Source organism: Carex rostrata, chromosome 27 (genome assembly GCF_964058835.1).
Source record: "Carex rostrata chromosome 27, lpCarRost1.2, whole genome shotgun sequence".
Taxonomy (NCBI): Eukaryota; Viridiplantae; Streptophyta; class Magnoliopsida; order Poales; family Cyperaceae; genus Carex; species Carex rostrata.
In genome coordinates, this window is record NC_135944.1 from 3,873,040 (window position 1) to 3,945,128 (window position 72,089).

A 72,089-nucleotide genomic window follows, 5' to 3' on the forward strand; every position below is an offset into this window, starting at 1 on the left:
TACCAGCTCCATCTGCGTGATTTCAATATTTATAAACTAAGAAAAAGATTACTTACAGGCTTTCCACCCGTCATAAGGAGTATGCTATATTTGGCAGTAAGAATTAAAAGGAATGCCTGAATAAGTCCCAGAACTGCTCCAACAATCAGAGCTGAAGTGACTGAGGGGATGTACTTCCTCTTTCTTGCACATTTTGGCAAACTTTCATAGTTAGTTCCAAACGCATTGCCGCAATTTGAATTTTTAGAATCTGTAAAGATTGAGGTATAAGCTAAAAAGAATAAAATAAAAATGATTTTGCAGCATAACTCATTGAGGCAATCTTTTCTTATTCAATATTATTTTCTCTGCTGTGTCTTGTTTAATGAAGACTTAAATTCTTTCGTACTTTGTATTGGATATATGTGTGTGTGTGTGTGTGTGTGTGTACACATATATGGATTTACAATCAAAATTGCAATTCCTTGAGGTGGAAGACAAATGTACCCATTAAAGGAGGCATCTGTGTTGGTTCAACGTGAATACTTGATTTGGAAATTTCCAAATCTCCAACTTTTTGTTCTTCAGTATCACAGTTAATGAGTGCTTCTTCCTCAGCTACAAATGAGGTAGTAACACTGACAAGAGGATAGATGAAAACTTTTGAAATTTGGTTGAATATTGCAACTGACACCCCTACTGCTGCCACCTCAGACTTTCCTGCAATTAATGCAATTTGTAAATATGTAAATATACATCCATGAGTGTACTAACTATACAAATATTTATAAAGATTGAAGTCGTGTATCAGCAGCCAGGAGGCTCTATTGTTTATGAACTGATTGGTGTTTTCTTCCCAAGTATATTAATATTAAGGATTGCATGCTGCTTATGTTGTTAATTATATAGATAAGTTGTTCATGTGCTGTTGATGGAGGGGTCATTTGTCAAACCAATAAATACATTGAATTAATTACAAGACCTATATAGTTGATTAAATATTTGGCCTGAAAAGGAAAAATAGGAAACCTATTTGGCCCATGAATGCGGTGTCAACTAGTGAAGCAATTGGATCAGCTGCCAGTGACAGTGAGGCAGGAATAGCAATGCGCAGTATTTCTGAACCTATATCGTCAAGCATGAACACACGGCTGCAAGAAAAGCACACAATCAGATTATATTTCTGTTTTGCCTTGTGAACACACGGCTGCAAGCAATGCGCAGTAATCTTACCATTAAAGAAGAAAAAAAATTATCTGATAAGAAATTAGGAAAATTTACGCAAGAGCAAAGCTACTGTATGAGCATGAAAGTGACGTGAGTTGGAAAAGTTCTAGAAGATGCATGGTAGTCAGGTTGTTCTGTTGTACACTTGAATTATATATTTCCTTATCTTTTGGCACAATGGTTAATATTCATTCATGCCAAAAATGTTCATCAACTATTTTCTTAAATAAAATGAAGGGAAACAAATAAATTAAATTAAAATACCTCAAGTTCAAGACAAAAAGGTGAAGGCCTGTTTTCCGAGGCAGACCTAAGGAATGCGTGGAAGAATTTCCTGGACTTGAGTCATTGTCACCTTTTGTTGCATCAACCATTGCCATCTCCATGACAACCATCTCATGTTTTGATGCTTCTATTGTAACTCCTATTGCATCTGGTGCCACCTTCTCATGCATTGTCGCCTCTGTTGCCACCACCTTTACGGCCGTGTCATTCTCGTATCCATTAATGGTCACCATTGGTATTCTTTGGCAAACACTGATGTCGTCTGATCTTTTGGTTATTGAAGAGTGCACCAATGGATGATTCCAACAGCAGTGTGGTAAGGCTTTTTATGGGCATGCATACTGAAGTTTGTCAGTACAAGTTGCATAAAAAATAGAACTTCTAGAACAACACGTGTCAAAAAGGTTCTAGATTGGTGGAAGGAGAAGCAATTCAATTTCTTGAAGGAAATGAAAATGGCCGTCAGTGGCTCTTCCCATAGAGTAGACAAACATGAATTAAACAAATTAAAAAAAAATGTAACAGTGGTTTTGTTATCAACACTTTTTTTACCATCTCTGTCTTAAATGAACTGGACATATCTATCTTACTGTAATGTACCGTTTGATTTTGATGGAACGGTCTGGATCACAAGCAAGGTAACTTCAATTAAAAAAATTGTTCGAGGAATATAGGTTCTTCATTACTTTTTAATTTTTTATTCTCCTGGATTGGTGATGGAATATTATATAATGTAACAAAATTCTAAAGTTGTTTATTAAACATTTTAATATACATTTGTTCTTGTTTAAGACAAGTAAACAATTAATTGATAATTCAAAATTATATAGCCGCAATTTGAGTTGCATATCTTTCAATTACTTCTCATAACCAGATTAAAATGAATTTATGTAATCACCTTGATATAAAAGTTAAATGAACTTGCTCTCTTCCCATAAACTATATAATCTTGCATAGACATGATTTGCTATTAATAAGGATACAAAAAGTGCATGTGAATTGACAACTATGAACATACTACAGAAGTGTAAGGTGCATGTGAATTCTACCTTGGGATGGATTGGTCCGGATTCTGATCGGGTCCCAATCCAAACTAAAATTTGGAGTTACTTATCCTGATCTAAGGATGGATTCGTCCGGATTGTGATCGGGTCCCGATCCAAACTCAAATTTGGAGTTACTTATCCTAATCTCAATCTCACCCCCCCCAGATCACCACCACACACACAATCGAATTTTTTTTTCTTTTAGAGAACTAGTCTTTAATCTAGTGGCATGGATTCGAAACCTGGATGGGGAAAAATCCTTTATTATAATAATAAGGGTATTAAATAGTTGGGTGGCTTGATCTCCAACCTTTACTCAAAACAAAAAAAAAATGTTTCTTTTCATCACTATAGGAAAAAAACCAACATATCTTCTAATTTTTTTTTTTGCTATATTGCACTATCATCAACTACAAATGGTTAACAACACATTTTGAGATTGCAACTTTACACTGAACTGAGGTTGTTAGCATTATTAACCATGATCCTATGCATAGCTATTTGAGCACCAAAAGACAGCTAAATTTGAAAGTTCCACTACTAGACTTGTTTGTCATAGCATCAAAAATTCAAAAACCAAATTTAAGGAAACTGTAATTAATCCAAAATTATGATTTCTATGAAGGTTAGCTGAAACTGATCATGTAATCCAATTACGGCGTACTGCATGTACTGTATCAAATACATTAAGTGATACCCAGAGTTATCTTTTTTTTTTTCTAATTCTATTGTCATTTCTGGCAGCGTTTAAGACATGGTTCCGAAAATCGGCCGATTCCGAGTCCACTCGGAGTCAACTCGGAATCGGACGGGACCGGGCCGAGTTTTACCCGAGTCTCGCGCATATGCGAGTTTTTCAGTAAAACTCGGATGAACAGTGCTTGACTCGGCTGAGTTATCCGATTTTTGGTCCGAGTCAACCGAGTTTTAGTCCGAGTTGAGCCGATTCTCTTCTACCTGGACCGATTCTCACCTACTTGATTCTTGGTGAATTTGGTTCTAAATTTCTCCGATTTTCAAATGGTTTTCTGATGAAGAAGAAAGGGTCTTCAATCGCAAATGGGCATGGTGAATGTACACCGCTAGGATGAACCATGGGACCCCTTTAACAGATGTGAGAAGCTAAGAAGTACACAGGCGTTGATTGGCTTATTAGGGTGGGCTCCATTTGTCGGATTAAATGGGAGAGATGAAAACAGTGTTGTGCTTCACCTTGCATGGTCGCGGTTCGCAGAGAAACATGAGTCTGTTAGATGGGCCACAGCTGTTAAAAATGTGAACCGCTCTCAGCCCTCTCTTTTTCCTTTCCTTTTCTCTGCCAGCTGCTACGATCTAATTAAACTTTTTTCTCCTTTTGTCCTCTCCATTTCTTTGTTAATGGTTACGTCCATTTATTCATTGTTTTCTGATTTTTTTTTTAACTATTTCCTTTTTCTTTGTTGGTTTCTTTTATTTTCTATATACTCTCTATTTTCTTTTTTTTAGGGGTGAACAAATGACCTTAGCAATACTTTGTACAAATTATTTTTTTCACAATTTTTTTCCTATTTTTTAATACAATTTTTTTTTATTTTTAAGAAATTTCAATGTGGGTTAAACCTTTTGATAATGATGTCTATAATCTTTCTTCATTATTTCTTGTTTCACAAAAAATGAAATTTGATATATTTTGATCATCATTCCAAAAAATCATGTTAGATTAGTACGTATTGCTTCAAGATTCGTGCATATCAAGTTTGTGTGAATCTTAACAAGAATCTGACAGCTCTGACCCGTTGCCATTGTTCTTCACGGTGTTAAAAAGCATGCAAATTATTTTTATCAATTTTTTTCTACTTTTTGGCTACAAAACAAACTTCTGCCAAAAAAACCCGAGTTACCGATCCGATTCTTCCGATTCCGGCCGATTCATCCGATTCCAATTCCATGGTCAAAAATCTGATTCCGATTCCGAGTTTCGGAACCATGGTTTAAGACCCATTATTCCAGCATTTTAGACCCAGAAAAGTATCTGGTAAAACAACTTTTCTACTGTGTTCGTCACCTTAGTTTACCATTTTATTCCTTAATGAAATATAGTGAAATTTGTCAGTGGCATCATTTGTCGCGTATAGCTAGTGTATGTTGTGCTTCTCAAACTCGAATCTAAACTGCTGAAATTGGTCTAGTTTATGAGTGATGTGTTTATATGCAAAATTTTGAAAATTTTAAAATTAATTTTGAATAAAGTCAACCGGACAAAAAAATAAAATTTTATATGTTATTTTAATGCATACATTTTTCTACATTTGTTTACCTTTAATTTGTAATAAATGAATTCAAAATTTTCAAAAAATTTCAATATACATACATTACTTGTAAAGTACATCGGTTTGAACGATTTGAATTCATCATTTGAAGCCGATGTGATATATTTGAAAGTTATGCTATAACACAGGCTAGTTTTTCTCTCATTTATATGTGCGGTTCCCTTTCATCAAAAGATAAACTAGGGTATCCGCGAGTGATATCGCTGGTATACCTTTGAAGATACTACTGTTGCTAATAGAAAAAACACCTTTATGTTTACCCTCACGAATACCATCTCATTCTTGTATTAAATCAGTTGTAGTATTTTAGAATTTAGTAGACATAATCTACTACAACAAAAAGTTATGAAATTTTGAGGGAAGTATTTACTGACAGCATGACAGTGACTGGTGAGAAATTAAACAATGAAATTATAGAGTCCTGCGACATTAACATGGGGATGTAGAGCTTAACGTTTTTTTTCTTTTGTTAAGATTAATATATGGAGCACCACTATTGGACTAAGAAAAATAAAAAATATAATGCCTCCTTTTGTTAAGGTCGCATGAACAATGCCTCCTTTTGTTAAGGTCGCATGAACAATGCCTCCTCTATAATTAAATGACAAATCAATCCGCGTTTTGTTAGTGTTGCATGATGAATGCTTCCTATAAAATAGACAAATTTATTGGGACTAATAAAGCCGTTGGAACAATATACCTTCTTAATTGTTACAAATTTGCTTTGCTGTGGGGCCGCATATTCATATGTCTATGCAGTTGGCAGCCATACTTAGAATGGTCATGCAGTTCTTTCATGCGGTTTTAAGCATCCGGCTGCATATGCAGTTGGAATATGCGGCCATGCAGTCCTCTCATGCAGTTTTGTACTGTTGGCTTGCTTTGAGACTCGAATTCAATTTGGTTATGTCATTATGTGAAAACACTATTGTGAAAACCGCATGGGAGGACTATTGTGAAAGGACTGCATGGCCTTTTGAACTTAAATAATGCAGTCCTATCCTATTTGATTGTATTTTAATTATAATTTATGTGAAAAAACTATTGTTTGTTATGTCATTATGTGAAAATAAATTTAAATATATGATAAATATGAATATATATATACGTGAATTTTTATTTTAAAATCTGCATATATAAATCCGCATATGCAGTATACAGTGGCTTTCCGCATGCATGAACGAAACCGCATTTTAAAACACTGATTAAAACAAAAGTTCAAACCTACCAAGTTTTTGAAGGTGTATATAAAGTACAATTCGTAGCGTACTTGATTCAAAATAATAAGAAATGAGGACCAAAGTAGGACTTCGCAAGTCATGTGTCATGACACATTATTGAGAAAAGGAACTTAAAATGCCGCCTGCTTCCATTTGAAGTTGAAAAAAATCAAACCCCATGCATCAGGCCTACTTTTCAGTCCAATGAGCTCTAACACGTACCATCCAATCCGCATTAAGATCTGTATGCAATAAAATTAATTGAAGCATACATGTACAGATTTTAAAGCGGAGTGCACACCTTTTAATGCAAATCGGACGGTGATTGAGGCATGAGGTCCTCCGAAATCCTATCTAGTTCAGTTAGTGGAAAATTAAAAATAAATTTGAAAAATTGTATAAAAAAAAAATTGAGAAAAATATATTTTTAAATTAGATTTTTGTTTTGTTTTTGAAAATGAGAAGTAAAAATATATTCATCATTAATTTTTTTCACAATAGTCGTGTTCTATTTCGACATTTTTCAAAATAAATTTCAAAAATAAATTTTTTTAATTCTACAGAAAAGAGTTCGGCTATTTCGCTCATTGGGTGAAAACAAGGATTAGTCTAAGAGCGACAGAAATTAATTAATTAGACCTATTTTTCTTGGTTATTTTACTTAATTTCCAGTTCAAATAAGTAATTAAGAAGCACAGTTCTGGGGATTATTTGTTGACACATTGCAAGTGTGGTTTTGCTGATCACTTGCATGTGGGCCCAGAAGTAGGAGCATCACTGCATCACTGACTTGCTTGTTATTATATTCTGGCATTTAATTCTATAAAAGTTGAACTAAGAAAAGGAACAGAAAATATCTTGTATATGATATGCAAATAGTATAAATCTCATTATTAAACATGCCTCTTTATAAAATATATCTGAACGTATTCTACAATTAATATATTTTGACCCCCTCATTTCTCGTCCTATGAATGGTTTATTTCACTGGTTTGAGTTAAGGAGAGAGGATAACTTGCGAAAATGAAATTATTTGACTGTAAAAGCCCAACAAATCCATAATTAAATGAAGCCCAACTTCACAAATAATTAAATAAGTAAACACAAATGGACTCAATTTGTTGGTCTTTTCGGTTATCAAATCATGTATAATGCATTGTATAATTTAGTCTCTTCTTTTAGTTCCCTAAATTTCTTTGCAAATTCAGAAAAAGAGAAATTAAATATTTTATTTTTTCAAAGAAGAAAATATTGAATTTCTAAATCCTTTTTATTTTTATTATTTGTTGTATTTATATTTAAGTTTCATTTTCATTTCGTCTTATTTAATATCCTTAATTCTATATGTTGAAGTCATTTGTTGAGCTATCCGTACAGTGCCTATTTCAATCATATCACACATTTTAAATAATATTTTTTTATTTTGCATTTCAGAGCTAGTGCATTTGCAAATTTAATTATATCATATGAGAAGGGTTAAAATGCACTGGTTTTGTGCCTCAACCATACTCCACGTCTCTATCTCCGTTTACAAAGTTCAAACAATTGATCCAAACCATTAATCTTGTTCTACATATTAAAATGTGCTTAGAGACCAAATCTTATATTTTTTTGAAATTATTTTACTATTGTTTTTAGATAGGTACAAAATCACTGCATCTGGACCATCCAAAAATACTGATTTTGTACCTATCTAAAAAAATAGTAAAAAAAAATTCGAAAAAATATAAAATTTGGTCTCTAAGCACATTTTAATATGTATAACAAGATGAACGGTTTGGATCGACTGTTTGAACTTTGTAAACGGAGATAGAGACGTGGAGTATGATTGAGACACAAAACCAATATTGCATTTTAATTGTCAATTGCTTCTGAGCCATTTAAAGTGATATCAACTCGTTAGGTTGTATAGTGTCAGTGTACACACAATTTAGCATTAGACTAAAACCTAAAGTTGTCATCTGTAACAATTGACAATTAAAATTGAATTGTCATTGAATTCCCAGAAGCAACAAAATGCAGACATATCTCCTTGAGTCATAGAATTGATGTGGAAGATGCTACAGATATCTTGTTTTTTTCTAATAAAAATAATTATGATCAGCTCAACGAGATATGTCTGCATTTGGTTGCTTCTGGGAATTCAATGACAATTCAATTTTAATTGTCAATTGTTATTGTTTTTTAGTGTCTTTAATTATTTATAAGATTGCAGTTCGTGGACAATGCTAACTATTAATTTGATGTTGTGTACAAATTATAAATTTGTAATGTTGTCTGGAAGAGTTGAGTACTATTGTCCTAATCTTTTAGTTGAGGGGATGTAGATTTAAAGGTTGACTTCATTGATGACACCGCATTAATTCATCTATACAGTATATATTGGCGAGCTCTATGTATATTGTCAGCTAATTAGTTGTAAAAGTAATTATTTCATCAAAAATTGTACTTGCCAAATTAAAATATATATGCCATTTGAGTCTCAATTTCTTCCAGAATTGAGGACTCAATGTTATCCACTGCCCTTTGTTTTCTTTAACTTTGAATTACATGCACTGCTCGACTGCTTGGTCGATTCAAATTTTTCAAATCTACATCATTTCTACTATTTAAATATAAAAGGTAGATATGTTTCAAGTCTGGTTTGATCAGCACCAAAGGATTTGTAAAACTTTGTTAATATGGACAGAGAATATGCATGTCGATCGTTTCTTCACACTGTAGATATGTTTCAAGTCTCGGAATGAATTTGAAATGAACAGAGGTATATCAGTCAAGAACCTACCAAACTTATTCTATGTTAAATTTAGATTTGTTAAACATGTTTATAAGTTGGATGTATGTTTTCAGTGAAAATTAAAGGAGGTATCTGAACCTTTATTCTAATCATTAGTTCTCTCCTATAAAGGTTGGTGTCTTTCCTGCATGAGAATATAATTCATTAATCATTAGTTCTTTCCTAAAAGGTATATTGAAATTAATAACCTATTTTGGAATCTCATAGTTATATGTATTTAATCAATTTTCCTGACAACCCAAATTATTTATTTTTATATCTTTAACTATTTCTAGATAGAAAGAACCTTGTTATTTAATAAAGTCGTCAATATTGATTAGAGGTGCTTGATATAAACATGTCGTGTTTCAACCAGCAAAGCTAGGTCGGAAAATATCCAGCAAGCACCAAAGCTGCATTTTTTAGATAGCAGAAAGCATAAGTTAAAAATAGAATTTTTTAAAAACAACAAACACCAGTTGTTATCTAATGATAAGATGATTATTATTAGTGAATTAAATAGATTCTAAATAAGAAGGTTTCATTGTAGCATACTAATAGGCAATAGCAGGTCTATTTAAATTGATAACTTCTTGTTTTATTAAAATATATATATACAACAAAACATTACAACTGCACTGTCTTGATAATTTATTTAGCCTCAATACTACAGGATTCTTCTCATGAGCACTTCATCCTCGATGCCTCAGGTTTCAGTGTCCATCATGATGATATGTGATTATTATTTTATTTTTTTTTTAAAAAGAAAAAGAGTAAGAACAGTACCATGCGTGATTCTTAAGTGTGGGAAATAGATCATTTTTCCTACATTTTGTTTTTGCTTTTATGAAAATGGGTCAAATAGTAGAAAAAAAAATTGTGGCACTGGTAGTTTCTTCCATTGTCTTTCTTTTTTTCTTTTCTAAAGTAAAGAAACTGTTACAATTATCTTCTGCCCAATTACTTGTTATATTTAATTTTGAACCTTCTATTTCTTCCCTTTTGCTTGAAGGGACATGGTATTTCGAACCTCCAATTTTGTCTCTTTATTGTTGCAGAATTTGATGCACAAACAAGTATTAAGACCTGAAAATATGGAAGAACTACGAGCAAGAAAACTGAATTTTTACCTTTTATGCTTGAAGCAGGCTTCCCCCTTTTTGGTTTACCTCAACGAAGATCCTAATGTTTGTAATTTTGGTCTCTATACGACGAAGCTGAAACGAAACATGCAATGATATAAACTTATGAAATACGTAGTACAGCAACTGCAGTGCTGTTTCTTTATTTTCTTTTGTGCATTTTAATACAGAAATTATTTTTACACTAACAATAGCACATCAACAATCATGCCAGATGAAAAGCACGGCGTCAGCAAAAGATGCCTCAGTTAAGGATTCAATCGAAACAGAAAGGGAAGTGATATGTGATGTGGAGACTTTCAGCACAGTTTATCGTGCCAATATCAAGGGCTACTCACAATTTCAGTTCTGTCCTCGTGATTTCAACATCGACTGTGGCAAATTCAGTCTGGCTGGCCACCGCTGGTCTGTCAACTACTATCCAAATGTATTCGCTCTTCCTAGAATGGTAGAATTGCATATCAGGCTTCTAACTTATACAACCAACTCTTTGAAAGTAGATATTCAAATAAACCTAATTGCTCCAAATGGAAGACGTTTAGCGGTTGCTGAAAGAAAGCAGACATATTTCAGGCAAAATAATATGGTTGCAATTCGATTTATGTGGAAACCCAAATTATATTCCTCGGAGTATGTCAACGAGGATTGCCTCTCGTTTGAATGTATAATGAGTACTACAAAGTGGACCTCTCCCGAAGTCGTTAAAAAGAAACAGCAATCAGACATTCCATCCTCCAACTCCCAATAGAAGAGCGGTAAATTAAGGACCAGATATACATCACCTTTGAAGTTGGTAATGACACTTCCAACTACAAAATCATAGTCTAGTAATGTTTGATTTTGTTATGTTATTTATTTTATGAATAGTCAATGTGTTCATGTAATATGTGCACAATAAGTGCCATTTAATGAAATCCAATAAAGTTCTTCTAATTCTCGTCAGAAGAGCAAATCCTTTTCTATTAAATTATAGTAATTTAAGAAACAAAAACATAACCAAAACTAGTGTGGAAGCTCTATATGGTAATTACCAAGTAATTTCAAACATGTTCTCACCAGTGCATGCACCATTTGGTGCATTATTGATAAAAGGTAGATGATATGCAACAAAAATTAAGAAAGGGAAAGGAAGAAACTGGACTCAACTTCTCTTTAGAAGCATCAAAAGCTTCTCTCTTACAATCAGAGCTGGAATAAAATTAAAAAGTTTAAGAAAAAGAGGCAAAGAGAGAAACAGGAGCCGCTGAGATTTCAGAACAGATCATTAATTAAAACACCATCTCAGTTTTAAAAAATAAAAAATAAAGGTCCATGCGGTTTCTTTTAGTCATTGGTTTAAAAGGTTAAACAAAAAGAACAGTTATATACCGGTTAATTTTGCTTATATACCCAAAATTCAATGCTTTTTAATTATGATGTGTTCTATGTATTGCATTGAAGTACTTGAGAGATATATTACTAATAGCAAACTCCACCACATGAACTGGGCTCACACCGTCTTTGCCTACCACCTCTTCAAGAGCTCGAGTTCCTTTCTTTGTTGTTCTTCTCAGTTTCAATTGGGGATTTAATAATTAATAGAGGGTTCCATTCATCATTTATCCGGCAGAGAGGATAGCGGAAGGGTCTCCGACGATTTCAAGTAACAGATTGCATTGTGATCTACTAACTTCGTTCAATTTCAAGCTTCAAGCTCGGCTTAAAGCGAAGCGCGTGCTGGAGGAAGAAGAAGGGCAGGGGTGGGGTCCGCCTATCAGCCTCCCTCTGGGGGCAACGTAGCCCTTGAGTTTTTCATTTGTTTGGGATGTGCCTGGCATATGATAGACCGCATAAGGGCTTGGGGATGGTGCATGGAGAGTCTGGTGTACCCAAATTGAAGGGATCAAATACTCAATCTAAACTCACCGACATTCAGTCGCGTTTGATTGGTCTTGGCTCGTCGTGGGCGGAGACACGGACGTCACGGTTCACAAAGTTCAATATCCATGATCCAGGTTTATCCACTTTGGAGATTCGGCAAAAATAATATCGAGTCACTGACATGTAGGCCCCACTGTATTAATATTTGTTATGCTACTCCAGATTGCACCTAGACTTGCTTGAGGGGTAGTTTTGCTGAGTGTACCTCATTTTTTGTACCTAGAGATATATCCATACATTAATTTATTTGTGGGCAACTAATTCTTTTAAGATTTTGATCATATTTTATATCAAAATTCATAGTTTTGCATGTGGTATTGTACATTTGTTTTACCTTTTATCATAATAATGTTTCAGGCTTTCGATTTAAATTTAGGCCACCATAATAATAGAGAATATCATACCAAACTTTAAATTGAACACTACAACAATGTCATTTGTTTAGCTTTTCTTGTGTTTTTTTGCTTACATTTGTGAAATTATACTAATTTGATATGTTGCGAATAAAGCATCACATTGAGGGGAAAAACTTGGGTCCGATGGCCCTTGGAATAAAATTTAGGTCTGATGGGCTTATTCATATCCACAAATATCAAAGTGGAGAACACATGAATTTTAAAGTAGTATGCACGAATCTTAAAGTGCACGGAATGAATACTAAATTAATCGGACTCAAATTTGATTCCCAAAGCCATCAGACCCAAGCCATCCCATCATTGAGTGTGTTGGTGTTATAGTGTGGTTGGTGTCACATCATGTTTAACATGGAGCCAAGACTAATTATAAACATGATCTATTCAAATTACAGCAGCCACAAATATCAAAGTGTGGAACACATGAATTTTAAAGTAGTGTGCGCGCATGATGAATCTTGAAGTGCATTGAATGAATACCAAATTAATCGCACTCAAATTTGATTCCAAAAGCCATCAAATCCAAGCTGTACCCCTCATGATTGGTATTACATCCTGTTGAACGTCGACCCAAGACCAAACATGATGTTACAGCAGCCATAAGATAACACATGTATTCAAATTTAATTTCAAAATTAAGCCATCACACCCAAGCCGTTTATTCCCAAAAATTGTAGACAAAGTTGATTGATGCACACCTTTCATATTTTTTTTCTTTTAAGCATGATGTAGTTTTCTAAATCATTTGCTCAAGAATATACCAAATTTATTTGCTGTATTGAACAAGGTTACAAGACTGCTGTTATTGTTCGATTAATATATCATTTGCTCAAGCTAAAAAAATTTAAAAATTTCCTTCAAATGGACAAGTGTTTTACTACAAATATAATATTGCAAGTATAATTGCAACACTCAAATTAAGGCAAAAATAAAAATCGAACCAAGTAAACAGTTTTAGTTTCTACCATTTATTGAAAACGGAAACTTGAGTCCTTTTGTTGCAACAAAAATTAATTAAGAAAATAAAAACCCACTCTCTCAATTAAACCTTTCTCTATTAATCAAGAGAAAAAGAATTGGAGATCCAAAATCAATAAAAAAAGACTCTCAATTAAATCTTTCTCGATAAATAAATAAAAAATTGAAAAGCCAAAATTAACTAAAGAAAGTCAAAATCCTGTCTATCTATTGAACCTTACTGCACTAAACAAGCGAATGAAAAAGAGTTGAAAACGAAAGGTGAAAAAAAAGATAAGCATCTTCTATCCAATAGTACTGTGATCGATGTGCACATGACTAAACCTAACACCTCTGACGAATAGTTTTTAATATGAACAAAAAAAAAAGATATTTCAAAGTAAATAGTAGATTGTTGTTTATTGGCCAAAACCGAATCATATTAAATGTGGAGACTGTCTATAATGCACAGATGAGCAATATTTATTGAAAATGAGTTGCTTTGAGATTCATAAAAAAAGCAATATAATACATTTGTTTGTTAAAAGGCAGCCAAATTCCCTTCAAATAGACATAATTTTCACTAGAAATGCAATATTTCAAGTTCAATTACAACACTCAAAGTAAGTCAGAGAAAAAAATCATACCGAGTAGATTGTTTTTGTCTTGCATTGAAAAAGGAAACTTGGGCACCTTTATTAAAACCAAAATTAATTAAAAAATATATAAATCCTCTCTCTCAATTAAACCTTTCTCTAATAATATAAGAAGAAGAAATTGAATTGGAAAGTCAAAATTAAATAAAGAAAAAAAAATCCTCTCCATCTCAATTAAACCTCAATTAAACCTTAATCTACCAATAAAAATAAAAAAGATTTGGAATGGAAAAATTAAATAAAGAAAGAAAAATCCTCTCTATCTCAATTAAACCTTTAGATAAATGTTCTGGTATCCCGAGCCATCATATCCGAGTATGTCCCCCAAGTAGTTTAACAGAAAAAACCTTCCAATATTATATAACTTCCATTTAAAGTGTTAATATTTAAACATTTAAAATTATGTTTAAAATATTTTAAAATGTTACTTGCAAGTATATAAACCTCTATCTAAAAGCTTTTTTAAATAGTTTTAACTCTCAACTACTTTTGTCTTCAAGCTAAAAAGGAAATATTCTTTTCACCCACTTTTTTTTTCTCTGATTATTATAATTTATTTTTCCGACGATCCGTGATAAATTTTACGAATCTAAAAATACGAACGTTTTCCAATCGATTTTATCTTTCAAATAAGATCAATGAAAAAATATTTTTGAGTAATTTTAAAATAATTTGTTTTTTCAAAATAAAACTCATGAGAACTTTAAATTTTCAAGTTTTTAAATCTCAGTCTACGACCAATAAAAAATTTAAGGCTTTGTACATGAGGTTTATATGCTTTGTACATGAGTTTTATAAATGCAGTGTTATTATTGAGATTTATATGCTTTGAAGTGTTATTGTTGAGATTTAAATTCTTTGTACATGAGGTTTATATGTTTTATTCTAGAGATTTAGTGTGTTATTAATGAGGTTTATATGCTTGTAAACAAAGGTTTAAATTATTTTGAAGCAAAATAAAAAAAAACTGAAAGTCACAGAAATTTAAAATGTTAAGAAAAATTATGACACAAATATAACTCGAAAGTTATTTTTCATGGATCTCATTTGAAAGAGAAAATCGGGTAAAAAATGTTCATATTTTTTATATTCGCAAAATTCATCATGGATCATCAAGAAAATATAGATGAGAATGATCAGGAAAAAAATTAAAAAGTTGGTGAAATGAATATTTGCATTTTTGGCTTGAAAACAAAAGTAATTAGAAGTTAAAACTATACATATCGATGTTTAAATGCTTGCGAATTATAAATGGAGCTTCAAATGTTTGAATATTAGCGTTGGAAATGGAAGTTATATAACATTGGAAGTTTTTCTATTAAACTACTTAGAGAACGCGTTCGGAGATTTTGTTTGAGGTACAATTATCAGGCTTCAAACCTTTATGTACTAAATAAGAGAATGAAAAAGAGTTGAAAACGAAGTGTGAGAAAATGAAGAGCATTTTATATCCAATCGTACTGTGATGTGTACACGACTAAACCTAACACCTCGGACTAATAGTTTTTAATTTGAACACGAAAATCAAGTGTTTTTTTTTGTTGGGAGGTCAAACAATTACATCTAATTTAAGAGTATGTTTGTCCGTTACGACAATTACACTTCTTCTTTTCATCTCAACATGTTTGTATGCATTTAACATTCAAATTTTTCATATCTAAGTTCAGACATTTTTATATATAGAGGAGGGATTCACTTACAATATTTGAAAGTTACAATATCTTATCACAATTTAGTTTTGCGATTTTTAAAGTCCAAACCGTCGATCCAAACTGCTCAACATGTAATTAGTACTAGCATGTGTTTGAATATCAAATTTTATATTTTTTTGAATTTTTTTACTATTTATTGAGTATTTCATAAAAATGTTATTTTTCAGTGGTCCAGAATTATTTTAAAGTAACAATTTTGTAAAATACTTAATAAATAATACAAAAAATCTTAAAAATATAAAATTTTATTTTCAAGCACATTTTAATAAAGATTACATGTTGAACGGTTCAGATCGACTGTTTGAAATTTAAATATCACAAAACGAAGTTATGGTAAGATATTGTAACTTCCAAATGTTGTAAGTAGATCCCTAAGTATAATTAACCTTTACTTTTTTCCGAATGATAAAAAAAAAAATCCAAGTTACAAAAAAAATATGTTTAGTAATTTTATTAGTAACAAGTTAATTATAAATAATCTTATTATCAAATATAATCAGTTTCGAAAATAGTATATAAACGCATTTTAGTTGCAAACAAGGCCAGTACACAGAAATGGTATGCTATATTGTTATCGTTCCTGTACTGAAAAATTTAAATAATTGATTATAATTAATAAGGCAAAACTGAATGATGCATGTACCAATATAGAAGACAAAACTCGGACGATTTTGAGTGAATGATGCATGTACCATAGAAGGCAAAACTCGGACGATTCTGAGTGAATGATGCATGTGTACCATATAGTGTTGTGATAAAACCCTTCCGGTTTTGGACCGGACCGACCTTCAAATCCAGACCGGACTATCTCTTTGCTAGATACGGATCTAGCAAGGGTTCAGTTCAAGATATTTTAGCCAATCCGTGCTAAACCGGATTCGTTCTAATCCGTGGACCAAACCGGACCGGACCGGACTGTTAACTATGAGCAGCGAACCACAGAAAACGTGCCCTGCTGTTTGCAACAATGAGAAACAGGAGAGCTTTGCTCGAAGGTCTGTTAACTATGAGCCGACTTCGTGGAGTGCTGACACTTTCATCACTCACACAGTTCCTATTCAGGTATACCTACCGTTGCACATTAATTAATCTCCATATATATATATAAAGCCTTATATATTTTTTATGACTGTTTTAAAAAATTCTGAAAAAATAGTAATAAAATTTGGTCTCCAAGCACATTCTAGTTTGCAGAACATGTTAAGTGCTTCAGATTGACCATTTGAATACTAAAAACGGAAAAATGACTTATAAATATATGTCTGCATATATTTATGGAAGTAAAGTAGACAACCTCTATATATATATATATATATATATATACACACACAAACATATATATCGTCCAGGTGAACTCCTAATGAGTTCTTTTCTGTTGAGCTCCTAGCATGTATACACTGGTAATCGTTTCATAATAAATAGAGCCGGAATTTTTATATATAAGAAAATAAATAAATAAAATATTAAAAATAAGAAAGGTACAGTGAAATTTTGAGAAATAAGAAGGCAGGAGGTTGCCATGGCGTCCCAGCCGAACACCATGGCATACCCTAGTCCAAGAATTTCAGCTAAAAAAAAAATTAATTAAATTCTAGGAATGCCATGGCATACCCAGTCCCATATACAAACATCACGAAAGCTCTTTTTTCAACTGAAAAACGCTAGTAAAGTTTCATTTTCAGCTTTTGTATATGGGATTGGGTATGCCATGGCGTTCCTAAAATTTAATTTTTTTTTTTTTGGCTGAAATTCTTGGGCTGGGGTATGCCATGGCGTCCCAACCTCCTGCCTTCCCATTTTTAAAATTTCCGCGGTACCTTTCTTATTTTTAATATTTTATTTATTTATTTTCTTATATATAAAAACTCCGGTAAATAGAGACTAGTTATACTTTGCTGAAAGAAAAAAAAATACGGGGCTATATTAAAAAAAAAAACAATTTTACTGCCGTAAATTTTTTATTATCAATTAAGGTTGATTCTATCCTCTTTTGGTGTGCAAAATTCAAAAGTAATTAAAAACGCTCGAGTGCTTAAACTATATTTATATATATATATATATATATATATATAAATATAGTAAAAGGGGTTTATACTCCATGCAATTTTTTCATTTTCAAAATTCAAATAGCCGATCCAAACCGTTAGATGTTTAATCTATAATAAAATATGCTTGGAAACTAAATTTTACATTTTTTGGATTTTTTTTTTACTATTTATTAAGCCACTTTGAAAATCTGAAAATCCGGGTAAACAGTAAAAAACAGTAAAAATTTCTGGACCACCGGATCGGCGATTTTCAAAGTGGCTTAATAAATAGTAAAAAAATTCCAAAAAATGTAAAATTTGGTCTCCAAGCACATTTCAATATGGAGATCATGTTGAGCGGTTCGGATCGGTTGTTTGAATTTTCAAAATGATTTTTTTTTCCATGGAGTAAAAAACCCCTTTTACTCTATAGCTCACCATAGCTCATCTCTATATATATATTGTTGGCCAACAAGGAACAATTTCAGTATTGCGACGCTAATTTTCCTGTTAAGTCTATCTATAATCTTCGAGTGGAAGTATATATTCTAACATTAGGAAAGCATAAGAATAATTAAACAAGCTCAATTTCTTGTATATTAATTACATTTCAAGTAAATTCAATGTATATCATTTGATATTTCATGAAAGAATGTTTTATTATCTTGGTATTCACTTCCAAGCTTTAAAAAAAATGTTTTCGGTGATAACAATAAAGAAAGTTAAATATACGTGGATTACTATTAGGTTGAAAATTTGCCAGATGAAAGTGAAATCCAATATATTAGTATAATATGAATATAATACACGTGCATTTTAATTGCAAAAGAAGCGGAGTGTTAAGCTCACCATGGCCTTTGCTATCTCAACCTCAAAAGCATAAATAATTAACTTCAAATGATGAATGTCAAACCAATAATTTTATAATAAATTGTTAAATTGTTAAATCGTTAAGTTTATTTGTACTTCAGAATAAACTTGTTGCTGTCATTTTTAAATATTTGGGATCATCAATTTGTTTGACAAATAGTTACATACATCAATTGTAAACATCTTGATCATTAGTTTGACACTTCTTCATTTTTTTATCATAAGTTTACAATTCTCAAAACATATGATGAACTTAAGGCAATCTTATCTGCATTTTGACAGGTTCAAATACAAATAAAAGTTATCTTTATTTATTTTCTTACGGATTAATTAATCTGAACACATACAGGATCTCAATTTCTAATTTTATTATAATTTAATATTGTGATCCAAATTAGTTTTGGACCTGTTACATTATCTATAATTAATGCAATTTATATATTTTCATGTATATATATAACGTATAATATTTGAATCCTAAACAAAAAAAAAATCAACTTAGCTTCCTCTGTACTCTCTTGTCTATTTCTTCAATGCACTAATCGTAAGCAACAATAGGTACGGTAAAGATTTGATTGTACATTTATATATGCATGGTGAAAACCATCGATGACTAAAATTTAGTGGTAAGCGACATATATATTAATTAAATAACCTTAATAATATTATCTTTGCACATTTATTTGGTCTTGCAGAAGCTCAAAGATTGGAACGAAGCAAGGATAAGAGAGCTCAAAGAGCAAGCAAGCTCGATACTTGGGTCCACCACTGACCCTGTGGAGATGGTGAACTTGATTGATACAATCGAACACTTTGGCATAGGTTACCACTTTAAGAGAGAAATTCATGATGCATTACTCCATCTTCATGATGCTAATCTTCTTAGTTGGGATCTTCATCATGTGGCAACTCGCTTCCGACTATTCAGACAACACGGGTTTAATGCGTCTTCAGGTAATATTCTTTTTATTTCATCGAAAGTAATCTTTTGTATCAACATTTTATTTTATTTTTTAAGAGAAATGTCATCTTAATTAAAAGAATTCCTGAATCTATTTTCATAAAATATATTTTTTAATACTTTACGTCAAAGGGCTGCAGTTGTCACATCTTTGATACATATGTGGCTCTGCCTTTATCTCAAGACATTTAATTAATCGCACAAGCTGACCATTTCATGTATTTAAATATTTACAGATGTATTTCTCAATTTCAAAGATGATCAAGGAAACTTTGATGAGAACATAAGCAAGGACCCGAAAGGATTGCTTAGCCTGTATAACGCAGGGTATCTTGCGACTCCAGGAGAGGGAATACTTGCTGATGCAATTTCTTTTGCTAGGGGCCATCTCTCACTAATGCTTGATGATTTGAGATCCCCACTAAAGAAACAAGTATTGCGCTCACTCAAGATACCGTTGCATCAGATCTTGCCGAGAGTGGAGGCAAGGTTTTATATTGAAGAATATGATGAGGAGGAAAGCAGAGATGGAATATTACATGAGCTTGCAAAATTGGACTTTAATACATTGCAAAGTCTTCATTTAGAAGAGATGAAGATTCTTTCTCTGTGAGTTCAATTCTTTATTTATAATCCTTTTAAACAATTCAATATGGAGCAGTTAGAATCTGTTTTAACACCGTGAATATAATTGCTTAACATCATGGGTTCAGAAATAATCATCAATTAATTGCTTCGGGGATAACTATCCATGGACATAACCATGGCATTAGTCATTACTTATCGATGATTTTATATCAGATATGTGCATTTACGCTGCAAATTAGTGTATACCAAACTTCACCAAATCAGACCTATCAATACATGCATTTCAGCTTAATTTAATTTGCCAACTGCAAAATATTGCATGGTTTTATTCTTCGTTGTATTGGTTTCTTTCTCTTAGTTCATGTTGTTGCAGTGTTTAATAAAAGGTTAACCAAAATTCGATGTCGACGTCAATAAAAGGTTAACCAAAATTCAACGTCAATCAATCAACATTTATTACAGATCTTTGATACTATTTCCATGTCGACGTCAAATTCGAGTTGAGGTCATCCAAAAAGCACAACACATTTTGACTCCACTGAAAACTTGGGATTTAGGATAGTAATTTTTCTATAACTACATTGTGTCATGTTCATTCCGACTCATGGACTGAGTTTCATTAATTAAGGCTAAGAGGACATATAGCCCAACATCAATTCTTTGACCCATATTGTCACTGATTTAATTAAAAACAAGTTAACAACTTACTGTTTGCTTACAACACACACCCTGCAATTTAATTAAATTAAATTAAATCAGCAATTAACCGCAGAGTAAGCTTCTGCACTAAGAACTATAACACCAATTCGAATCAATCCCTAACAGCTTCTCGACAATACAAACTTCAGTAGTACTTAAGTCATAGCATGTCCTAGTTGAGTTAGATCCTAACATTTCGCTGTCTTCATATATAAATACCTTGAGGCACATAGAAACCAGGTGCTACGGCCGGTGATTGCTCCCTCCCAGGATGCTATCCAGGTGTCATGGATGCTAGTTGCCGGTTTCATTAGTTGGATCCTAACTTACTTGATAGTATCCACCAAACGTTCACTGGATATGGGCGTAGGAAAAGTAGATGAAGAGCTAACACCATTGGGCAACTACTGCACATAGCACATTCCAGGTTGCATTGGATTCGTTGCCTTCTCAAGACATTGTGAGTGAGGATTTTCCGGTTCAGTGCTAGGTAGCCAAATACTTTAACTGTTCTTGGACATTTTTGCGATCATAGTTTATCAAACTTCCAAGCATTGTTGGGTGCACCTGTTAGCATATGTAGACCGACTTTGTTGAGTATACACCATAGTGCTCCCAATGCCACCTCAGTAAGTCCTTTCCACTCGTGAGATCAATACCATGGCCATTTGGCCAATCCAGCATGAGTTCTCTTATCATCGGCACAGATTCTGCAAGCGATATGTTTTGTCATGCCCGCCTTTGTATACCGTCTCTATAGCTCCTGATCAGTGGCATTCCCTTCCAATTAGGCCCTCGTTGACACTTGATTGGTAGAAATCCGGTTAAATCTCATAGCGCATAGTTTCCATAGTGCCGGCTGGTCACTATATAGTCGCCACCACCATCGCAACTTTGATGAAATTATTTGAAACTCTAAATTGTTTATTGAATAGTAGGAATTATCGGCCGATACCGATCCGGATCGGCCGATACGTATCAGTATCGGCCGACACCGATCCAATACTGAGCCGATACTCATAGATTTTCTGTTTTTCCTTCAATTTATGCTATTTTGGTCCGATTCTGGTCATTATTCATCTGAAAACTTGAACCCGTGATTGATTAAATAGAGTATAAATTATGCACATGCTGAAAACTCGTCACATTCATTGATTAAATAGAGTACCAAGTATCAACTATGCTGAAATAGAGTTATATGAACCCGTGATTAAAGATGTTAATAATCTTATCAATTTTTTCCTATTTTTTAGTGTAAAACAAGTTTCTGGCCAAAAAGTCCGATTTTCCGATCCGAATCGGCCGATACCGGCTGATACCCCGATCCCGATACTAATAATTCCTACTATTATTAACAATTCTCCAAACGGTTATATACTACTGGCATTTGATTAGTGCTTCATTTCATTATTAGTGATGACATGGATTAGTACTAATACAGATTTGATTATACGTGTTAATGCAGATGGTGGAAGAACCTAAACATTGGCGAGAACCTAAAATATGCACGAGATCGTTTATTAGAGGGCTATTTCATTTTTGCTTTGCCACTATATTTTGAGGCTGAGTATAGCCGTGCACGGATAATGAATGCCAAGTTTCTTGCCTTGGCAACAATTGTGGATGACACTTTTGATGTGTTTGGCACATATGAAGAATGCAAGCTTCTAAATGATGCAATACAGAGGCAAGCTATTCATTTTACCTGTGATAAATATGTTTTATTCACAGACTGATTTTTGTAATGTAAATTAATTGACAGTTATTTTGCATTCCTAATGGTTTTTAATATCAATGGCTTGCAGGTGGGATGAAAAAGCAGTGGATTTTCTACCGATGTACTTGAGGAAATTCTGTCACCAATTCATTAAAACAGTTAATAATTTTGAGGATGAACTAGAGCCTAGTGAGAAGTACCGTATGCCTTACATTGTAAAGTCGGTATGATAAGATGTTTTTCATAACTTTTGCTAACGCTTCATATTTGAATTATTTATTTACATGAATAATTAATTATTATAAGTAACATATTAATGATTTTTAAGAGTGTAGAAACAAGAGGTGTAAATTTTTTTGAACTACCCTCATTCATACACTTTCTGTTTAATAATTATATTCATTCTGACTTTCAAATTTTTTTTTTGTAGAAAATAAAGTTGTAATGCATATTTTTATAAATAGGTTCAGACACTGGTTGCTGGTAACATGCAAGAAGTAGAGTGGCATGCGAGCAGTTGTGCACCATCCTTCCATGAGCGCAAAACTCCGGCATTAGACGGGAATATTGGCAGCTTTGTGGTTGGTTTTCCCTTTTTAGGACTTCAAAGGGAAGTGATCACCAAAGAGATCTTTCAGTGGCTCAATGCTATTCCTGATGTCGCCATGGATTCGATGAGAATTATGAGATACACTGATGAGTTTGTTAGCTACGAGGTACTAAATTGACCCAAAAATGATTTAGTGATTTTTTTTTTCTTAGTATAAATCAGTTAGGGTGCACATTAATATGTGTTATGCATAAATTGAATAGTGTTAAATGATTTTGTATATGATGAGCAGCACAGCAAGTGTACAAAATAAATTTTCATTTTTTTGTTTGGTTCTGTATTACATTCTATATTTCAGACTGAACTGTTCTGGTCCAAAGACACAAAAAATATAGTCACGTGGGAACCAACTTAACTACCTCAAATCAAATGTTTAAGCATCCAGAAAAGGAATTTATTATTTATGTGAAGAATAAAAATCAAGCTATTAGTAAAGTACAACTTCAATTCAAATTGAAAATTTGTAACATTCATTAAAAAATCAGAAGTTAAACTAGGTTCATTTGATATTTATCTTTCAGCGTGAAAGTAAGTCCGGGCAAGGGCCGACATCATTTGAATGCTACAAGATGGAACATAAGTTAACAAAGGAAGAAACAACTATGAAGTTCCAGTCTTTTTGCGAGGATGCATGGAAGAGAATAAACCAGGCATGCATTTCCCCGGCTGATGTCCCCATGACAGTACTTGAGATATTTGTCAATATGGGCAGAATGATGGAGACCTTCTATGTGTACTTCAATGATGGGTTCAACAAGACCAGCAGTGTGAAAAAAATCATTTCTCAGCTTCTGCTGGAACCTTTCTCTCTTTAATATAAGTAAGCTATATCTATTTCTTTTCTTGGAAGTAATAAAGTAGCTTAAAAAGAGGATTATTGTACAAACTTCCGGGCTTGAAGTAAATTCCGCACTGAGAGGGTTCAATCTATCACCCGTTCCATGTTTATGTTTTCCAGGTACTAAAGAAGAGGAGTTGGAGCCGAGTCAAGAATAAAGGATGAACGGAAACTATAATAAGAAAATGTCACTTGATGTTTTCCTTTTTATTAGGTTTTGTTGTTATAATTTAAATAATTGACATATTGTACCAATATGTCTGTATTGTGTTATCCCTAGCCATGTTCGACATTGTCATTTGATAAACTTATGCTATTGAGTTATTGATAAAGTCGTGGCATTATTTGTGTTGTTATTGATATTGTATATGATGCATGTACGCCTTACGTAGAACTTCATGTTAGGTGTTTTCGGGGTGTGACATGAGCCATCGTCTCTCTTCCATGAGGATACATGTTCAATTTTGTGCCTCAGTCACTCACACACCCGCATTCTAAACTAGCTGGAAAACACATCTAATTGACCCATCAGACATACATATCATCTCTATATTGTAACACGATAGACATTTTTCAATTCATCTTATCTCTGCCTACTCTTCAACTCACTTCCTTTAAGTAGTTTGCTTCATTAATTTGTGGACACAAACTGCAGAGGCTACCACTATGGGCTGTCTTTTTAGCACCTACGACTGTAATTTTATCTCCAACTACTACAGCCATGATTACGACTGCTATGTACTATGACAGCTATGCATACGACAAAATCATCAACTATTACATGCATGTTTACTTTTATTGTGTGCAATCAGAGCACAAAATCGACAACAAAATAGATCAAGCAAAAGGAAGAAAGTAAAGGTACCAATTAGCAATAAAAAGAAGGAATCAAGCATCAAAGCAAAGGAGATTTCATTCATCCATAGTCTGATACAAACAAATCTAAGCCTAATGTCACTATTCTTCGTGGCAGCATATTCAGCTAAAAGTCTACCTAAAATAAAGGAAGAACTTGCAGTAAATGTGATGAGCAAGTGTTGAGGAATCATAGAAGCAGGGTATAGAGATGGGGTTTGCAGTTTGTGTCTTGTTTTGAAATTGTGTATAGTGTAGATACTATGCGGCTGAATTTGTGTATAGTGTACCTATTTATCAAAATGACTCTTGTATAGGCAGATAGGCCAATGGCTTTAGGATTTTAGATTTCCTTTCTTCTTTCTTTTCAGCCCAATTTCAGCCCCAAGTCATTTTAATTTTTCTATCACCATTATATTTTTTACTTCGGTACAAGCAGCACCCATTTATTCATGTTTTATATTGGGCTTGATATTTTATTTATTCCTTTCAGCCCATCCAGCGCCTATTTACAATATTAATTTGAGTCCACTTTAATTTGGATTTTTGCACCCAGATAGGATTTCATGTAGGCTTTCCCAAATTTTGTTGATCTGCATTTGCTCCATTTTTTCAATATTTTCTGATTTTTTTATGTTCCATTCTTCTTGACTTCTTCTTCTTTATTTTCCATTTTTTTTAGGTTCAACAATATTATAAAGTGCTATCACTTGTACAGAAAACGCGACCATACACAGTCTGAAAAGCTAATGAAACACGGTTACATGACCGTATCAGCAAGCGTTGTGTATGAATAGGAGGGTACTTTGTACACGGTTTCTAAACCGTGTATGTATTGAACTAATATACACAGTTAACTAAATCCAACTGTGTCAGATCACAATAAAAGGGGCACTGAAATGTTGGTTTCTACAAGTGATATGTGTACTATTTTGGACACCTTATACGAATTGTTGTTTAGAACCATGTATGATTTATTTTCTTTTTTAACGATTTATAGTATGCTAGCACCCATATTAGCTAGCCATTAAACATACAATTAATATTAAACATCCATCATTCAATAAATATTCAACATTTAACAAACATAAATAATTAATATATTCAACATTTAACAAACATAAATAATTAGTATATTCAACATACATATACTAATATACATAATTCATAACTCAATAATATACCTCCAGTTCTCTTTCATTTTTTTTAAATTATAATAAATAACATGTTTTAAGATTGTCATTCCATGTGGTGTTCGACCCGATAGTCTTATTTGAGCTAAGTTGATGTATAATCTCTTTCACGTAAAGAGATTAAACCACAACTCAGTCAAGTTAGCCTGCCAGGTCGAATACCACATGGAATGACAAATCTAAACATCGAGGTTTTTATATTTATTTTTTTGTTCGTTGAATATGGACAATTATTCTGATCGTTGATTTGAGGCCAAATTTTCTGAAATTATAGACTATCATGTGTAAAAGTTCTACCTATGTCTGAATTGACCGAAACCAAGATTAAGGCTCTTTATTTTATTTTTAATTCAGACTTCACTGCTGCTCCAAAATTTTAGGTCAGTCTTCATTTGATCTGTCAAACTGCACATTTTAGAAGATCGATTATTTGTTTTCATTTAATATTGATTCTGATTAATTAACAGCCTTTTCATTGTTAAAAGGCATGATGTCTGTTAGTCAATGAAAATAATGCATGATTTCGTTCTTAGTTTGTTTAATAATAGCTAGTAACAGTCGAACAAAAATTTAGAGTACTGTTGACCTAATTTAGAAATACGATTTTAATTGAAAGTAAAATTAATATGCTAAATTATATATGTCTTCAACTCCCCTGTATACTTTAGCACATTCATATTGCATAAAATTATTTCTTAGATTGAAATAATGTACAATGCGATGTAACAGTAGTACAGTTGGTTAGAAAAAATGTTCTAAAACTTTAGCTATCCAAAGGTCGAAGTTCGAACCCCGCTCACAACTTCAAAACCATTGCGAAGATTTAAAAAAAGAAATTAATGTACTATACATATAACAAAGTACCCTTCAATTTTTTGTCATATTATTTCATTTGAGACCGGTGCCAATAGGTGGCTCGTACCAACCCATAAGAAACATTTTTTCCGTGAACTGGGCTTATTAAAAGTGAAGACCGTTTAACAAAGTAGAGATGGGCCCGATTGAACTGGGCTCATTAAGAGTTGAAGGGGCCATTTTGAACCAAAATATAATATATAAGGGTTTATTGAAAACACACTCTTCTGTAGACTAAATTGTCATACAAAAACTATCCATTTACGCCCCCAACCCCACACCCCAAAAAAGAAAGTTTGAAAGGGCTATTTTGGTACTGTTCACTATACTTGCAATCTAATTTATTTTTAAGAACGGACTTGCAATCTAAAGTTCGTTGTATCGATTTTCCTTTGGACGCCCATTTCTATCCCAGTTGGCAGTAATACATTAAATAAAAAGTAAAGTTGCTTTAAAGCACAATTTATTAAAAAAAAGAAAGATAAATTATATCTAATAATGCAAAAAAAATACAATTAATAAAAATATATACAGGACTAACTTGCAATTTTACATTAACTCAATTGATTAGTGTCATGCAAATATATTTTAACCAAGGTTAAGCCCGTACACATCATCAATATGGCACACCTGCAGAAAATTGTAATAAACAAAATGTTCTATTTAATATAATTTTTTTCAGGTTACAAATCGTTAAATAATTAATGATCAAAAGCAACAAACTTGCTCGAGTAAAGATATTAAAACATACATAAATAATGGGAGCCCTGACAACGTATCATAAAAGCGAATTAACCCTAATTAATTGTTAAGAATGACAAACATAACACCAGTTTATAAATAATGATATTCACTAACCATAAAATATTGTTGCTAAGATTGATTAGACTTTATCAGATTAATTGTTGATTTTCTCTGAAATCTAATATTATAAATTGCAAAGTTATATTAAACATATTTTACTTAATAAGTGTATATCAAAATAGCTAACAATTTCACATCAACAATTTATTTTTAACACACAATTCATTTAAAAACTACAAGATTTTTAACTCACAATTAATTTAACAACTAAAAGATATAATAAGTAGTTTTTCACACACACTTCATTTTTATTCAAAACTTAAGTGTGTGAATCGCATCAAAAAATTTAAGAATCATATGAAAAATGAATAATTACAAAAATAAGCATGAAATGACATGTTATTTTTATCTTAAATTTCTGTAAAAAGCTATTTTAATTACGTGTGACAATACATTATAACTGCACCGTCAATTAACACAGTAGATATGCAGCTCCGAATCACTCTTTGACTTGGGGGGTAATATATGTTTTTTTGATACTCCTGTACAGAAACAATAAATATATAATATATATGTTGATATATCAGTCGTAGCATTGTGATGCATGCAAATTGTTCCTAGTTTTTGTAGAGCGATTACTTTCATTTTCTTCAATTAAAGTAGCCATTATTCTATTTATATATTCAAACAACAATATACCATGGGATCATATGCCTGACATCTTGTTCTCTCCATAATTCATCCAAATGTTGGAACTTAGAGAACAAATTAACGATGTAATTTATATCTACTTCATTGAAAGCTCTTTTGCATATTCACAATATATATATGACATATTAAATGACATCTACACATAAATAGCATTCCTTAAATGACATATATATATATATATATATATATATTTTTATCTCTTAGACATATTTTCATATTTTCATAGAGAAATCTCACCGAAATTTTTAAATATACCATAATCTCAAAAAAATAAATCAAAACACCACTATTTTCTGAAAATTATAAAAATGCCATGGCCGCATCCCCTAGAAGCGGCCACCTTTTGGGTGGCCGCATCTAGGCAAAGTGGCCATATTTTTGGGCCTCTTGTAGGAGATGCGGCCACCCAATTTTTTTTTTTCAGAATGTATTTTTTTGTTATTTTATTTTGATTTATTTTGTTTTTTTATTTATTTATTTTGTTTTTTGTTTTCATTTATTTGTTGTTTTTTGTTGTTTAAAAATAGTTGTAATTATTTTATTCATTTATTCGATATGTCGTTACGAAATAAAAAAATTAAAAAAAAATAGTATGATAAATAAACTGTCAGTTTACTACTGGACTACAGAACCAAATGCTACTGTCTATGCAGTCTCAGCCAGCGGGAATAAACCGTAGGCACATCTGAAGAGTGGTTGCATCCCCTAGAAGCGGCCAGGGGTGACCGCATCCCCTAGAAGCGGGCATGGCCGCATCCCCTAAAAGCGGCCCAAAATAAATGCCCGCTTCTAGGGGATGCGGCCATGGCATTTTTCGAATTTTCAGGAAACAATGGTGTTTTGATTTTTTTTTTTTTTAGGTTATGGTATATTTAAAAATTTCGGAAAATCTCATACAAAATGACATATTAAATAAGCAAATAGCATTCCTTAAATGATATAAAAAATAGACTAAAATGAAGACATGACTAATTAAGTATCAAAAGGTGAAATTGGAATTATGATCGATCTATCTGGATCGGTTAATTTCACAAAACCGATCATAAAAACTATCATAATTGGTTCTTTATAATAACCGATCCTAATGTATGCACCATTAGGATCGGTTTTTTATAACAACCGATCCCAATAGTATCAGGATCGGTTATTATAAAAAACTGATCCTAATATATGCACCATTAGGATCGGTTCTTTATAATAACCAATCCTGATAATATTAGAATCGGTTGTTTATAAATAACCGATTCTAATAGTAATTTCGTTATTTTTTAAAATAAATAAAAATCAAGATCAGTTATTTAGTAAAGCTGATCCTAATAGTTTCTAATCAGGATCTGTTATTAGTAATTAACTGATCCTAATACTATATTTGGCGCTAGGGTTTTTATTTTCGTTTGGTGCCTCTGTTCTTAGACAAAATATTTGAGTCTCAACTCATCCCTCTCTCTTTCTCTCCCTCTCCTCCGTGTTTCTCTCTCTCTATCTCTGCCGCTGATTCTCTCCGACCACGCCCCATTGCCTCATCCTCTCGGCTCTCCCTCCGTCGTTTCATCTTCCTCTGGCCTTCCCCATCCCCCCTCTCCTCCGCTCAGCCTTGCCGCAAATCTCTATCTCCACGGGTCTCTCGACACGTTGCTCCGCCACTCGTCTCTCTCCCCGTATCTGACGCCTCCGCGCCTCAGGTAAATATTTACCGTATAATTTATGAATCAAGTTGTGATTCTAGGGTTTAGCTTTCTTAGCCGAGAATTTGGTCTTGTCTTGTGATTTCCATTTTTATTATGCAAGTTAATATACAAAAGCCACCGCGAATGATCATCAATTTGTACTCATAAAAAAATGTGCTAGTTTACTTTAATAGCCTTAAAAAATAAAGAAAAATACCACGAATTGTGGTATTATATTCAGTAAAGAAAATAAAAAAGGTACCTTACAGTGAATAATGAGATTCTGACACTAATTTTAGACTTGCACTATTTTTACACAGTTCAAAAAGTAATCCGGTGTCTAAATGGGCCTAATAATTGATCCATCCCGGCCCATTTTAGACAAACTAATTATATACATTTGAAATCCAGTATTCTTCACAGAATCTAATTTCAGCAAAATCAATAGTGGATCTTTTCCATTACTTCACCAAATCAGATTTTATTGTCATACTTTATATGTTTATTTTCTTCCTTGTATTTGACTATATCTCATGTATATAAAGGAGCAATGTACAAGGAATTGGCAAGAAAAAAAGAATAAGAAACCACAATTCAATTATTTCTGTTTTTCACTTTTTTATCTCGTCCTCCTTTCTCTCTCTCTCTCGGACGACTTTTCTCTAGGGTTTGCAAAACATCTCTCCATCAATGGCAGTTGTTATCTCCTCTCTTCCCGCCATGCGTGCCGGCTCGTCTAAAACTGTGACCTTCACTGACACTAAGCGCCGCGAAATTCTGCGCCAAGCCAACTTGGCAGCTGTGCGCGCCGTTATCGATATTATCCGTACAACCCTTGACCAATACCGAGAGGTATCTTTTAATTCTTTAAATTTCCCAGTGTTTTGTTTGTTGAATTGATCTAGCACAGCGATAACTTCGATCTGTGCGAGATGATATAGTAGATCGTGGAATTATGATAAATTAGAAAAAAAAATGTTTTTGTGTCTTAAAGAATTAAGCCGATTGTTGCACATAACATAGTCTCAAAATATATCAAAAGAAATCCAATACATAATTAAGAATCTTTAATCATATTATAACGCCAAACATTTTTTTATAAAGAAAACACTTTTAAGTTTGTTTCGGTTGATATTGCAAAACAAACACTTTTAAAAAATATTTGCTTAATTATGAGGTAAGCAAAAAGATTAAAATTATTATAGGATAAACAAAATAAATAGTATAATTCTTAGTTGTTTATAACACAACTGTGGAGAGGATTCAGTTGGTCTAACTTGTTTTTCTTTTTGTTTGAATTCGGTAATAACTTGTTTTTCTTTTTGTTTGAAGTATCTTCTTATGATAAAATTAGTATTTTGTTGACATATTTATTTCATTGTTTATTTACACTACAGCAGAAATACCCTTCTGCGACCGGCCAAATGGGTCGCAGATGGGTGAAGCGCCGGTCCCAGAAGGTGGGCGCCGGTCCCAGATGACCAAAATGGGTCGCAGATGACCCGGTCGCAGTTGCTCCGTCACTGATGACAGCCCTGCTGACGTCATCGGTCTCTGAAAGGTATAGCGCCGGTCACAGATGACCTCTTCAGCGACCGACTAAATCCGTCACGAATGCGACACGCTAACGTGGCTAGAAATCTATCAGAGACCGATTGGACGGTCACAGAAGGGTTCAAAATCGGTCGCAGAAGGTTATTTTATTTTATTTTTTTGGCATATTTTATTATTTTTCTTTTTTCCAATTGATACGAAATGTACCAAACAAATATAAATATTAAACCCATTATGGTCATGTATTTTTCTCGAGCCCCAATTTTGCTGTCAAATATAATTTTCCCAAGCAACACAAGATGAAAAAAAAAAAAAAAACATGCATTCGCTCTTGCAACAAAGAACATGCATTCATACAGGAATAGCAAGGATTATCTAAACAAATACAATAAAAACAAAGAACATGCATTCATACAACAAAGAACAAGCATTCATGCAACAAGAAAGTTATGTTCTAATTTGCAAATACAATAAAAACTCTGCTCCTATTTGAAAAAACCCTAAACAATCCATTTGTACAGTTATAAAGGTGTAATACTAATATATGTACAATTTGACTCTCATTACACTTGCAACAAAGAACAGGCATTCATACAACAATAACAAGGAATAAGCAGCTCATACTAGAAACTCAATTTGCTATGCTATCAGGTATCATAATGATGATCAAACCTATATTAATGTACTATGTGAGAAGGCTTCAATGCCTAATTCCCAGAATAATCTATAGTGTATTGGAAAATGACAAAACAAAAACTTTCTTTTGTACTGACCTTCTGTTTTTGATGATTCAAGCTTAGATTGTCCTTTGGGTAGCATCAGAGACATATCCTGCCAAATGATATATTTTGATTCCATTAGAGATGTATGAAACAAACTCAATATATTTACATGTATTAATATAGCCTTTTGCTATTACTTAAAAATAAAGAATGGAAATTACTAAAACCTGTTCTAGTGCTTCTTGGAACATCTCCTTCATGGTCTTATTTTCTCTCTTCAACACCTACAGATTTATGAACTAAACTAGTTGTATTTACAAAAAAATTAAATAGATGAGAGAAAATTACAGGGGGATTCCAATTTACATCTTCAAATTCATAATTTGATTTAGTGGCATCCACATACATGCTACAAGTGACAAAGGGTGAAGTGAATTAAGATAAAGCATAATAAAATTGTACATGAAAATATAAAGGAAAAGATTGGAACTTACTATTCATAAGTGCCATATAGACGAACTAGAAGCTCATTCTTGGATTTCTTTCTCAGTTTAGCACTCACACTTCCATCATCTAAAATCTTTCGAAAGAAAAAAAAAACTCACGGTTGCCGTTTATTTGAGCGGTGGTACTACTTACAAGCATTGTGATATTTTTTTCGTGGTACAAACTATGGGGCTGGTACTGACCAGCTTTCAAATATACAAACATTTTATTATATTTGGTCAAATAGCTTTCTATCAGTAGACAGAATTAGAACCTAGCAATTAAATCTTTTCCTGTTTTTAGCTTAAACTGGATCATAGGAAAATGACGTATATAAACCAGGCAAAATAGTCAAACATTTAACAAAAAATAAGTTTTCCATTATAATAATTTAAAGGTTGTTTTAACATTTGGTAAATTAGTGGATGCTATATCTAGGGTTATTTGCAAAAATACAAAACAATCTCCATCAGATTCTGTTAACTTTCAAAACTGGGGCAATTTTACAGCATGAAAATCAACATAACAGTTGGTGACAGTATGATAAATGTAGAAAATTAGCTATCTTATTGTTACAATCATTTCCCTTGATATCCAGAAAGAATAGCCTTTTTTCAAGTGCCTAGCATTGATTAGAAATAAATAATAGTAGCTAATGATACAAATTTACATAAGTAAAAATGTAATACTACATTTATTTTCTTAACTTTGAAGAAAATATATGAGCCCCTTAGATCAGATTTTTGAGAAACAATGTAGAAACATAAAATACCTCCTTGTGCTTTACTGCTTTGGCTGCATAGGGTGCCTTCTCCTGAATTTTCCATAGAAAAAATATATTATTAAATACAACAGATCTGAAAGTTAAAATATTTCAGATAAATATTTCAAATTTCACTAAATCTTCAAGCAGCCAAACGAATGAGATGAAAACACTCACAGATTCTAACAGACTCTTCCATTTAGCTCCTCCAGCTTTGCTAATCTATATTTATTTAAGATAGAAAAAACGTAAGTGCATCAATTGACCAGTAGATCAGTACAAATGTGAAGACTTACATGAAAACAAAGAAGGCAGAGGGAGGTCTCTTAGGCTTGTTTGGATCCTTTTTGACTTTCTTGGAAATTTTCTTAGGTGCAGGGCCCTTTCTCTTTTCAGCCGCCCTTCAATTAATAAACGGGAAACCATTAGAAACTCGCCTAGCCCCAAATTTCAAACCTAGCAACGAAAATACACGAGTGATAGAGGTTAACTTACGTTGATTCGGCCTTCTTAGGTCTTCCCATGGTGACAACCGCAAAATCACAGAGCGAATCAGAGAAAAATATCCAAAATTGAGGAAAATTGAAGAAAAATCAAGCTCTTATCAAATCTAATTGAAGAAAAGTTGGGGTAGAGATAAAGAGAGACACTGCTGGCGGGGTCAGAGAGAGAAGGATCGTCGACCAAATCCATGATCGGGGTTAGAGAGAGAGAGGCACTGCTGGCGGCGGGGATGTTTTTATTTTTTAGCTAACCCTAAATTGAGGCAGAGAGAAATGCGTGAGACAGAGAGAAAGGAGGGATTTATCAATGGGACCCTTCTGGGACCGGGCCAAATGGGTCCCAGAAGGGTGTGGGCGCCGGTCCCAGAAGGCATTGGGTCAAATCCGTCCCCGGTGCTTTTTTTATTTTTTATTTTTTTATTTTTCAGGGATCTTCTGCGTCCCTGGTCCCAAAACTCGGTCCCAAACGAGTCATTTTGCTGTAGTGTTACGCAGATAAAAAGTATTTTGAAAGCACAAGCTTTCAAAAACCAATGTGATATCGACATGTTGTGTGATACTTATCCAGACTTCCATGAGTAATAATTTCTTTCTTCATTTCATTCCTATGTGGATATATTTACAGTTTTAGCCATGAAACATTTGCAATGCTCATCCTAGGTAACATTAGATGTTTATTTAGACAGTCCCAATTCTCATCCTAGGTAATCTCTGTTTTTGTTTCTAATTTAGCCCTCATCTCTCTCTCTCTCTCTCTCTCTCTATGTGTGTGTGTGTGTATGTGTGTGTGTATACAGTGCTATCTATAGGATCTTGTCAACAAAGGATAAAGATAATCATCAGCATGCGGGTGCCACTGACAGCCAGATCAATATATTACCTGTTTCTACAATCAAGGTTTTTTTTTTTTTTAAAGTAAAAGTTAGAAGTCAAGCTACTCAACTATTTAATACTCTTGTTATTATAACAAAGGATTTCTCTTATCCGGGTTTCGAGCTCATGAACTCTCACATAGAGACCATATGCCTTTGTCACTAGATCAAAGGCTGGTTCTTAATTTCTATAATCAAGGTTCATGTGGACATTCATTCGTTATACTATCTGATGTAAATTTTCTTCTTTGATTGATTTTTTTTCTAATATGTATTAATTTGTTATAATCTATTTTTAGGGAAACAGATTGGAGGATGCTTGTGTGATATGCCTGGAAACCCCAGCTGCTGGAGATATGATGCGGCATTTACCGTGCATACACAATTTCCATAAAGAGGTAAAAATTATCCGTATTTTTACTGTTACGGTGTTACCAATATTTTTTATATAGAAAAATTGACAATTTTTTATTTTCAAAAATTAATATAACATAATATAGGAAATTGGAATGACTGTCTGTGAATTTATAGATGTTGTAGAGGGATGCTAGTAATAAAAAATGGGTTAAATGGGCGAAAATCTGATGGAAATCATTCTAATATTCTTTATTATATTATATATATATCTAAAAATAAAAAGTTCTGCAAAATTGATGTCTATTTTCTTGTATCTAACGGAAAAATAATCTGTTGGAAATCATTTTGTTTTGCACAGTGCATTGATACATGGCTGAGGAGAAAGAATGCTTGTCCACTGTGCAAGACTGCTATAACCTAAACTCTGCAAATAGATCATGTCTTTTTGCAAATATACCCCTCTTTTACCTTGTAATCTTGTTATAAAATGTGATAGTTTCACTATTCTGGTAATTTTTAGTTTTTTATTCGTACATTTTTTTGCCCAAAATATTAAAAGGTTTTCTTGTATATAGTTGTAGTTTTGAAACTAATCTTCTGGATCTCTATCATTCTTTTTCAACCATTTTTTGTTTGCATTAGTAGTTTTAAATTAAAAACAACAAAAATGCAGTGTGGTAGTGTAAAAATGTTGGGTTTTTGTCGCTGTGTGGCCCCCAATTCTCATGAAAATTGGTAATGACAAACTACTAACAAATTTATAGCCATATCCTATATATATTATGTTTTGCCAATGTAATATGATTCTTTTTTATAATTTTCCACCAAAAAATGCAAAAAGAAGTTTTGGGAATAATCGTCCATGCGATATATGTTTGATATATTTTCATCTTTTTCGGTGTTTGATTAGCATTTTTGTACTAGTGTATGAGTATCTATTACCAGCGGGAGTATCCAAAAGGATACCGATATTGTTAAGCACTTTTACCATTGTGGATACTCACAAAGAATTAATGGACTGTCGATTCGTATGTTGATTTTATCAGACAAAAAAAATGCACATTAATTTTAGCAGAAAAAGAAATATGTAGATCATCGAAAAACTGAAGATTGGCTATTATCACTTTCTTTATTGGTAAAAAAAAATACTAATATTGGATGATTTAATCGAAACAAATTATCAAAATTAGATAGACGACATATCATATTCTAAAAGCAAACTTGTGAAATTAATATAATCTGCTCGGATCGATTCACTATGTGAAATTAGTAAAGACATTGCATGGATGGCGTACGTGGGCTGGATCTTCCCAAATCCATTAATTATCTAGTGGATTGTAACTTTTAATCTTCCCAAATCCATAAGCTGGTAATATCTGAGCAATTAATTATATCGTGGATTGTAACTTTTAATCTTCCGATATGTAATTGGCAACATTTAAGATGCATGCATGAATTGATTAAGATTATTTTCCTTTCAAATTACAAGATCTATGAACGGTTATTTAAATTATATGTTTATCCAGGAAATTATAAAATGTACCCGGACAAAAAAAATTCAACCAGAAAAAAATAATTAATTTCATATATTAGAAACTGCAAGTTCATATTATTTCTTGCATACTATGAATTTTTATCACCGTACGTAGGAGAACAAATTTGGTTCCAGGTAGCTTCTGATCACAAATTAAGTTTAATTTCACACCTATTCATTTTAATTTTATGCTTCTTGGGACTTTCGGTTTTAATCCACAGATGTTTAAAAGAGCAAGGTGAAATATAATTAACTTCTTCTGATATATAAATCCCTGACACTGTATAAGAAGATTGAATGAAAGCTAGCTACCCTCATCATTATCATTACTTAATTTTGTTCTGGGTGCAACAATACTTGAATAAATTATTATATGGCAAAGACCTATATAACCTCTAATGTAATTCCCGATCAAATTAGTATCAAATAGAAATATGTATAAAAACTAAACAATGAAGAAGCAACACACAATATACTTTGAGTAATTCATTAAGCCAATCATTGTAAAAGAGTCATTTTTTTGGAGTAAAGGTTGGAGGTAGGGGTGTAAATGGATCGGATATTATTCGATTTCGTCCAGATCAGAATCCGGAAAATTACTTAAATTATCCGATCCTTATCCGTATCCGACCGTTTACACTCCTAAACCACAACAAATGTACTCTTTGTTCTTAAATTGAATTATTAAATTGCATATTCATACCAATGATTTATTAAACTGCATATATATATATAGAGAGAGAGATGGGCTATGGTGCATTGCAATGCATGGAGGGGTTTGTGCATTGGACCATAAATCTAAAATTCAAAATTCAAATGACCGATCCAAACCGTTCATCTTGTTCTCCATATTAATATGTGCTTGGAGACCAAATTTTACATTTTTCTGAATTATTTTACTATTTATTAAGTATTTTACAAAATTGTTGATCCAACGGTGGCTGCTGATTTTACTGTTTTGTTAAGCCACCGTTGGATCAACAATTTTGTAAAATACTTAATAAATAGTAAAAAAATTCAGAAAAATGTAAAATTTGGTCTCCAAGCACATATTAATATGGAGAACAAGATGAACGGTTTGGATCGGTCATTTGGATTTTGAATTTTAGATTTATGGTCCAATGCACAAATCCCTCCATGCATTGCAATGCACCATAGCCCATCTCATATAGAGATGGGCTATATATATATATATAGTAAGGCTACCATATATTGCAATGCATAGGCATCTTTGTGCATTGGACTATAAATGACCAGATTCAAAGTCCAAATAGTCGATCCAAACCGTTCAACTTGTTCTCCATATTAATATATGCTTGGATACCAAATTTTACATTTTTTGAAATTTTTTTACTATTTATTAAGCCACTTTGAAAATCGCTGATCCAACGGTAACAGTAAAATCAAAAGGCACTGTTCGATCAGCGATTTTCAAAGTGGCTTAATAAATAGTAAAAAATTTCTAAAAAATATAAAACTTGGTACCATAGGCATTCATTTTCTCCTTTATTATTATAACATCTCTTTCTAGCCTATAAATAGAGGCTTTGTAAATACAAAATTTACACACATATATTATATACAATAGTGGAAAATAAAATTATGTTATTGCTCTCTCTATCTCTCTTGTTATTTACTTTACTTTTGTTGCAACTTTATTTTAATTTTACAACATTTAAAAAGTTGTCTGCTTGACTATTTTTAAATCAAAAGTTGAAAGAAAATATACATGTAACAGATATGTTGTTGGTGGGTTTTATCGCATAACTATGACATTTTGTGAAATTCAAGTATAAATTAATATAAGGAAGTTTGTTAATTAGAGAATTTTGCAAACTTTTATGTTTCTCACTTAACATGGTAATTGCTAAAATACTTATTTAAGTATATATATATATATATATAGAGAGAGAGAGAGATGGGCTATGGTGCATTGCAATGCATAGGCCATGGTGTGCATTGGACCATAAATCACCGATTTAAAGTCCAAATGACCAATCCAAGCCGTTCATCTTGTTCTCCATATTAATATGTTCTTGGAGACCAAATTTTATATTTTTTGGAATTTTTTTACTATTTATTAAGCCACTTTGAAAATCGCTGATCCAACGGTGGCTTCTGATTTTACTGTTCCAAACAGTCACCGTTGGATCAGCGATTTTCAAAGTGGCTTAATAAATAGTAAAAAAATTCCAAAAAATGTAAAATTTGGTCTCCAAGCACATATTAATATATAGAACAAGATGAACGGTTTGGATCGGTCATTTGAACTTTGAATCGGTGATTTATGGTCCAATGCACACCATAGCCTATGCATTGCAATGCACCATAGCCCATCTCTATATATATATATATATATATATATATTAAATTTGGTCTTTATTCACCCAAGGCCAGTTGGAAATAGTAAACTTAATTAGTCCAATGTATTAGTTAATATGTGAACTCACTAGAATTGTCATGAATATATTGGAATTCTCTAGATGCATATTGTGGTCTTCTAATCTATCTTGAAAGATGAAAAACGTGTATAGAAAATAGAGATGGTTAATGAGAGGATTAAATATTATTTAGTATAGTGGAGTGTATAGAAAGTTCCTATGAGTCTATATAATGTGTAAGGAGTATTTTGAATGAAGTAAAAGAATATTAATAATAGAAGTAAATTTTCTACTAAATATATTAAGTTTATCTCTATATTATATTGATCTTATCAAAGCCCACCTAAAAGCTGAAATATTAATATATATTTGACAAAAAATAGAAAAAAAATATGAGAAACAAGCAAAAATATATGAGGATAACAATGTTTTTTAAATGTCATAAATGCTTCAATTATTATTCTGAATTAGTTCAGTTCTTTAAAAATATACGAGGATAAAAGCTTTTCCAATTCAATTAAAGAAAAAATGTAAAATATATAACATATTGAATCATATGGTGGAGTTTGCAATTAGTAATAGATGTTATAAATACTTCAATGCAATAGATAGGATACATCATAATTTAAAAACATTGAATTTTGGGTATATAAGCAAAATTAACCGGTATATAACTGTCCTTTTTGTTTAACCATTTAAACCAAAGACTAAAGGCAACCCCATGGACCTTTAATTTTTACCTTTTAAAACTGAGATAGGATTTTAATTAATGATCTGTTCCGAAATCTCAGCGGCTCCTCTTTCACTCTCTGCCTCTTTTTCTTGAACTTTTTACTTTTATTTCAGATCTGATTGTAAGAGAGAAGCTTTTGATGCTTCTTAATTTTTGTTGCATGTTATCTACCTTTTATCAATAATACACCTTTGCTCTTTATCTGAAATTTACTTTTCTTACCAAAAAAACAGAATTTACAAAAAATGTAAGAAATAAAAAGTACCAAATTTTGGATCAGTCGATTGAAACTCTTTAGAACTGGCGATTTGCTTTTATGTGTAAAAATGAAGTCCATATGGCGATTGCTTTTATGCGTAAATTTTTTGGATCAGTCATTGAAAATGGTGCATGCATGGGTGAGAACATGTTAGAAATTACTTCGTAATTAACATATGGCGCTTCCATATAATTACTTCAACACATTGACTTCTTAAATTACTATAGGGCGCTTCCATATTACTTCTTAAATTACTATAATTTAGTACGAAAATTTTGCTCTTCGTCTGATAAGAATTAGAAGAATTAAAAGTTTTTATTCATTAAAAAGCACTTAGTGTGCACGTATTAATTACTTCAACACATCATTGACTATTCATAAAAAAAAAATAACAAAACAATACTCAAACAATAGTAGACTATGATTTTGTGGTTTGAAAAGTTGTCGTCAATCAAGGCTAGCATGTATACTCTCTCAATGCATGCATATGAAGGCCATTGGTAGACTGATGGTCAACAACTTTACAAATCTCAAAGTGCAGTGACATTACCGACTACGAATGTAACATCTGCGCCTTAATTTACCGCTCTTCTATTGGGAAAGGCTGATTGCTGTTTCTTTTTTACCACTTCAGGAAGGGCCCACTTTGTAGTACTCATTATACATTCAAACGAGAGGCAATCATCCTGGACATACTCCGAGGAATCTAATTTGGATTTCCTCATTAGTGGGATTACAGCCGCATTATTCTCTCTGTAATTTGTGTAATATGTGTGCTTTCTTTTAGCCACCATTACACGTCTTCCATTTGGAGCAATTAGGTTTAAAGTCATGCATAAAAATGAGTTGTGCATGAACAACTACTATTTATATCTTTCTAATTTTTATTTCAATTCATTTGTGGGGAAATTTTAACTTGTTAGCCACCATTAAAATATTACTAGTTAAAATATCATGTTTTTAATTTCACATTTATATTTTTCATTTTAGATATGAGAGTAAATCAAATATTAACTTATCACCAAATACTCCTATTTTTATATTTTCAAAATTATACTCTTTTTTATATTCTCAATATAATTGTTAGATTATCTTTGGAAAAGGGTATCGCCGAAGGCCTGCACAGCAAACATGTGTGAAACACCCCTGTGGTGCTCCTGACGGAAATGAAAATCATATTCTGCCTGTTTTTTGAAACTGTTTTACAAAGAAAATAAAAAATTAGTTAAATGTTAATAGAATAATAGAAAAAGAAATAAATGATACTGTTGAGACAAAAACACATACCGGTTGAGACAAACTTTGCAGTCCATTTTAAATTTGGGGTGAAAATCATCATAATGATGCATAAATGCATGTGGATCCAGGAAGGTGCCACCGCAGATGATGCACCAATACCTTGAAGAAAAAATAAAAATTAACAATTTAAGGGCTGCCAAAGGTAAGTGTTATAGCATCAAAATTCAGGCTATAGTGCAATATCCATTATAGCTAAAGCATTGCAACAACAAACACCAAAAGGGCTGCCAAAGGTTCTTTTAACAGAAGTTTTGTTTATGAACTAGCGTATACCATGTTTTATGAAAGTTTAAAATAATAGATATATATGTCATCTAATTTATAGTTGTTAGGAACAAAATTATATAAGTTATTTGGTTTCTACAGACCAGTGCAAAAGTGTACAAAGGATAGAATTAGTTTCTCGAAACTACACAGACAATCCGAATGACAGAACAGAAATCATACACAGTGAATTTTTACTTATTTACAGCCAAATTCAGCTCTAAAAGGGAAAGGTGAAAAGAACCAGCAACCCCTATGCTTTGTGTACAAAAGATAAAATTAGTTTCTCAAAACTACAAAGACATACATTCACTGATATGGACATTTATTTCCAATTATCCTAAAACAAAAGTATTTCATAGACAACCGCACACACACTCCAGAAAATACAAAATGATTCATATTATTTTATAGTACAAATCACGATCAACAAATCAAAAACATTTTTTTATGAAATGCATACCTCGTGTTAACAGTTTGAGCCACCACCTCTTCATGCGCCGCCATTATGAGGGAGACAGAGAAACAGTATCTGAGTGAGTGAGTTTTAGGTTTTAGCGGCTCAGCGGCTGAGAGTTTTAGGTTTAGAGAACGGAAATAAATCTGCTGCGACTTTTCCAAATCAAACCATCCATTTGTTTTGAGATTTGTGCTTAAAACCAACTATTTTTGAGATCGGTGTATTCCAAAAAAATAGATGGTTTGATTTGGAAAAGCAGGTTCCTGCGATTCCAAAGAATTGCAGCAGATTTACTTCCCTTACGATGCAGCCTCCAAGAGCACATAAATAAGGCTGAAGCAGACTCCAGCCAACCATCAATTAAGTACATTAAAAAGCCCATTTTAATTAGAAATCCCAGCAAGCCCACCACCAAGCCCTCAGATTGAAATTAAGTAAATTCTAAGAAATATATTATACTTTTAATAAATCTAAAAATCTATAAAAATAAAAATAAAAAACATCTGAATAAATTCAGAAGAAGAAAAATAAGGCATCTAAAAAATAAAAATAAAAACAAGAGATAAAAGAACAATGAAAAAACAACACAGGTCACGAGAAAATACAAAATCTGAAAAAATAAACGCCGATCGGTGTAAATTCTCGAACAAATAAGATATTCTAAAAAATATATAAACAACGCAGATCTAGATCTGAGTAAATTGCCATAAAAATAAAAAATCTAAAAAAAAAATAACAAAAAACAACACAAACAGAGAGATCTGGGTAAATTCACATGAAAATAAGAAATAAAAAAGGAAAGCTAAAAGAGATCTCTGTGTAAATCCCTGAGTAAAACAATAAGAAATATAAATGAGACAAGAAAACTCCTCTCCTTCTTCTGGTCTCTCATGGTTGCGGTTTAGCTGAAGATCTAATATTTGTCACGATGAGGAAAGAGCAGAGGGAGGAAGGAAGGGGGTGGAAGAAAGAGATAGAGATGGGCGAATCTTAAATTAAGTTTTAGGGTTTTAATGGAAGTCTTTCTACGGATGGCATGCAGATAATCTATATATGATAAAATCCTACCAAGTATTTATATTTCGTTATTAAAATGCACTGCTAATATATCATACAACATATTACTCTTTGAGTCATGTGCCACATTTAGCCACTGGATTGGCGACACTTAATAAAAAGTAACAAGTAGTAAATGAGTTCATATGCGGTGCAGGGATGTGCAGAGATTATGACACATGGAATCGCAATATACATTGCTCTTTAAACATAATAATATAATATGCAATGGTTGTACTTGTACCTACACCAGAATCGGTATCCTCTCCGGTATTGCAGAGGATCACACTTACTTTACAGTTTCAGACTAATTGAGATTCGGGTCGCGAGCTGTATTTTGGGCTTTGAGATTCGTTCCAAATTAAAAGGAACGGTTCAGATCTAATAGTTGTAAAAGATTCCCTTATCAGGTATTGGAGAGGATGTGAATTGCCCACACCGCACCACACGACACTTAGTTGATTTATATTGATTTAATAATATATTATTCTGTGTTGCTTTTTGAATCAAGGCAGGATATATTAGTATTAATATTAATTTGTTGATGTTAGATACAAGTTATTTATTATAAATCAAATTTATCAGAAAGTAAACTTCATGTGTAATTTATTAGTTAATATGATATTTAGTAAATTGTTTAGAAAGTTTTTTTTTTTTTGGGTCTACTTTTTGTTTTTACATGTTATAAATATGATTTATGTAATAACCCTTTTGTCCTTTGAAGAAGTAGATTGAAATTTAATTGTTATTTAAGAGTCATTCTCATATATGCTATCGAGGTTTCTTGGAAATCTGAACGTGATGGAGACGTTTCAAAGAAAAAACTTTTCAAATGAGGTTAAGCTTAAAGAAAGGCATTACATATTAATATTACTTAATGTAACAGAATATTACATTTTAGATCATCACTTTCCGATTAACATCCACACGAATATTAAAGGATAGATTTCTGATCGGACGACCCATGTTTTAATAAAAATATTCTGTTACCTCAGAGGAATTGGGGTGTGGTTTCGTTTGCTGTGTAATCCATTAAATGCTTGTTGGGACCCGGGCTTGCAGCATCGACACCGCTGGATCGCATATCTAACTTATTAATTTCTAGTTGAACCCCGCGTCGCATGCGCCACCAACCCAAACTTTTCTCAGTTTTCAACTTTTGCAACCAATAAAATAAATGCGACGCACTGAGCCACTGACCGTGACCACCGGAAGGTAACAGTATATTATTATATTTCTACAGCAATAAACTTTGGGGGATTTCATGTATACCCTTCAAACACTTCCAAATTACGTCTAATTCTCTCTGAACTCCAAAATCTTACAAATTTATTGATTTTATTTTCATTTATATTAAAATACTTTCTAAATTTCTACTTTATCATTTATTAAAAATATAACTAGACTCAAATTTGAATTTAATGAATTTATAATATGGATTTGGCTAATATGCTACGGGTAGCTAAGAGGCCTCCGTGCTACGGCTCAATATTCGAGTTTTCAAAATCCTAACGGTCGATCCGAACCGTTCATCTTGTTCTCCATATTAATATGTGCTTGGAGACCAAATTTTACATTTTTCTGAATTTTTTTACTATTTATTAAGCCACTTTGAAAACCGCTGATCCAACGGTAGTTTCTGGTTTTACTGTTTTGTTAAGCCACCGTTGGATCAGCGGTTTTCAAAGTGGCTTAATAAATAGTAAAAAAATTCAGAAAAATATAAAATTTGGTCTCCAAGCACATATTAATATGGAGAACAAGATGAACGGTTCGGATCGACCGTTAGAATTTTGAAAACTCAAATATTGAGCCGTAGCACGGAGGCCTCTTAGCTACCCGTAGCACCGTAGCCAAGTCCTTTATAATATATTGTATTCATTTTGAATAAAAAAGATAGAAAATCATTTCGTGTGACTTTTGTCAGAAAAAATTCTTATTCTTTTTTCAAAAATAGAAGACCACCGTATTTTCACAATACAATCAAATACAAAAAATAAACCAATCATAACATTTTTTGTTTAATTTAAAAAAAAAACAAATCCAGAAAAGTATTATCCAGAAACACAAATTCAGAGAATAATTCGCTAAAAAGATATTATGAATCCGCACGAGAATATTTTTCCCGAAAAATAGCCTTCATCCGGAGAATTATTCTCCGGATTGGACATATTTTTATTTTTTCCGAATTAGATGCAGAATATTAAATTTTATATATTTTTTAAATATTAATAAAGATTTCGGTTTTTCTTTGCACTTATGTCTCAACTCTCAAGCAATTTGCACATGTTAATTTCGTCTTAACTGTGTTTCTTTTCTTTTTCTTTTTTGACTCTCTGACTGCATTGGATCAAACAATATATCTATGTACCACAATTAATATTATTAAAAAAACAAATTAAATTAAAATTAATTAAATTGGGTAGTTATTATTTATTAACATGACATTTAGTAAACTGTTTAGATTTTTTTTTTTTTTTGTCTATTCTTTCTCTGTAAAAGTTATAAATATGATTTATGTAATGACCCTTTGTCCTTTGAAGAACCAGATTGATATAGAAGATTTGATTTAATTTAAGGCAAATGCTTCTGTGCATACAATGATCTATTTGTAAAATGAACATATTTTTATTTTCAAAGTTCAAACAGTTGATCCGAACCGTTCAACTTGTTCTCCATATTAATATGTGCTCGGGGACCAAATTTTACATTTTTCTGAATTTTTTTACTATTTATTAAGATGGGTACAAAATTCAATGGTCTGAATTTGATATTTTTTTGTACTCATCTTAATAAATAGTAAAAAATTTCAAAAAAATGTAAAATTTGGTCTCCAAACACATATTAATATGGAGAACAAGATGAACGGTTCGGATCGACTATTTGAACTTTGAAAATAAAAATATGTTCATTTTACAAATAGGTCCTTGTATGCACAGAAACATCACTCTTAATTTAATTACTATCTAAAAGTCATTCTCATGTATATAGTCTCGATGTTTTTTTGGGAAATCTGGAAAAAAAACCTTTCAATTGAGGTTAAAGGATGGCATTACATATTACCTGAGGTAACAAAATATTACTTTTTACATCATAACCTTCCGATTGAAATCCACGCGTATATTAATTATATTAAATAATCTTCTGATTGGAAGATCATTGTGTTAATAGAAGTATTATGTTACCTCAGAGGAAATGCGGACTCCTGCCCTGAAGGTTATGATGTAAAAATATGTAATTCATAAATAATTAAGATATAATCCGAGAATGATTTGCTTTTTATTTACAAATATTTTTTTTTTTTGCATTTTAGTCGGTGTTCAGTTTGAAAACGTCGAACAAACGAATTAAATGCAAATAACTCGCAAATTGTGTTACTAAAGTACTCTAGTTATCACTCTCAAATGAGTTCTCAGTAGGCCTATCAAGGCCCGTTTGATGTAAAGAAAGAGAGAATGAAATAATCTAAAAAAATAGGATATATTTTTTTTTTCCTTGTTAAAAAAAAATGGGATATATTCAATGAAGGTAAAGAGAGAGAATATTTTTGGGCTTTTTTATTTCGTATGTAATTATTTAGTGTGTGAGAATCTAAAATTTTCTTGAAAGTATTTTTATAGTGTTTGGTAACAAAAAGATAAAAGTGTATTTTTTTTTCAAGGGAGGACTCAGCTCTTTCATTTTCATAAACATTAATTGATGTTAGATTTGACAAGTAAGTTGGGTGGCTGATCTAACTAGATTTAAACGGTATGCATGTACATTAAAATTATGAGAAAAAAAATCTTATAATTGAATAATTGTAGGAAAAAAAATTACAAAATTATGAGAAGAATCTAATTATTGATTATGTCAATTCCGACTGATTCCTTCAATTCCAAATCAAGGGTCGAATATTCAATTCCAATTGTCGAAATCAAGCTTGTGAGCCATTGAAGCATATTTTACCACAGTAATATTGAATCCTAAAAAAATGAGAAATGGAAGAATAAGTAAAATTAGGAGAAATAAAAAAGATAATGGTAATTAAATGGATAAATTGAAAGCATTATAAAAGGGGTTGCTAGCAAATCAGAAAATTCAAAATTCATAAGAATGGAGCGAATGGAGGCGTCCCTTGAAAATTGAAATTGAGGGGATGTAATACACCCATTTAATCATGAAATTGAGAAAGGCATTATCTTTTATATATATTCTCAAAAACAAACAAAAAGGAAGCTCGATTAGAATCTTCATTTACACAAGTCTACTGTTTCAACAAAATATAAATAAACAAGAGTGAGTCTATGGTACTATGCATATTACGATTTGTTACTGTACTATGGCTCTATATTCGACTTTTCAAATTCGAACGGTCGATCCAAACCGTTTATCTTGTTCTCCATATTAATGTGTTTGGAGACCAAATTTTATATTTTTTGAAATTTTTGTACTATTTTTTTAGATTTATTGAAAATCACTGTTTTTGGATGGTCCAGAATTTTCAGATCAAGTGATTTTCTAAATATCTAAAAAAATAGTAAAAAAATTTCAAAAAATGTAAAATTTGTACTCCAAACACATATTAATATGGAGAACAAGATGAACGGTTCGGATCGACTGTTAGGATTTGAAAACTCGAATATAGAGCCGTAGCACGGTAATAACCTGTGATATGCAAAGTACCATATACTCGCTCAATAAACAAATAACAGGGATCGCTTTGCAATTTTTTATTGACTAATTATACCTTGTCCTTCATATAGAAATAAAGAATAACAGCAGAGCAGGGTCCTATTTTTGTCAAAATGAAGACAAGAAGCCCATTTCGAGAAAGCCCAAAAAGCAAAGATTAAAATGCCCAAATAAATCAGAGATGAAAGGAAGCCCAAATAATTCCGGAAGAATTTCAGAAGGCTGCTGGCGTCGATATCTGATAATCAGCTTTGCACGAAGTTTAAAGCAAGTTGATCCTTTCCTATTTAAGTGTGCAGAGGAGAATTTCAAAATAGACGCGAATCTTGGTGAATGCACGGGATCTGATGCAACAAGAGATGCTCCCAGCGAAATAAGATGGCCCAACTATCACTGACGGGCCGGGCTCACTTGTCAGTCACCCAGATTCTATTTTAGCTGAGGCCCCTCAAATCCTTTGACTCACGACAACATCCCATGAAAACTTATAAAAAGGCCTCTGGTTGTCCAAAAACATTACAAATGAGTCCCTTCAAGACCTTTTGGTCCATAACTTTCTCGTTTCAAATCCGAATCGGCTCAAACCAACTCCAAATTGACACAAATAAAATTCTACCCACTCATATGCACTCCAAAGTAACAGTTTAAAATTATACTCCTATTTTTATATTTTCAAAATTATACTCTTTTTTCACAGTACTGTTCCTCAATTTTATAGTGTTTATACTCCTATTGAGGAATGGTACTATTCCTATTTTTACAATTGTTAGAAATTACCATTCTGATGACAAATACTATTCCTCGATTTTTATAAAAAATGTACCATTATAGATTCAATGGCTGGGGCAGTTGTCGCATAGGGCACACCTCAACTCATATTTCATCTCTCTTTTTCTCATATTTTCCCCTTGTAGCATGAGATCGCATATGCAAAAAAATTAACTGTCAGGTGAACACGACACCACCACGTGTTTAGGAATCTCCACATGTTTAGATTAAAATTAAGTTTCTAATTCAATAGTTTTAAGGGTGTGGTACCTCCTTAGTGGGCCCCACCATCTTAAGTGATCAGCCACTTGTAGACCGATCTGCTATGTCAATTTTGATGCTAAAAGATGCTGCAATTTGATTTGTCACTACTTAGTGGGCCCCACCATGTACATATATGTCCCACATGCAGAAAAGGTGACAGCGAGAAGACCTTATCTGCAAAAGTTACAATATTCTTAGCCTCTAATCGTTATAACGAAGACTCAGACTAAGACTCCAACTTAGAGAGATGCAAAGACATGTATTGAACTGTAATTAAGTGTCAAGAGGTCTTCACAAAGAATTTTCAGAATTAGAAGCCTATTATTCCTTTAGAAGTCGGCATGTATTACTTGTGATGTGACAAAATTTCTTGATAAAATACTTCTCCTTAGTCTTTACATTTTAAGCTTGTTTCAGTTGTTTGGTTGGTTTTTCTTATATAGAGTTTGATGTTGTCATTTATAGCCAACTATATATATACAATATGTTACAAATTAAGTCTTTTGATTCAAAAAGTTCTTTCTAAGAAATTTAGAAATATTTTCTATTTAAATTGATTTGTCAATCCGAAGTGAGCCCACCATGTACATATATTTCTCCTTAATTATACGTGCCAAAAAGGTTAAGGACGAGAAGGTCTAATCGACGAAGATATATCTCCTACGTGCCAAAGAGGTTAACGACTAGACTCTTCTCTGATAGAGAAATGCGAAGACTTGCTCGGTCTTTACCTTCCTGCACCATCAATACTTAGTGATCCTAACTCTTTCAAATTTCTGTTCTCATTTTCAGAAAGAATTTTAAAATCAGCAGTCTATGGTAGACGATTTAGAAACTAATTATTTCTTTTCAACATAATATTTGCGTACATGAAGTTGGCTATAAGTGGCAAATCCTGACCCTATATAAGAAAAACAAAACAAATAATTGAAACAAACTTAAATTGCAAGGAGTAAGGAGATTTATTTTTACCAAGAGATGTCTGTGTCACATCACTATCAACGTGAGACTTCTTCTAAAGAAAATATATATAGAGAACTAATTCTGAAAATTCGTTCTAGCTAAGAATATGAATATAATTAATTCTTACAATCTTGACAGGACTGTTTGCCTGGACTGGTTGCGATCCTGATTTATTTGTTAAAAATTAGATAAATAAAATATACTAAAGCATTGACCTTAAATAGTGGTTCGATATATATCTTGACTCTTTGAAGGACTAGAAATTAAATTAAAACAATTATTACATGCTTTAAATTCGGAAATGACATCATCCGAGGGATACATATTTTATGATGCTCCTGCGGTTCATTATCACATTTGAAGACCTTTCAACTTCCTCGTCAACTGTGATAGGTAATTGGTCAATTACTCAATTGAAGGACCATTAGATTCTTTTAAACAATTAATTAAGATCATGATCATTCTTTCCTATAAATCAGGCAACATATGTTGTCTATTGAAGCCATGAATACCACAACAGAAGCAATGAAGTTAATATTGATGGTAGCGCTTCTGGTTCTGGTTCTGTTTCTTGTACTGTTGGAGAATGTATGTGTGAGCGGGTCAGAGTTCGAGGACTGGAGGATATTAATGTCATGCAGGGAAGAGGAGAGATCTGCTCTTCTACAGATAAATGCTTCCTTACCCTTTCTGTCTTACTATGGCAATTGGGACGGCAAGGAATGCTGTCAATGCGAAAGAGTAACCTGCGATTCAATCACTGGCCACATCACTCAACTTGACCTCGGTATATCCGATAATGATTATCATCAGGTCATTTTACTAAATGCCACTATGTTCTTGCCTCTCCGTCACCTAAGATTTCTGTCATTATCTAGACGTGGGATAAACAATTGTACGGATGGTGCTGGTATGTATCTTCACGTTCCTTTCTTGTTTAAGTATTATGTACTAACACACTTCTCATTTTGCTTGATTTATGAAGACTACAACAGGACTGAACTGTAATTGTTGATGTATAACGTGATTCTAGGGACAGGTCATAATATGTAAATGAATTTATAGTAAATTAAGGCACCAAGCCTTTACTATATAAATTAGTTATACTTTCCAATTGTATTTAGAGATGCAAATTTTGGTCCAGTTTATAAGAGAACAAAAAAATAAAACAAACTCAAAAATATATATTTACCTTAGTTTATAAGAGAAGGAAAAATGAGCAATTCCTAACGCAATCATTCCTGACAAGCTTATTAAGAGAAAAATAGGTTGTTTATGTTTGCTGATGCACGCACCCTTTTGTCAGGATTTGCATCTTGGTCCAGTTTGACAAAGCTAGAGTTGCTAGACCTTTCATACAACGACCTCTCTAAAAGCATCATTTCCTCCTTAGCCGGAGTATCATCACTTCGAGCACTTTATCTGGATTATAATTATATGGGAGGCAATGTCCCTGTCAAAGGTAACTTGGAATCATTTAATATTTATGACAACATAACACTTATTTTATTTTCTTAAATTAAACTGATATTTTATTGGATAAATCTGACAGAGCTTAGTGCACTAAATTTGGAGGTGGTTAGTCTAAGTGGATGTATGTTTAATGGGAGTTTTCCCTATTTGGGACATTGGTCTTCTCTTAAAGCCCTTTCGTTGGCGTTCAATAGTCTAACCGGTACTTTAACATCAAAAGGTATTTATTATGTAATTCAAAATTAAAGTTACTTTAGTTCTTACAATAGGAAAGAAGTTATAATTTCTATTGTATCTCTACACCGGTAGATCAAAGATGTTTCACATTATTAAATTTGCTCAAAATATTTATTTTATTTAATGACCTTTCTTGTCAATATTATAGGACTATGCCGACTAAAAAATCTCGAAGAACTAGATCTTTCATTCAACAATATTGCTGGAAATCTTCCTCTTTGTATGGGAAATCTTTCTTCTCTTAAGCTCGTCGACTTGCATTATAATCAAGCTTCTAAATAGCTAGCTATAGCGAAGCTATAGCGCCGCTATAGCGGTTTTGGACCCAAAAAGCTAAGCTACGGGCTAAAACTGCGCTAATCAAGCTACGACCGCTATAGCGGTAATAGCGGTCCGCTATAGCGCATAGCGCGTAGCGGCAATAGCGGTCCGCTATGCTACATGGGTTGTGATTTTGCAATTTTTTTTTTCTGAAAACATGATTTTGCAATTTTAATGGGCCTTAATATCTAGATTGGTTTTTTTTTTTTACTTTATTAAGCTATATCAATACAATGGAACATGTGCGGGCTATACCGCTATATCAATTAAATTTTGTATCATGCATTAATATATGGTAGTGGTATATTTTGAATATAAAATATATCGATAGTTTTTGAATTAGGGATATTTTGAATGACAATTTGAACTTTGTATTGGTTTAATACAATGGTTTAAATAGCGTTTATCGCGAAATAGCGTACGGGTTAAAAAAATCGCGCTATGCTCAAATAGCGGCGCTATTTGGGCATAGCGCCATAGCTTTTTTGGTCGGAAAACGCTATAGCGCGCTATTTAAAACACTAGTTTAATATGAATAATATTAGAACTTCTTAATTAATTTGATATTTTTTTTCTTGATGAGACATTTTTACTAGGCAAAGCCTTCTATGGACATAAGGACCTATTTATAAAATGAACATATTTTTACTTTTAAAGTTCAAACAGTCAATCCGAACCGTTCATCTTGTTCTCCATATTAATATGTGCTTGGAGACCAAATTTTACATTTTTCTGATTTTTTTTACTATTTATTAAGATGGGTACAAAATTCAATGGTCTGAATTGGATATTTTTTATACCCATCTTAATAAATAGTAAATAAATTCAGAAAAATGTAAAATTTGGTCTCCAAAGATATGTTAATATGGAGAACAAGATGAATGGATCGGATCGGCTGTTTAAACTTTAAAAATAAAAATATATTCATTTTACAAATAGGCCCTTATGTCCATAGAAGCATCACTCTTTGTACTATTAGTATTTAGTAGAAATATAAAATATAATTTTTGAAATAAAAAAATACTATTTATAATAGCTTTTGCTATAGCTCCGCTATTCGCTAAAGCTTTTTTTTTTGTCTCCCCGCTACACCGCTATAAACGCTATTTAGAAGCTTGATTATAATCAATTTCAAGTCAAATTGCCCTCCTTCATTTTTGAAAGACTTGTGTCTCTGAGGTACCTTTCACTTTCCTATAACCAGTTTGAGGGGACTCTGTCCATAAAGTCATTTTTGAATCATTCTAATCTTGAAATTTTGAGTCTATCAACAAGGTCATTGAGCTTCCGAGTTGAACTTGTGGATTTGCCTTTTCAGCTTCAGGTACTTGAACTCGCTAATTGCATTATTGATGCTGAGCCCACTTTCTTGTATTCTCAACATGATTTATTTGTGTTGGACCTCTCTAATACTAGATCCAAGGGTCATGTCATGTTGTGGTTAGAAAATAATAAAAATTTGATCAAATTAGATTTGCACAAAAACAATTTCACAGGCACTATTTCGAAAGATATTGGTCAAATGGAGTCGTTGAGAACATTGGATTTGTCCAACAACCATTTAAGTGGCGCAATACCGAATTCCATATTCAATTTGTGGCAATTAGAAAGTTTGGACCTCTCTCACAAGTTGTTGACCGGAGAAATACCGAGAGGGTTGACCAAACTAGCCTTAGGATCCTTCTCTGTCGCTTATAATGATTTATCCGGTCCTACATTAGGTGTGGAACCACAGTTTAGAATATTTGATAATAGTAGCTATGAAGGCAACCCGAATCTTTGCGGGCCTCCCCTATCAAAAAGTTGTGTCTCTACTCCTAGCACAATGCAACCTTTCCCAAATGACAGCAACGATTTTCTCATATTGTTTGGTTCTTTCTCCCTTTTCTTTGTGGTCAGTTTCTGGTGCTTCATGGCTATTATTTATTTCAAGAGAAACTGGCGTTGTGCTTTGTTTACTTTGGTGGACCGGTATGAAGGTTGTCCTTTCAGGCCACTAGAAAGATTGAAGCTGCTCGAACTCAAAGGGGGTAGTTGAAGGACCATTTGTTTTAGTTTTAATTGGAAGGATATGTTTTATTATATGTTTCTTGAATAATTACCTAAAATATATGTATGATGTTTCCTGAATAAGTACCTATCTTGGGCCCAGTTGACAAGTAGTAAACTAGGGGATTGATCATATGCCTTAGAAATCTTGTTTCCTCCATAATATATGCCTCCAAATGTTAAAAGTTGGGGAACAAACGATGTAAATTATATGTTCTTAAACTGAAGTGACAAAAGTTCTTTTGCATATATATACACACAAATTTACTATAAAATACTTACAAATTAAATATTCGATTAAATATTAACTTTTAGGCAACAATTTTTACATAATATGGAGGCGGAACGAGCAAAGAGATCTTGAAAGAATTGGATCCATAAAATAAAGCCATTTTTAGGCATTAATAGGGGCAAAACTCAGTGAAACAGCCAATTAATTAAAGATTCAAAAATGCATAATAGGTGTAACAATGGATTTGAAAACAATCATGTGAAATATCTAGACGAAATTAATCCCAAAAATAAAAACGTAAATTAAGTACCCCAATAATATTGAGATATATATTACACTTTTAACTGGTGAATTATTTTAATCATGATGGATTAAATTACTATTATTGTTACCACAACATAAGAAATTGAATCAAGCGCATATATAATAATATGTTAATAACATTTCTTGACACAGATTAATTAAATAAGCATTTCGTCAACTTGAGAAAATTCCTAACTCAATATATTCAAGTTAGATTCAAATTTTAGTAAACCAATTATTCCGGTTGTTGCACATAGTAAAGTCTTAAAATTGTTGAAGTAAGAAATAAATCCAATAACATAGTTTCAAACAATTTCCGCTAACGTAATCAATCCCAAAAGATTTTTGTATGAACCTTGATATTGTCTTAAAAGAAATCAAATATGAGCTTGTTATGATCGAATAATGAAGCAATTTACAAACAAACATCTTAAACATAATTTGTTATAAAAAAATTGCAAATGAAAAGTGTTAATTTAAAATAAAAAGCAACTAAATAATTGAACCTAGTTCTTAATTGCAAACTGACCAAACACATCCAGATCTCATTCGGATGATAAAAAACATAATGAGTGTTGAATCCCTCCTGTATAAACCTGCAATCAAAATTAACCCAACAACTGCAAATAAACAAGTATTTAATGGTGTAGAGTTCTTATTTTAAATTTATTTTACTTAACACATATATACTTCAACATATACTCTCTTTTTTTATGGTTGGTGGCGAATTGCCGCTAACATATATATTGATACTAAAAAAAATTTGAAAACAATTTATTTATAACTTTGAAACAAGCTAAATAAACTAACTAGCTAACTAGCTCACAAACTAACAAACAAATTATATGCTAGCTTGCAAAAATTGCCACCAGCAAAGCTAGTATACTTCAACATATACTACGCGTCTAGTTTTTCATGCAATTCTTTATCAAATAAACTAAGGATCACATTGCTAAAAAGTAATTTTTACATACAAATTAAAACCTAACCTACATCTTGAGAACTCCATTGCATTCCCAATTAAAATTAACAAAACCATCTATCTAATGTAATGTTTTGTTAGGTTATATATTGGTACAGAAGAAAGAGAAACAACCTTACCCAGTAAAAAGAAAACATGCACTAAACCTTAAATTATACTTCCTATTATAACTACAAGAAACAAAGTCATTGTCCGACGTTAGCTGCTCTGGATCAATCACAGCTGACAAAGTGCTAGGCTTCTCTGTATAAGCAAAAATATAAGATTGGCCTTTACAATCATTTAAAGAGTGACCTTTCACATTGTTCTTCAATTGTTAGATTATCCTCATAATTTATGTGTGAATTTAAAGTAGAATACATACTTTAAAGTCATGCATAAAAATAAGTTGTGCGTGAACAACTACTATTTATATCTTTTAATTTTAATTTCAATTCATTTTGTTGGTAATTTCAAATTGTTAGCCACCATTAAAATATTACTTGTTAAATATAATATTTTTAGTTAACATTTATAATCTTTATCTTAGATATGAGAGTAAATCAAATATTAATTCAAATAATAACACATAATATACATCAAAATAATTAAAATTATTTCAATATATACTCAACCGATGAAACTCCTTTTAAAGTAATGAATGCCATGTAGTGTTTTGAAACTACATATCACCAAATAACTTTTGAAAAAATTTATAATGAATGCCATGTGGTGTATCTGGAGTTATAAAATTCATGATATAACATAGTCTTAAATATTTTTTACAAAGAAAATAAAATAGAAGTTAAATATTAATAGGATAATACTATGTAAAATGAGAAAAATAAATTAATGAATATATTTAAAGTAAGATCTTCCCTCTATATATTATATTGATTCTTCTTTAAATAAGCTAATTATTCTATGTTATTTGCTATTCAAAATCAGAAAAGTAATAAAGATAAAACAAACATATACTTATTTAGACAAATGCCGCAATAAAATTTAAACTTAGAATGGAAAGCTATATAATGAAATTTTAATTTCGCTTGATCCAAGAAGTTGCCACCACAGAAAAAGCACCAAAACCTTGAAAAAACACTAATAATTTAACAGTAAGAGGGGAAATAAGTTAAAGAAAAACTAATAATGTCAAGATAGCTAATTGGGAGAGAAAACATATTAACAAACTGGTACGAAAGATTTCTTCAAAACATGTCAAAAGAGACTTTATATCATAATCCCATGATCTGGCCAACTGGTCGCGCACTACGAGCCCTAAATGTACTGGTACGGTACTAGCACAAGCAGCATTGATGGGGGTTCCTTAAATTGATCAGGATTTCTTAAAGTTGTTAAATCAACACTAATATTTTTGACTGATAAGAATTACGGATGCATCACATATGGACTGCCTTATGCAGTAACCTGCATTACCTTAGGATTATTTTAATTTCCTTAGTTAATTTTTTTTTAAACTTGCGGTTTCAATTGTATTAGGAGTATGTAAAAGGAGGGTTTCATATTTCACTACTTGTAAGAGTAACTTATTAATTTCATCTCTTATTATTCACTACAGCAAAACAGATTTACTGCGACCGGTATCAGCGACCGGTGCTGACGCCGGTCGCTGATAATTGATTTTTCAAAAAAAAAAAAAGGAAAAACGAAAATCAGCGGCGACCACAACTTTCAGCGACGATATCTGCGACCGGTGCCTTCGCCGGTCGCTGAAAATTTTTTTTTTTTTAGCGCCGAATTTTTTCTGCGAAATTTTTCGCCCCAAAACCCTTCTTCGCGCGGCAGAGACCAGAAAAGACGCCCAAAACCCTAACTTCTCTACCCTTTCTCCCTGTCTTCCTTCTCCGCCACAACCAACTCGCAGCAGAACCAACTCGCGCCATTGTCGCCTTTCTCCCTGTCGACTGTCTCTCGCTCGCATCAGAACCAACTCGCGCCAACCCTTCTTCTCATCTCTCGCGCCAAAACCAACTCGCACCACTGATTGCCGCTGATTGCACAGGAGGACCCTATTGCCACTGATTGCCCTTATTTGTCGGTGAATTTACTGAAATTTGTGAATTTTCTGTTTTTTTTTTAATCTTGCTGAATCTGTGAAATTTGTGAAATTCGGTGGTTAAAGGGTATAAATCCTAAATTGACTCGGGTATAAATCTGGTTCGGGTATTAATCTTGCTGTTTTTTTTTATTGTTGGTTCGGGTATAAATCTGGCACTAACTCGGGTATAAATATGGTACTGACTGAGTTATTTGATTTTTCTAAATTGTTCATTTGAGGTTTAATTGAGGTTTACTTTGTCAAAACGGCGTGGCCGTGACGAATGCAGGTGAGGTATACTCGGCAGATGCACTAAGTTGATTGATTTGTTGAGAGGGATCTCCATTTGGCATTGATTTGAAAGGGGATAACCATAACCTGCTTGGATCTCAGGTTTGTTTGTCAATTCAGATTACTCATACCTCAGCTTTAATTGGTGCGGGTTTAATTAATTCTGCTTGTAAAAATCTGCTATTTGTTGGAAATTTTTGAGTTAAATCAAGGCATATTTAAGGCGTCAATAGTTAAGCCTAGCACACTTGGTATTATACTTTTAGTTATACTACATAACACACTAAGTTCTCTAAATGCATCGGCTAATGCATATATGGTGTCACATTTTATTAGCCTTTCTAAGCTGATGCATGGTTTTGTTTTAAGCTCATGATCAAAGCAAGGAATTTGCTAGAAGGGGTTAATTATTTTTTCATATATTAGTTGAACAATTAATTGCCTTTGACTATTCCCTTTTCTTTTTTCATTTTCTAAGAACTGTTTTGACTGTTCCTACTACCACTTATAGGTTGTTAGATATGTACCACTCAAGTGAAGAGCATCAGATTTGTTAGACATCATCAAAATTGACATATATTTTCTATCAAGTAAATACATTCAATAATATTCATAAGTGATGCTAGAAGGCATTTCCACTGGTTGTGTATATATGTTTGTTCATATATTTAATCAATTTAGACTACATTGTGGCTGCTATGCATCACATATATTTAATCAATTTAGACTACATTGCTTTAAGCTCATGATCAAAGCAAGGAGCTTGAGACCAGATTTTGTTTGAACTTGAGACCAGATTTTGTTTGACCTTGAGATCCATTTTTATTGTTGTGAATCATGTGATCTTCAGTATTGTCAACAATGACATATATGGGCTTTAAACCAGGCTAAATGGATCTGGATTTTGCATGTCTAAGTGCGTCACAACCCATTTGGAAATAAATCTGCTACGATCCTGAAAGGGATTGTAGGGTCCTACGGTTCTAAAAATGCCATGATCCTGGTTATAGTTCGGGATAGACAGCAAAATAATGCTGTAATCACTGGGTATTCATTGCCAAATTGTTCAATTTAATAAAAATGCAATATAATGCATGCAGGATATTCATCAAGCAGGGGTTATTTGTATTAAAGGTTAGTTGCTGTTAGTCAAGGTTGCTTTATGTAATTTGTAGGATATTCAGGAAGAGGTGATTGAACTTCAGAAACGACTGAATTCCTTGAAGAATATTCAAAGGTTAGTTGCAATCTGACAGAAACGTTTATTTTTCTCAAAGTTGGCAATTACCCCTTGTACTGTGAAATATCACTAGCATAATATTTAATCCCATAGCTAATCAATATCCCAATTGTAATCATATTTCTGTGTTTTCTGGGTCGCTGCTTAGTCCTCAAAATCGGATTGTAGTTACTGGTATACTGGTTTTCCTGCTGAATTTTACTGGTTTTTGTTGATTTTATCAATTTCCTTTAGATCTATGCATTTATATCAGTACACTATATAAATTTTCTCTATTTTTTAGTAGTTTAAAATTGAAAGTAGCATTGCACATCACTGCTGTGCTGTGTGCATTGGTCAATGTAGAAAAAAAAATTGCATGAAGAGCTTGATCTCTGCTCCCTAATAATTCATAGGCTTCATGTTTATTATAAAATATGTATAAAAGCTTAATAATTAAAAGAGTGACGTCAATAATATATCTAAGTACTATACATATTTTGCTTATATATTGAATATAATTGCTTCTATTATATATTATGGAACACTAGACAAATAGTCTATTAGTTTAGTGCTGATATATAAAAAAAAATTAGGATATAGCTAGTATATTAAAAGGTTAAAACTCAAAAGTTTCAAGTTTCAAGAATAGGAATATGATGAGACTTCTCTTTTAATAATTATTAAAAAATTGCAAATTAAGCATTGGTTCTCTGAGGCACAATTGTTGTAATATATACTTTATACATCAATAAAGGATTATTGGTCTCTCTTATCTTATCCAACCATATGAGCTTCTTTATAGCATGATATAATGATTAAATTCTTTATGGTCTCTCTTATCTTATCCAACAATTTTAGTAATCAATTGTACTAATAATATATATTAAATTCTTTATAGGATGTTGAATTAAAAGGTCCAAAAGAAAAAAGGCTCAAAGAGAGGTACGGGGAAGAAGTAGAATAATTGCTCGTAGTCAGGCAAGTTTTCTCCCTCTTAATGAAATGGTATTTAATTATATTATTAATTGTGTAGTACAATTTGTTAGTTATTAGTATAGTACTGTTTTATGATCCAACAAAACCGGAACATTTAGTATGCCTTTTAGGTTCATACCCGTTCAAAATTAATCCAATAGGGATTAATTTTGAATAGTCCCCGTTTTGGGACTGCTCTTTGAATGCTTTGTCTCATTTAGGATGTGAAGAACTGTCTGTGGATCTAGTATTTAAGAAAGATTCGGTATCATTTTCCCTTGTTCCTACGAGTACGTATTGAAACATGTCCAAAATGATGTGTTTTTAACGCGTACTCGGGGAACTAAGGGGAAATGCTGCCGAATTTTTCTTAAATACTAAATCCACAAACAGTTCTTCACTATTGAGACATAGCATTCAAAGAGTGGGATAAGATTGTACACCGGCCCTTCGTAAGCCCCAAAAGACTAACAACTTTGGACCTGTTTATATTTAATGTCATTATTTCATTGAAGTGTCAGAATATAAGGAAATCATAACTTCAAGTTCAGTTTTGACCTCGTGTGCATTTAATTTTATGTAGACCTAATTAAGGCAAGTCAAGTCAAGGCAAGGCAAGCGAAGCGTCCTCTTACTCTATCTGGTATGTATGTTTAAATTCATAGTTTATGTAGTGTAGAAGCCGCTTGTATGGCTGTATACAAGTCCTGTTGCATGGATGATGCAACAATTGATTGTGATTTCTTCCATGACTTGCTTTAGAGGGTCCGTTATCAATTGATGATATCTGGAGGGTCTAAAGTATAGATCTGGACTTCTTTATTTGTTTGAGTCTTAAAGTATATATACAATGTCTTAATTATAAATGTGTATGTCATGATTAGGAGAAATGGAGGGTGATCGTAGTTGGATGTACGGTCCTCGTTACTTGAATAAGCGAATGAATCCCACATTTGTTAAGGGTGTTGAGGGTTTTTTTGAATATGCATTTAGTATTCAAGAAAATATAACTAGTGGTGATCGCATTAGGTGTCCATGTGCCAAGTGTGGGTGTACCCGATGGTTGGACAAAGAAACTATCGGAAAACACCTGATGAAATTTGGATTCCGACCTTTCTACACCAATTGGTTCATGCATGGTGAGGCATACAGCCAACCCGAACAGAGCCAACCCGAACAGAGCCAACCCGAGGTGGAGTCGCCAAATGCTATGGTGGACATGCTTCTTGATGCTGCAGGTTCGTCTTTTGAATGGACTGCGGACGAGCCCCCGAATCAACAAGCTCAAGAGTTTTATAGCATGATGAAAGCGGCAGACGAACCGCTATGGGATGGTTGTGACAAGGAACATACTGTCCTTGCATGCGTTACCGAACTTCTCAGCATTAAAGCCGACTGCGGCATAACCAAGGAGGGATTCAATCGCATCATATCGGCCGTGAAGAAGTGGCTTCCGAAAGAGAATAGGTTGCCTCCAAATCAATATCAATGCAAGAAATTGGTGAAAGGGTTGGGATTAAGCCACGTGAAGATCCATGCTTGTCCGAATGATTGCATGTTATATTACGGTGATGATAACATTTCTAAAGAGAAGTGTGATGTTTGTGGACATAATCGTTTCAAACCCAGCAACCGTGAAAACACCACGAAACGTTTGCCGTACAAAGAAGTGCGGTATCTTCCAATCGGTCCGAGGTTGCTAAGACTCTTTTTAACTTCTACTACTGCTGAACAAATGCGTTGGCATAAAGAAGGAAAGCGGGAAAAGGAAGGGGTCATGGTTCATCCTGCTGATGGTGAAGCATGGAAAGAATTCAATCGTCTGAACTCAGATTTTGCAGCAGACCCTAGAAATGTCCGTCTTGGGTTTTGTTCAGATGGTTTCTCTCCTTTCAATATGGGAGGTCGGTCTTACAGCAATTGGCCGGTATTTCTAGTCATTTATAACCTTCCTCCAGCTTTGGTGATGCGTGACAACAACATATTCCTGTCTCTGTTGATACCAGGGCCCAATAGTCCCACTAGAAGCATAGACATCTACTTGCAACCTCTCGTGGATGAGCTGAATGCCTTATGGAAGGATGGAGTGCTAGCATACGATAAATTCAAGAAACAAAATTTCACAATGAAGGCTGCCTTAATGGGGACTATTAGTGATTATCCGGCCCTAAGTATGCTCTCAGGATGGTCGACGAAGGGAAAACTAGGTTGTCATGTATGCATGGAAGACACAAAGGCTTTCCAACTTAAGGAGGGAGGGAAGATCTCATTTTTTGATGATCACAGAAGGTTGCTGCCCCCTGATCATGAATTTCGATTTGAAAAAGATGCATTTAAGAAGAACACAATCGAGACTGACGGTCCTCCGCGACGCTTGAGCGGACAAGAATTGTTCGATCGGGTTTCTTTGTTGCAGCAAGTCACATTTGGCACCAAAAATAAGAAGAACATTTCTGGTTTTGGTGAAACGCATAATTGGAAAAAGAGAAGTATATTTTGGGAGTTGCCATACTGGAAAGATCATCTGGTACGACACCACATAGATGTTATGCATCTAGAAATGAATTTCTTTAAAAATATATTATTCACGTTATTCGATGTTAAAGGAAAGGCAAAAGATAACGCAAAGGCTCGTCTCGATATGGCACAACTATGTAGTCGTCCACACTTAGAGCTGACAACCAACGATAAGGGCAATTATGTAAAACCGCACGCAACCTACTGCTTAGACAAAAAACAGAGACGTGAAGTTTGTGAATGGGTGAAGAACTTAAAGTTTCCCGATGGGTATGCCTCTAATCTGTCGAATATCGTGGATGTTGATGATGGTTCATTCAGTGGGATGAAAAGTCATGACTGTCATGTTTTTATGGAACGGTTGTTACCTACAGCATTTCGAGATTTTCTTCCTAATCCAATATGGGAGGCATTAACAGAGGTTAGTAACTTTTTTAGAGACATATGTGGCAAGGAATTGGACCCTGTTCATATTGAGAAGCTTGAAAAGGATATTATTGTTACAATGTGCAAGCTAGAGAAAATATTTCCGCCGGGTTTCTTTGACTCAATGGAACATCTAATTACACACATCGCTTACGAAGCACGAGTTTGTGGTCCCGTCTCATTTCGTTGGATGTATACATTTGAAAGGTTGACATTCAATTCTTTGGAGTATATTTATTTCAATGTTAAATAACATTTCATGAGATGTATTTCTATTCTCATTACATGATATTGTAGATGCATAGGGCGTCTGAAGAGAAAGGTGGCTAATAAGGCACGTGTTGAGGGCTCAATTGTGGAGGCATACATAGCTGAAGAGATGATCAATTTTATGTCTTTATATTTTGAAGATGAGGTAGTTACACGGTTGAATCGTCCAGAGCGATACGACGACGGCGGATTTGTCGAGAATGACACACGGCTTCCTGTTATGAGCTATCCTGGACGTGCAATGGGTTCAATTCCCGTCAGAGATCTTACGGAGGAAGAGTTAAATGCGGCACACTATTATATCATGACTAATTGTCGCACTGAATTAGACCCTTTCATTGAGTGAGAATCTTTACATATTCTAATTTTTATGACTTTATTTGCATTGTTCGTCCTGTGACCAAATTCGGCATATTGCAGACAATTCGATGCTGAAATTAGAGAAAAAAGACCAACAATAAGCGCATCAAGTCTCGATAGAATCCGTTCGAAAGAGTTCAGTATGTGGATGCGTAAATCGGCGCTCAGTGGTAAGATTGCAGATTCAAGGATTGTTGAAATTGCACGTGGGCCAGTCACACGACGAGTTCAACGGTACAACATGTACGATGTGAACGGTTTTCGGTTTCACACTGAATCATATGGGAAAAACAGAAAAACAACAAATTACGGTGTTTGTGTTGAAGGGGAGAATTGGGAAGGCACATCAAGGGACTATTTCGGCATACTTGAAGAAATTATTCGGTTGGAATATAGTGGCGTGAACAACAAAGTGTTCTTGTTCAAGTGTCGTTGGTTCGACACACATAGGGGGTTACGGGTAGATAAGGAGCATGGATTAGTGGAGATAAATCATACAAGGCTTCTTCAAAAGGACGAGCATTTCGTGTTTCCCTGTCAAGCAATGCAAGTTTATTACCTGCCTTACGCATCATCAAAGCGAGAGAGACAAGACTGGTGGGTTACCATTAAGACAAAAGGAAAAAGAAAACCACTTATTTTGTTCGATGGAGATGCGTCTGTGGAAAACAACCCACATTTGACCGAGTTCTTTCAGGAAGATGGTCCACCAACCGATTTTGTAGTGCGCGCTGCATATGAACTGAATGACCCAAGTTTCTTCGTTGATGGGGCTGTTCCTGAAATTGTAGAAGAACAAGAATTACAAGGAAATAATAAAAAAGATAGTAGCAAAAAAAGAAAAAAGAAAAAGAGAACGTAAATTGGAACATTAGGTTAATATCTTTCTCTTTAAGTTGCAGCAATTTTTATATTTACTTGTTTTTTTTCAATTCTCTTGAGTGAAACTAATTGATTTTTATCATCTCAATTCTAGATATGGCACCAAGTAGAAAGGGGAAGGGAAAGGCACCGGCGGAAGACGAAGGAGAGTCTAGTGGGAGAAATGTTCGCGGTCGAAATGCATACAAAGCGCCGCCTTCAGATCCGAGTTTGCGACCAGTGCTTCGGTTGGCGGGTTTCAAGTAATATTCAATTTTTTTTGTATGTTGTAATTATGCTTTAATTGTAGGGATTTTAATAATTATTTTTATTTGCAGGACTTTTGATGCAGGGCACTCGGAGAAGACGAAGGATGTTGCAAAAATTATTTCGCAGGAAGTACGAAATAATTATCCTGGCCCGTACTACAGATACAATGATTTCCCCCAGAATACTAAGGATATTATCGAGGCGGAGTTTTTGGTAACTAAAATTTTCTGAAACAAAACCTCTAATAATTACTTATTTCTTTTTTTTTCAAAGCTAACAGATGATATTAATTATCTACTATGCATTGCAGAAGCACTATCAGTTTGCACCTGATGTAGATGAGCGTGAGGCATGGTCTACATTTAAAAAGATAGCTAATGCACGGCTGAAGGATTTGCTGAATAAGTGCAAGGGGGCAGCAACCAAGCAGTACGGAGAGTCAATGGTTGAGTGGAAGGAGCGTGGGGCTGCTCCTCGCCCCTACTGTGAATGGATCACGCCGGCATACTGGCCCGGACTCGTTGATCATTGGTGCAGTGACGATTTTACCAGTAGGAGCAAGCGGAATGCAGAAAATAGGGCCAATGCTGAAGGTTCAGGTGCCACGACGGGCTCTGTGAACATGCTTGTTCACAAACAGCGCTTCGTAAGTTGTTTTTTTATTAAATTAATTTATTTTCATTCGAATTGAATCTAATTGAATCTAATCGATCTAACCTTGATAATCTTTTTTTAAATGAAATGATTTTTCAAATTCTTAACAGGAGCAAACACAAGGGCGCGAACCCAGATGGTCCGATGAGTTATTCCAGCCTACTCATACGAGAAAGGAAACGGGGGAATACATTAATGTTAAGGCTAAAAACGCACAGGTAATAATACTTTTGAATCGTTTAGATTACACCAATTGATTCCAGTTGTACATAACATTATTGTTATATTTTACAAAATTTGCAGCTAAAATATGAGAAAGCTATGACGGAGAAGTATGGAGCGGATAGAGGCGCATGGCCTGCATACGACGCTGACCTCTGGTACTCTACGGGCATTGATGATCAGAATGTCCACGGCGACAACTATGGTCTCGGTGCTCTAGGTAAAATAAACATTCTTTGAAATTTGAAATTTATTTTAGTTTTGTCATTTCGTACTAATTGTCTTACTTTTAATGTTACAGGCAAGACGAGAGGCATGTTTCGCTCCAGAGGGTCTAGCAGTTCTCAGTCGCATTCTTCACAGTCATATTCCTCTATGCCGCCAGGTCAGCGTCTCACAGAAGAAGATATCGACAGGATATCTTCTCGGGTACTTCGTCAGATGGAGGCTCAGATCGAGGCTCGGGTGGATGCTCGGTTGGAGGCTCGGTTGGGATCTCGGTTGGGAGCTACTCAGGTATAAAATTTGATAAGTATGTTTTAATTGTGAACCGTAAACTAATCCTAATTATGTAAACTTCTTTCTTACAACCTCATAGGCCGGAGGTTCAGGCTCGCACCAGGCCTCGCCACCCGCTCCTCAGGATGACGAGGATGATGATGACACTGATGACGAGGAGCATTGGTCGGATGTTGGCGGTGATGGTACAGCTTAGGTCTTTTTATATATTTCTACCTTGTCATATGATAGTGTTTATGTTATTGGCACAGCTATGTACTCGATATTTATGTTTATGGTGCTGATGGTACTGTTTGGCATTTAGACTTACTGTTATGTACTCGGATGTTTATGTTTGATGAGATGATATACTACTTTTTGATTTTTATGTTTATATTTGTTTGTATGCTTGTGTTGTATGTTGAGTGTGTATTGATATTTATTTTTGCTTATATGTTGGTACGTGTGATACCAATTATTAAATGGTGCAAATGTAAATAATAACAATAAACCTAAAAACCTGATAAATAAGTATCAGCGACCGGGATAGAGCTTCAGATACGAACTACATTGGTCTCTGATAATTCGCTCATCAGCGACCAAATATACTATCAGCGACCGTTATTTCCGGTCTCTGATAACTTTACATGACGTCAGCAAAAAAACAACAGCGAGCAAAAAACTTTGGTCGCAGAAAGATTTTCAGCGACCGGATGACGTCATTCAGAGACCGGTGACGTCATCAGAAGAGTATCTGCGACGATGCTTTCAGCGACCGGTCTTTCAGAGACCGGTTTTGACTTTCAGCGACCGGCGCCATAACTTTCAGCGACCGGAATTCCGGTCGCTGAAAGTAGATTCTGTTGTAGTGATTGTAATTCAAACTTCAATGCATGTCTACGGTTTTTTCATCAAACAAACACAAAAAATGGGAGACAAGACAACGTATTACAGGAATTCAGAATTAAAAAATAAATTTATCTTAGGAATATACCTGGTCTGAATGTCATGGATCACCACCTCTCCTTCCATATTATGTGCTTCAAGACGCTAGGGTTAGCTCAGAGGAGAAGGTAGGTTAGCGGCAATCGTTTGCCTTCCTGGGGGCAAGAAATTCCTGCCTCTAGAGTCACTGTTGGTGGGCCCCTATTTTAAAAAGTAACAGTAATCAGCCCTTTTTAACAGTAACCGATCTCACCCACAGTGATTGAGGGAGCAGGATTTTCCTGCACCTCAGGGGCAGGTGATTACAATAATAAGAGATGAAATTCCAAGAGACCGTTTTATTGAAATTACCAACCCTACACTAATCATATTGAAATTTCATCATAACCCGTTTTATTGAAATTTCCGACCAGCCCACTACTAATTAAGTAATTAGATTGAAATTTCATGAGCCCGTTTTGATTCAAATTACCAGCTCGTCGTTTAGTTGAAATTAAGTTAATTGCGAGAAATGTATTATATATAAGTATAAGAAATCTAAATATCTATAAAAAAAATTAAAGAAATCTAAAAAAATAAAGAAAAACAAAACATAGCGGAGTAAATTCCATAAAAAATAAGAAATCTAAAAGAACAATGAAAAAGCAACACAGATCACGAGAAAATACAAAATCCAAAAAAAAAAAAAAAAAACCGATCAGTGTAAATTGCCGAGAAAATAAAAAATTAAAAAATAACAAAAAACAACACAGACAGACAAATCTAGATAAATTCACAAGAAAATAAGAAATCAAAAAGGAAAGATAATAAAGAGATCTGTGTAAATTAATTCCCGAGTAAAAAATTAAGAAATATAAATGAGACGAGATCAACTCCTCTCCTTCTTCTTGCATGTCTCTCATGGCTGTAGTTTAGCTAAAGATCTAATATTTGTCACCATGAAGAAAGAGATAGAGATGGGCCAATCTAAAATTAGGTTTTAGGTTTGGAGATGGGCCAATCAACTACCAAGTCTTGATGCTTCATTATTAAAATGCACCATTAACATATCATACATATGGGTGTTTATTGGGTCCGGTTTATTCGGTTTTCAACTAAACCGAATTAGTTTGGACTTCATGGTTTGGTTTTTTCGGTTTAATAGTTCGGTTCAATTTGATTTTTAAAACCGAATTATAATTTCAATTCGGTTCGGTTTGAAAATTTTCAAAACCCAAATAACCGAACCGACCAAAGATTTATATATTACGAATTTGGTTCGGACCGTCCCGATTTATTTCTTAATATCCCAATTTAGTTCTTAATTAGTTGCTTTAAATACTTTAGTTTATTTCTTATAATCCCAGTTTATTTCTTAATACCCTGGTTTATTTCTTAATATACTTTGGTTTATTATAAATCAATTGCTTTAAATAAATTAATATATTTCATTTTTAACTGAACAAACTAAATAAACCAAAATAATATTTTGGTTCAGTTCAGTTCTGTTCGGTTGCAATATTAAATCGGTTCGATTCGATTTGGTTTTATTTTTGAAACCGAAATATAACTTCAGTTTGCCTAATTCGGTTTGGTTTCATCCAAACCGAACCGATGAACACCCCTAATCATACATCATATTATTATGTGTTCATGTGCCTCGTTTAGCCACTGAAGTGATGACACGTAAGAAAAAATAATGAGTAGTAAATCTATTCATACGCTCTCTCAATCTGCACTACCTATCCTAAAGTCCTCTAATATGCAGGGATTATGCCACATTGAATCGCAAACAACTTGTTATACTTGTACGTACATTCCCCCTTAAACATAATAAATTGACGCCTCTAATATGCATCGTTTTATACCCACACCACACCACGCCACACTACTCCATGTCACGGCCCCGCCACACCAAACTGCAATATAATGAACTCTAATTTACTTCGACTATAATTTATTAGAGAGAAATGTTCTAGTCCCCGAACTATTATATTCGAACGTGTCCCACAAGTAATTTAGTAGAAAAAACTTTCTAATGTTGTTTAACTTTCATTTTCAGTGCTAATATTCAAACATTTAAACCTTTGTTTATAAACTTTTAAAATGTTACTCGCAAGTATTGGATTCTCAATCTGAAAGCATTTAAATTCTAAATCTAGATAGTTTTCAACTCCTAACGATTTTTGTCTGCAAGCCAAAAAAGAAAATATTCATTTCACTTATTCTTTTTTTTTATGATCATTCTTATCCATTTTTTTGACGATCTATGATGAATTTTATGAATCTAAATATATGAATGTTTTTTGTTCGATTTTATCTTTCAAATAAGATCCATAAAGAAATACTTTTGAGTTATTTGAAGTCATTGATTTTTTTTAAATAAAGCTCATGGACACTTTAAATTTCAAGTTTTAAAATCTCAGTCTACAACCATTAAAATTTTCAAGGCTTTGTATATTAGGTTTATATGCTCTGTACATGAAGTGTTATTGTTGAGGTTTACACGCTTTGAAGTGTTATTGTTGATATTTAAATTATTTGTATATGAGGTTTATATGCTTTATTCTAGAGATTTGAAGTGTTATTAATGAGGTTTATACGCTTGTACTTGAGGTTTATATGAAAAATTTGATAACTTGTAAATAGAGGTTTAAATTGTTTTGAAGTAAAAAAAAAAAAAAACTAAAAGTCAAAGTGATTTAAAGTGGTAAGAAAATGATGACACAAATATAACTCGAAAGTTATTCTTTATGGATCTCATTTGAAAGAGAAAATTGAGTAAAAAAACATTCGTATTTTTAGATTTACAAAATTCATCACGGATCATCGGAAAAATGAGACTGGTTAGAGAAAAAAAAAATGGGTGAAAGAATTTTTGTTTTAGCTAATACAAAAGTAGTTAGGAATTAAAACTACTCAGATTTATGATTTTAAGTACTTGTAGATCGTAGTTTAAAAGTATTTTCAATACCACTGTAATGGTTATAAACAAACATTTAATTGCTTGAATATGAGCGATGAAAATAAAAGTTAAACATTATGTACTTGGATGACGTGCTCGAAAATTTATTTGGGGGTCAATTATCATGCTCCTATAGAGAGATCAAATTTATGAGAAAGCAAACTCCATTTGTAATTTATTAATTAAATGATTTAATATTAAATTGTTGGCTCAGTCAACTGAATATTAATGTTATTAAAAAACACATTAAATTAAAATCAATTAAATTGGCTGATTATTATTTGTTAACATGATATTGAGTAAACTGTTTAGACAGATGTTTGTCTATTATGTTTAATCTTTACAAGTTAAAAATATGATTTATGTGATGAACCTTTGTCACTGGAAGAACCAGATTGAAATCTAATTATTATTTAAAATATAGCCACTAGGTTTTATAGAAATCCGAACCTAAGGTAAGAGAATATTACTTTTTAGATCAGGAACCTTCCGATTGAAACCCACACAAATATTGAAGGAATAGATTTCTGATCTCAGATGATCCTTATGTTAATAGAAATATTCTGTTACCTTAGAAAAGTGGGTGTTTCGTCTCAAATTTTGTGATTGCGCATGCATTCCATTAAATGCATGGACACCGCTCTTGGGACCCATGCCAGCAGCATTTTAATTTTTCACGTGTCGTGTTGTGTCGTGATCAAAATATCAAGGGATGGTCATGGCACATAAATGGTCACGCCATGTAAGTCATGCCGTGTGTAAACGTGCCGTGATCAAATGTGACTCATGTGACTCGCGTGACAATTTAAACATAATTTATGTTAGTTTATTTAAGATTCATTATTTAGTCAATATCTAACAGTCCTAATTATACGTGACTCGCGTGATCACGTGTTGTACCATGCCGTGACTAGATCTTTCACGTAATGTGTTATGCATGCTGTACCAAGTTGTCGTGCCAATATTTCAAAAGATGATCACGACATAAGACACGTAAGTCACAGCATGTAATCAACATATGTTTTATGACGGAGCCGTCTTCACTATGCCGTTTTTCCCAATCTGGCTGTTGGGCCCCCACGTCCCATGCGACGACCAACCAAAACTTTTCTCAGTTTTCAGTTTTGGATTCAATAAATGCAACGCACTGACCGTGACGATTTTCATTTACACACGTCTACTGTTTCAACAAAATATAAATAAACAAACAACAGGGAACCCTTTGAAAACTTTCATTGACCTTTTGCTTTTGATAAAATTAATTGATAACTTTGCTTCAAGATGATTGTTGATCACTTTGTAGTCTCTACTTTGTCCAGTTCACTGTTCACACAAATTTACTGTTTGGTAATGAGTATCACATTTGGAGTCATAATAAAAATCTAGTTATGTCTTCATATAAATATAGAGAATAACAATAGGGTCCTATTTGTAAAATTTTCATGCCAGTCCTTATTAGTCTTGGATTTCCTCAGATAAAAAATGGATTTTTACCAAAGTCTCATGTATGTTTCTTAAATAAGTATAAAATAGAGCATAATATGAAATTTCCCAAGTCAGCCTCCAAACAAATAAAGATATGCAAGATTCAAGAATGAAATTTATCATGTTTGTAAGGACTTAATAGCCTAATTACCCTTTCATGAATGTTTCTTTTATATATATTCAGAGAAACAAACAAAAAGGAAACCCAACGAAGTCACAATTTATCCAGATCAATTCAAAGCCCATTCCAAGAAAGCCCAAAAAGGAAAGATTAAGAACCCCAAATAAATCAGAGAAGGCCCTCAAAGAGATGAAATAAAGCCCAAATACAGCCTTCCACCAAATATAAGGCGAGCTGATCCTTTCCGATTAAAGTGCGCAGAGGAGAAATTCAAAATAGACGCGAATCTTGGCGATCGCACGGGATCTGATGCAACCAGAGACGCTCCCCAATTGTTATTGACACACAGCACATTCTCTCATGTAAAGAGAGGCAGTAAGCCAAATGTAAAACATTGGGTAGAACATGTGATTATGCACTAAAAATTGGAGCAGCAAAGAGAGG

The 72,089-nt window shown here is 33.1% G+C and overlaps 5 protein-coding genes and 3 long non-coding RNA genes across 11 annotated transcripts in view; 5 read left to right on the forward strand and 3 right to left on the reverse strand.

Annotated features, from left to right (window-relative positions):
• Positions 1 to 1,125, reverse strand: part of LOC144545197 (protein DETOXIFICATION 42-like) — a 4,021-nt gene extending 2,896 nt beyond the window's left edge. Inside the window, exons 1-3 of the mRNA XM_078293789.1 lie at positions 1,009 to 1,125; positions 487 to 699; positions 57 to 250 (exon numbers count right to left, since the gene is read on the reverse strand). Of these exons, the coding sequence (XP_078149915.1) occupies positions 57 to 250; positions 487 to 699; positions 1,009 to 1,120 (519 nt within the window). The 5' untranslated portion in view covers positions 1,121 to 1,125. The remainder of the gene's footprint in view (positions 1 to 56; positions 251 to 486; positions 700 to 1,008) is intronic.
• Positions 1,126 to 10,198: 9,073 nt separating this feature from the next.
• Positions 10,199 to 10,732, forward strand: LOC144544983 (uncharacterized). The gene has a single exon (XM_078293542.1). The coding sequence runs from the start codon at positions 10,199 to 10,201 to the stop codon at positions 10,730 to 10,732; it is 534 nt and encodes a 177-aa protein (XP_078149668.1).
• A 5,834-nt stretch (positions 10,733 to 16,566) lies between these two features.
• Positions 16,567 to 24,308, forward strand: LOC144544984 (alpha-humulene synthase-like). Its single transcript, XM_078293543.1, has 8 exons — positions 16,567 to 16,704; positions 19,235 to 19,493; positions 19,737 to 20,109; positions 22,253 to 22,474; positions 22,593 to 22,728; positions 22,969 to 23,220; positions 23,636 to 23,934; positions 24,073 to 24,308. Exons 1-7 carry the CDS (start codon positions 16,567 to 16,569, stop codon positions 23,927 to 23,929), a joined length of 1,674 nt encoding a protein of 557 aa, XP_078149669.1. The 3' UTR covers positions 23,930 to 23,934; positions 24,073 to 24,308.
• A 7,771-nt stretch (positions 24,309 to 32,079) lies between these two features.
• Positions 32,080 to 34,302, reverse strand: LOC144545242 (uncharacterized). 4 transcript variants are annotated; one of them, XR_013508444.1, is made up of 7 exons: positions 34,058 to 34,302; positions 33,859 to 33,963; positions 33,740 to 33,784; positions 33,572 to 33,613; positions 32,808 to 32,893; positions 32,541 to 32,722; positions 32,080 to 32,422 (listed from the first exon to the last, which is right to left on the reverse strand). It is a non-coding gene; the product is annotated as an uncharacterized LOC144545242 (long non-coding RNA). The 4 variants fall into 4 exon arrangements; XR_013508442.1 differs by having other exon boundaries at positions 32,541 to 32,597; positions 32,680 to 32,722; positions 33,572 to 33,784; XR_013508443.1 differs by having other exon boundaries at positions 32,080 to 32,263; positions 32,365 to 32,422; positions 33,572 to 33,784.
• A 601-nt stretch (positions 34,303 to 34,903) lies between these two features.
• Positions 34,904 to 35,744, forward strand: LOC144544974 (uncharacterized). The gene is made up of 3 exons (XR_013508370.1): positions 34,904 to 34,962; positions 35,237 to 35,335; positions 35,653 to 35,744. It is a non-coding gene; the product is annotated as an uncharacterized LOC144544974 (long non-coding RNA).
• Positions 35,745 to 40,547: 4,803 nt separating this feature from the next.
• Positions 40,548 to 43,218, reverse strand: LOC144545285 (uncharacterized). The gene is made up of 3 exons (XR_013508460.1): positions 42,228 to 43,218; positions 41,489 to 41,599; positions 40,548 to 41,398 (listed from the first exon to the last, which is right to left on the reverse strand). It is a non-coding gene; the product is annotated as an uncharacterized LOC144545285 (long non-coding RNA).
• Positions 43,219 to 50,475: 7,257 nt separating this feature from the next.
• On the forward strand, positions 50,476 to 52,271 carry LOC144545233 (putative receptor-like protein 8). Its single transcript, XM_078293820.1, has 4 exons — positions 50,476 to 50,859; positions 51,256 to 51,411; positions 51,502 to 51,642; positions 51,808 to 52,271. Exons 1-4 carry the CDS (start codon positions 50,490 to 50,492, stop codon positions 51,939 to 51,941), a joined length of 801 nt encoding a protein of 266 aa, XP_078149946.1. The 5' UTR covers positions 50,476 to 50,489; the 3' UTR covers positions 51,942 to 52,271.
• An 8,690-nt stretch (positions 52,272 to 60,961) lies between these two features.
• Positions 60,962 to 66,386, forward strand: LOC144544760 (uncharacterized). Its single transcript, XM_078293321.1, has 10 exons — positions 60,962 to 63,222; positions 63,313 to 63,627; positions 63,706 to 64,472; positions 64,622 to 64,769; positions 64,845 to 64,989; positions 65,087 to 65,422; positions 65,541 to 65,648; positions 65,734 to 65,872; positions 65,954 to 66,168; positions 66,251 to 66,386. The coding sequence occupies exons 1-10, from the start codon at positions 60,962 to 60,964 to the stop codon at positions 66,365 to 66,367; spliced, it is 4,551 nt and encodes a 1,516-aa protein (XP_078149447.1). The 3' UTR covers positions 66,368 to 66,386.
• Positions 66,387 to 72,089: the final 5,703 nt, after the last annotated feature.

Excerpts from the sequence above, each read along its gene's own strand:
- LOC144544984 (XM_078293543.1), top strand. The coding sequence starts at position 16,567 with ATGAGCAGCGAACCACAGAAAACGTGCCCTGCTGTTTGCAACAATGAG. Across the intron at positions 20,110-22,252 it reads GAGATGAAGATTCTTTCTCT|ATGGTGGAAGAACCTAAACA; the intron begins GTGAGTTCAATT and ends GTGTTAATGCAG. Across the intron at positions 22,729-22,968 it reads TGCCTTACATTGTAAAGTCG|GTTCAGACACTGGTTGCTGG; the intron begins GTATGATAAGAT and ends TTTTATAAATAG.
- LOC144545233 (XM_078293820.1), top strand. The coding sequence starts at position 50,490 with ATGGTAGCGCTTCTGGTTCTGGTTCTGTTTCTTGTACTGTTGGAGAAT. Across the intron at positions 51,412-51,501 it reads AGGCAATGTCCCTGTCAAAG|AGCTTAGTGCACTAAATTTG; the intron begins GTAACTTGGAAT and ends TAAATCTGACAG. Across the intron at positions 51,643-51,807 it reads CGGTACTTTAACATCAAAAG|GACTATGCCGACTAAAAAAT; the intron begins GTATTTATTATG and ends TCAATATTATAG.
- LOC144544760 (XM_078293321.1), top strand. The coding sequence starts at position 60,962 with ATGGAGGGTGATCGTAGTTGGATGTACGGTCCTCGTTACTTGAATAAG. Across the intron at positions 64,473-64,621 it reads AGGAAATAATAAAAAAGATA|ATATGGCACCAAGTAGAAAG; the intron begins GTAGCAAAAAAA and ends TCTCAATTCTAG. Across the intron at positions 65,649-65,733 it reads TTAAGGCTAAAAACGCACAG|CTAAAATATGAGAAAGCTAT; the intron begins GTAATAATACTT and ends CAAAATTTGCAG.
- LOC144544983 (XM_078293542.1), top strand. The coding sequence starts at position 10,199 with ATGAAAAGCACGGCGTCAGCAAAAGATGCCTCAGTTAAGGATTCAATC.